The sequence below is a fragment of the Pleurodeles waltl genome, chromosome 6 (genome assembly GCF_031143425.1).
Source record: "Pleurodeles waltl isolate 20211129_DDA chromosome 6, aPleWal1.hap1.20221129, whole genome shotgun sequence".
Classification (NCBI taxonomy): domain Eukaryota; kingdom Metazoa; phylum Chordata; class Amphibia; order Caudata; family Salamandridae; genus Pleurodeles; species Pleurodeles waltl.
This window is the reverse complement of record NC_090445.1, coordinates 264,409,628-264,481,716: the sequence shown is the minus strand read 5'-3', so window position 1 is coordinate 264,481,716 and position 72,089 is coordinate 264,409,628.

The following is a 72,089-nucleotide window of genomic DNA, read 5'->3' as shown; positions in this document are numbered from 1 at the left end:
TGAGATGAAGGGCCCAGCGGAGAGGTGCTTGAGATGAAGGGCCCAGCGGAGACGGTGCAGAGACGGCGGGACCCAGCAGAGCGGTGCTTGAGATGAAGGGCCCAGCGGAGCGGTGCTTGAGATGAAGGCCCCAGCGGAGCGGTGCAGAGACGGCGGGACCCAGCGGAGCGGTGCAGAGACGGCGGGACCCAGCGGAGCGGTGCTTGAGATGAAGGGCCCAGCGGAGCGGTGCTTGAGATGAAGGGCCCAGCGGAGCGGTGCTTGAGATGAAGGGCCCAGCGGAGCGGTGCTTGAGATGAAGGCCCCAGCGGAGCGGTGCAGAGACGGCGGGACCCAGCGGAGTGGTGCTTGTGATGAAGGGCCCAGCGGAGCGGTGCTTGAGATGAAGGGCCCAGCGGAGGGATGCTTGAGATGAAGGGCCCAGCGGAGCGGTGCTTGAGATGAAGGGCCCAGCGGAGCAGTGCTTGAGATGAAGGGCCCTGCGGAGCGGTGCTTGAGATGAAGGGCCCAGCGGAGCGGTGCTTGAGATGAAGGCCCCAGCGGAGCGGTGCAGAGACGGCGGGACCCAGCGGAGCGGTGCAGAGACGGCAGGACCCAGCGGAGCGGTGCTTGAGATAAAGGGCCCAGCGGAGCGGTGCTTGAGATGAAGGGCCCAGCGGAGCGGTGCTTGAGATGAAGGGCCCAGCGGAGCGGTTCTTGTCCCGGCAGGCCCCTGTTCAGCGGATCTTGTCCCGGCGGGCCCCTGTTCAGCGGATGTTGTCCCGGCGGGGCCCTGTTCAGCGGATGTTGTCCCAGCGGGCCCCTGTTCAGCGGATGTTGTCCCGGCGGGGCCCTGTTCAGCGGTTCTTGTCCCGGTGGGCCCCTGTTCAGCGGTGCTCCTCCCGGCGGGCCCCTGTTCAGCGGTGCTCCTCCCGGCAGGTCCCTGTTCAGCGGTGCTCCTCCCGGCGGGTCCCTGTTCAGCGGTGCTCCTCCCGGCAGGTCCCTGTTCAGCGGTGCTCCTCCTGGTGGGTCCCTGTTTAGCGGTGCTCCTCCCGGCGGGGCCCTGTTCAGCGGTTCTTGTCCCGGCCGGGCCCTGTTCAGCGGTGCTCCTCCCGGCGGGTCCCTGTTCAGCGGTGCTCCTCCCGGCGGGGCCCTGTTCAGCGGTTCTTGTCCCGGCAGGCCCCTGTTCAGCGGATGTTGTCCCAGCGGGCCCTGTACAGCGGTGCTCCTTCCGGCGGGTCCCTGTTCAGTGGATGTTGTCCTGTGTGTCTAGGGAGCCAGACCTGGGCAAGACTTCCCGCTCATTCACCATCTGAACTTGTGGTCGCAGCGCCCTCCTGTGATGGAGTCCTGGGCCCGTTGGTGTCGTCCGTCACACCCGGAATGGGGCTGGTGGGGCACTCCTGGGCAGCTCGCCTCCTGCCTGACTTCTCCACCCTGCTGCCCTTGCCCTCCTTCGCTGAAGCTCTGTGGCCCTTGCCTCCCTTGGATGATGTGGCAGGTGACGGGGCAAGGCTACTGTCCTTGGTGGCAGCCGTCTCAGTCTTGTCGCGCCGGGCCTTTTTCTTTTTTGTCCTCTTCCCAGGGGGTGGGCTGGCTGGCCCCTTGCTGCTGGCCGATGTTCCTGCCCTAGGATCTGGTGGACTTCAATAGCCCTGCACTTTGGTCACAGTAGATGCAGGGCTGGTGGTGGCTGAGGTGCTTTTTTTACTCTTACCAGATGGAGGGGGTGGGTCAGTGATTGGAACGAGCTCAAGGTTGGAAAGGAAAAGGACTTGGGAAGGACAGGGACGGGTAGGTGTAGTGGGTTTGGGAGTGGAGGAAGAGGATGTGGTTGTAGGAGAGTCAAGTGTGCTGTCTTTGGGTGCAGGTGCCTGTGACGGAGGCTGTCGTGAGGTGGATGGCTGTTGGGTGGGTGGCTGCCTGCGTTTGTGTGCTTTGGAAGAAGGGGTGACAGACACACTGGGAGAGGACACAGGGGACGTGTAAATGGCAGTGGGGGTGGTGACTGCACGTGTGCGGACTGTAATGGAGGGTGTGCTGGTGATGGAAGTACTGGCTGATGGTGGTGTGTATGCAGGTGTGAGTGGAGACGTCACAGGGAGGGAGGAGGGAGATGGGGAGGTGGGGGACACAGAGGTGGTAGTGACTGTTGGCATGTCTGCATCTGGATGTTGCTTGGGTGAATGCTTGTGTGATCTGTGGTGCTTATGTCTGGATGAGCTGCCCTTGGGTGTTGAGGTGTGTGCAGGCTGGTCTGATGGTGTGGATGGGATAGGCAGAGGAACAGGAGACTGGGACTGGGTGGAGGGAGTCAGAAGAGGGAGGCTGGAGACAGGGACAATGGCTGCCGTCAGTGCTGAGGCCAGAGCGTTGAACGATCGCTGATGGGCAGCCTGACCCGAATGAATGCCCTCCAGGTATGCATTGCTCCGATGCACCTCCCTTTCTACACCCTGGATGGCATTCAAAAGGGTAGACTGCCCAACAATGAGTGTCCTGAGGAGGTCAATGACCTCCTCGCTGAGGGCAGCAGGGGTAACTGGGGCAGGGCCTGAGGTGCCTGGGGCGAAGGAGATGCCCGCCTTCCTGGGCGAGCGGGCATGGAGCGAAGGCTGAGGGGCTGCTGGGAGGGCGGGGCTGGTGCGCTGGGTGGCAGCTGTACCTGTTGTGGTGGTGGGCACGGATGTTGCCGCCACCGCTAGGGAGCTCCCTTCCAAAGACGTGTCGGTGTCGCTGACGTCTCCACGGGTCCCCGTTGTGGAGCTCCACTCGCCCTCCGTCTCACTGGTGTACTCTGAGTCTGTTTTATGGCCCTCCGGGGCCATGTGAGATGCAGCTCCCTCGTGCGCCGAAGCCACTTCTCCTCCGCCTGATGATGCTAATGCTCACATGAACAGGAAGACAAAGAAAATGGGGGGGGAGAAATGAAGACAGGTTGAGTGCATGCATTGGCAACACCGTTGTCGGAGAGGACAGACACAGAAGCCCCCTGAACTAGTCCGCGCAATCGGGGTACACTACTCAGTTATTGTGACTAGGCCTACAGGTTTCTGGACGACAAATGCACACATGGGTGAGGCCGGACCATGGATATCTGTACTTGGCACCCTACAGAGGTGGGGGGCGGGGGCACAGGGCCGTGTCTAACGGAGGGGCCTAGCCTACAGAATGCGCCCTGGCCTGGAGATAGCCACAGCCCTCCTCCCCCACCCAGACACCTTCACTGCGCGCAAAGATAGCAGAATGTGCTGATACTCACCCCCTTGTGTCTGCTGTGATGTCCTCACGCGCCCATCCAAATCGCGCCCATCCAAATCAGGGTAGGCCACCGCCAGGATCCGGGACATCAGGGGGGGTCAATTGGCGGCTGGCACCCCTCCTACGTTGGGAGGCCATCCCCAGCAGAGACTCGCCGGTCTTTCTGGCCCCGCGGCGGTTATCCTCCCACCTCTTTCGGCAGTGGGTGCCCCGTCTGTTGTGGACCCCCAGGGCCCGGACGTCGTTGGCGATGGCACGCCAAATGTCGATCTTCTGATGGGCGCTGACCTATGTGACATGTACAGGGTGGTAAAGGATATCGCATCAGTTTTCTGCCTGGTCACTGTGAGTGGGCCCCCCCCTCCCCAACCTTGCCATGTGGCACATGCTCTCATCTTTCGTGCGTTGCACTCCTTATTCGCTCCCCTCCCCACCATCTTACATACACCCCACTCAACACAGGCATAGCCCATTCTACGTGCACCCTGTGTACTAACCTGTTGGTCTGGAGGACCGAAGAGTAGCGCATACTGGGGGAGGACCCCATCAACAAGTTTCTCCAATTCTTCGGAAGTGAAGGCAGGGGTCCTTTCCCCAGTCGCAGCAGCCATTGTATCTCCCAGACCGAGGTCACAGCAGCACTTGCAGTATAGGTCCTCTCCTGTGGATGATCAGGTCTCGAGTGATTAAGCTGATAGAAAATGGCGGTCATCGTCTTTCTCTCCTGAGACCCATAGGGTTCAATGTTAACCAATGCTGCTTTGCGCCGCGGTCTTCGACCGCCTACCGCCACGGTGTGCCACGCCAGCGCAGTGACCTCACATCCCACTGTCACACTTCAAAGGTCAGGCAGCCGCCATTTCAAGGGCCCACATGGCATGATTTCTACTGCGTCACACAGGCCTAGGCCTTGCATTGCCACTCATACAAGCCTTTCAATGCATAGCGATTCGTGTACTGTGCAAGCTGTGTGTACGAACCTGTGGGTTGCTTGACTCTGTGCTCCATGTTGTCCTTCCTAGGCACCGTCCGCTGGGACTTGCGAGGAGAAGGAGGAATCCTCCCGTGTACCGACCGCTGGTGGACCTGTCGACAATGGAAGAACGACATATCATACTTACCTACCGGCTTGACAGAGCAACTATACATGAACTGTGTGCCCAGCTGGAGCCAGATCTGATGTCCCCCATCCGCCAACCCACAGGGATTGCCCCTCTGGTGCAGGTTCTGTCAGTACTCCATTTTTTGGCAAGTGGGTCTTTTCAGACAACAGTGGCCATATCATCTGGGATGTCTCAGCCTATGTTTTCTAAGGTTTTGTCCAGAGTGTTGTCTGCCCTGATGAAATACATGCGGAGCTACATTATTTTCCCTGAGGTGGGCGAATTGGCTACAGTGAAGGGTGATTTCTATGCCCTTGGACATATCCCCAACATCATTGGTGCCATTGATGGGACCCATGTGGCTTTGGTTCCCCCCAAAGACAGTGAGCAGGTGTACAGAAACAGAAAAAGTTATCATTCGATGAATGTCCAGGTGGTCTGTTTGGCTGACCAGTACATCTCCCATGTAAATGCCAAGTTCCCTGGGTTAGTGCATGACGCGTATGTCATGCAAAATAGCAGCATCCCTTATGTGATGGAACAGCTACAGAGACACCGTGTGTGGCTAATTGGTGACTCTGGTTACCCCAACCTGTCGTGGCTACTGACCCCAGTGAGGAATCCCCGGACCAGGGCAGAGGAACGGTACAATGAGGCCCATGGGCGCACTAGGAGGATCATAGAAAGGACCTTCGGGGTCCTGAAGGCCAGGTTTAGGTGCCTGCATATGACAGGGGGATCCCTAATGTACTCACCAAAGAAGGTGTGCCATATCATCGTGGCCTGCTGTATGCTTCACAATCTTGCTTTGCGATGCCAGGTGCCTTTTCTGCAGGAGGATGGTCCAGATGGTGGTGTTGTAGCAGCTGTGGAGCCTGTGGAGAGTGAAGAGGAGGAAGACGACGGGGACGACACGGACAACAGGGATACAGTCATACAACAATATTTTCAGTAGCACACAGGTAAGAATCAGCCACGCCATGTTACATTTACTTAAGGCCTCATGGGTCTCCACTGTCTGTGTTTCCCCCCAGTTCCTGTTAACTGATTTGTGACTTTACCTTCCCTTTGCAGAGCTGTATGACCCACTGCCTGACTTCAGCTTTGTTTGCCCATGGACTAAAGCTTATTGAAATTGGTATGTTGTCATCACAAAGTAACTGGACATTATTGCACAGTTATTTGTAATACATTTGTAAAGAATACAAGCAGACTCCTGTTATTTTAAGTGCAATAAGTGATTTATTTTAAGTGCTACATATAAGTTCATGATTGTGAAACGGTGATGGGTGGGGGTGGAGTAATGTCCATGGCAGAGTCCAGTTCTCAGTCGCACAGGTGCATTGTCCATATGCCTGGGGAAGGATGGAGAAGGGGCAGTTCAAGTTTGGACAGGGTGACAATGTGGGACAGTGGGATGACATCAGGGGGTATCTTTGGCTGGCGGGGGTCTTGCAATCCTACTCTGTCTTCTTGTGAGATCTCAGGTTCCGCTTGCGGGGTGGTTCTTCTTCTGCAGGAGGTGGGGTTCTGGTGGCCTGTCGTTGTGTGGGGGCGTCCTGTCCACTAGCGCCGGCGGAGGTGGTAGGCTGTTTCTGGCCTGGGCTAGTGACAGGGGCCCTTTGGGGTGCCACATGGTCCCGCAATGTGGTGACGATCTGGGTAAGGGCCACGACGATGGTCCCCATTGCGGAACCGATGTTCCTCAGTTCCTCCCTGAACCCCATGTACCGTTCCTCCTGCAGTTCCTGGATCTCCTGGAACCGGGCCAGTACCGTCGCCATCGTCTCCTGGGAGCGGTGGTATGCTCCCATGATGGAGGAGAGGGCCTCTTGGCGAGTCGGTTCCCCGGGCCTGTCCCCCCCCTGTCGCACAGCAGCCCTCCCAGTTCCCCTGTGTCCCTGGGCCTCTGTCCCCTGGACGGTGTGCCCAATACCACTGCCCCCAGGTCCCTGTTGTTGTTGGGGTGGTGGGTCAACCTGGGTGCCCTGTAGTGGTGGACACACCGCTGATTGACGTGTCCTGGAGACAAAGGCATGGGCCCGCTGGGTGGGAGCTGTGCTGGTGTTCCCAGAGGGGGTTGGGTCTGGTGTAGCCTGTGCCTGTCTGTGGGGAACCGACTGTCCAGAGGTCCCCGATGGGCCGGCCTGGTCATCTGGCTCCAGGGAGACAGAGCTGCTGTCATCACTGGGGGCCTCTTCTGGGGGTGGGATGGACATCTCTGGACCCTCCGTGGCGGTGTGGTGGCGTTCGGGTCCTGCAGGGGTATAAAGGTATGGTTATTGCTTCTGTGTGTGGCATTTCGTGTGATGGGTGGGTGTTCGTGTACCCAAGTGCAGGCATTTCCTTGTGGGGGCTTTTGTGAGGGGGGCTTGTGGGGGTGATGTGTGTGTGCAGTGGGCATGCTTTGGTGATGGGTGTCCATGCTTTGTGGTCGCATGCAGGGCATGGTGTTGGGATGGGTGGGTTGTGATGGCGAGCCATTTGCAAGGAGTTGGTGTGATGGGGGTGGGGGTGAGGGTGGGGGTATGATTTGGCATGCAGGTGGGGTGGGGGTGGGAAGCAGTAGTGAAGATTTGACTTACCAGAGTCCATTCGTCCGCCTACTCCTGCGAGGCCCTCAGGATGCAGGATGTGCAAGACTTCCTCCTCCCATGCGGTAAATTCAGGGGGAGTAGGGGGGGTCCCCCGCAATGTTGTGCCTTGATACCATGGAACGCACCTTCCCCCGTAGGTCGTTCCATCTCTTCCTGATGTCCTCCCGATTGCGTGGATGCTGTCCCACCGCGTTAACCCTGTCCACTATCCTTTGCCATAGTTCCATCTTCCTGGCAAATGTGGTGTGCTGCACCTGTGCCCCGAAGAGCTGGGTCTCTACACGGACTATTTCCTCCACCATGACCCTGAGTTCGGCGTCACTGAACCTGGGGTGTCTTTGGGGTGCCATGGGGTGGTGTGGTTGAGGTGTGGGGTGGCGTTTGTGGTGATGAGTGTGGTGCGTGTGGTGGTGTGTGGTGTTTGGTGCGTGGATTCAGTGTGGGTGATGGTGTTGTGGGATTGTCTAATCTGTGCTCTCTCTCTAGCCTTCAGTAATGATTTCGGGTCGTAGGGGCTTGTGGGTGATGTGGGTGTGTGTTTTATATTGTGTTGGGTGTGTGGGAGTGGTGTTAGTATGTGTATCAGGTGTGTGTATTTCAAACTGACCAATGTGGCTGAGTTTTCTAAGTGTGTGTGTATTTTGACCGCGGCGGTGTGTACCGCCAATGGAATACCACGTTTGAAAGACCACCGCGTTGATTTGTGGGTCGGAATGGTATGGGCGTATTTCTGTTGGCGTGACGGTGGAGGTTTGGTCATCGCCATTTTTTCGCTGACCTTTGGTGTGGCGGACTTTTGTGGATGTCGGGTTTTTGGCAGTTTGCCAGTTGCGGGTCAGAATGACCGTGGCGGTTTACCGCGGCCGCGGCGGTGTTATGGCGGTCTTCTGGCCGGCGTTAAGCGCCTTTTACCGCCGAGGTCAGAATGACCCCCTTAGTCTCATTTCTGATGAAATAGACTTACAAGATTTCCTGTTAGGACCTAGGAAGCCACACTTAAAACATTTCCTGTATGCCATATATAATGAGATTTGGAAGCTTTCTCAAATGGATGCTACTGCACGTTTAAGGCAGAGGAAAGGAAAACATTGCAAAGGCTTTAGCTGTTGTTACTAATGGCATGAACAGTTTGTCCAACAGAATTTATACTTTAAGTAATATTGTGTCATCTGCAACTGATATTATTCAGAGTGACGTTCTTTTTACAAGAAGGGCAGAGTCATCTGCGTTCCATCATGCAGTTAGGTTGGACATTGCAAGTTTTGAAAAATGGTTGTGTGCCCTGGAAACACCTAAATAGTGGCAAATTATTTGCCGCTTTAAATTTATCCAGGCAACAACAGACAATGGCTAAAAAAGAAGCTAGTTACATCATGCTTAACATTGAAAAGTGAGGAAAATTCCCTTACTAGTAGGGCTCTTAAACCTGCCCATTTCCACCTTTTGTTTCACAAGCTGTTTGAAGCATTTTGTTATAGGCAGATATGACCAGCTAGGAGGCAGTTACATACACAAAGTGTGGGAGTTGCCTTTGAATTCAAATGTTTGAATGGCGAAACAGAGGTCTTTCTTAGCAGAAGCGAATGTGAGACTACCATTAGTTCTTGTAAGCAGGTGTCCTTGCACAGTCTTTGTAATGCGGAGGTCACCAACTTTTCATGCCATCTGAAGGGTACTCCCATCCCTTTGATTTGGACAGTATTTCAGATACTTTCAAATGGAAGTTATTTCATTCTGAACGATGAAAGCTGCTGTAACATGAAGCCTGGAATTTCTTATGTGATTTTGGTTTCTCAAATGGTAACTTGTTGCAGCCATGTTTTATTCCCCACCCACACAAGAGATAAGTGTAGCAGACTTGTGGCCCCACATTGCTATTTCTAATGTAAATTTTGACAAGATGAGCAGACTAAAGGTGCCATTGTTTCAAAAACAAGTGAACATGACATTAGCCAGAGAGTCGTATGCTCTTCAGATAGTGAGGTCATCAGCTGAGATACAGTCCTTATTAAATACCAATTTCCCCAGACACTTTTGAGAATTGGTCAGCAGAATTTGCCCTGAAGGGATTGTGCACTTTTTTAAGGCTGTTGGTTCTTAGTTTGTCAGTACTTTCCAGATCGTGTTTGGAGTTATACCTTCAGCCATACACTGCCTTTTTATTCAAGTGTCTTTGGTGGATTCCCCATTAATCTGCTGTTACATATTTTGCTGCTACTGTTTTAGCTATGAAGTGGCTGCCCTACTTCAGTCAAGCAGAGTGATTGAGCTACCACCAACCTGGTTGTTTCGTGATCACATGATGCAGTACTTCAGAGTCTACTTGCTGGAAGTGCTGGAGGATGATTGGTCATTCACATTCAGCCCAGTCCTAACCAGTGGGGCGCTGGTTTTCCACTGCATTTGGTGCACCATCGAATGCACACCAATAGTGTGTCTTGCCGTGCAGCCCATGCCTCCTGTGGACAAGAATCTATTGATGTTCTAGATGAAGGTTCATTCACAGGCATCCCCTCTTGAGACTGAGGTTGATTTGTGAGAAATCTTATGAGCCACCGCTTGTGGAATTCCTGGCTCTAATGAAATGGCACAATGGACGGTGCTGCCTCCGCAGGTCATACTGCTGCTAAAGCGTCCCTTTCTAGTTAATTTATTCACTCTGGGACTCGTTTTCAGCCAATGAATCTTTTGACCCTGATTGAAGACACCTTAGGACAAGATAACTGATCAACATGTCAATCAATACGTCAACAACGTCATCAATAAAACTCAGAAACCACCATGAGCTTTCAGTCAAGAATAACCACACCAGTTTAGTACAATTTTGTGATGTTTATTCCCTATTGATTACAATTCTACTAGCAAGTTTATAAGTCTCATAACCATGAAACACATCAGTATTGTCATAATATGGCAACTCGAATAAGATTTCATCAACGCCAAGATCACAAACATTAGAACATAGCACGACGTCAACATAGGTTAACCATAGCAGAGTATCATTAGCACATTATTCAACAAAGCATTGGATCAGTCATTTGTCTATTTGCGTCCATTAAGTGAACCCCTTAACTAACCACGAATTAGCATTGGCATGTTGGGCTTCATGCAAAATAATTTGGTAACACTAATTTGGAAAACATCTAACTATGGTCTCTGTCAAAAGAAGCAGTTGGTACCTAGAAAGGAAAGGCAATCAGACAATTACAATTTAATCATCATATAGTTACCCTCCGTATTGGGTCAGCATGCAGGGTCAATCTTCGTCCTCAGGACATCAGTTGATTTGCCAGCTGACAGGGAATTCAGCAAGATGGGTAAGAAGGGACACTTCCCTCATAAGGAGGAAAGTATAGAACGAGCGAGATAGGGCAAGGATGGTTTAAAGAACCCAACAGCAAAGACTCTAAGCAGAGTGACAAAGTGTCTGGGTCATAGCAAAAGTTCACAACAGCATCTCCTAATGGCTCCTCGTGTCAAAGGTTTTTATTCCTTTTCTGTTGTACAGTCCCCTAATTTTGGATTGGGTAGGGTTGGCACCCCACTATCTCCATCCAATGGGTTTCCAATGATTTCATCAAAATTGTCACCCCATAACAGTTCTCACGTAGTTTATTGGTTCTTGTGATTGACATCTCCAGCGGGTAGAATGTCCGATATGATTTCATACTCTTGTGGTCCTTTTCGCATCTTCAGTCAGTAGGTCCATTGTCTGTACCGGTTTAGGCGACCTTGTCCCGGTTTCTAGTCTACACTGTTGCATTCGGCAAAAATGTTTCTCTGAGCAAGTCAAATTTCATAGGAACTGAGCAAGACTGCTGGTTTAAGGATGACAGTACTTTTGTTTGTAGGCGACTGTGTCTTTCCTACAACAAGTCGAAACTGTTATCCCAACCTTACCGGCTCACTAGCAGCACCTCACCAGAAACACAATAGTAAAAGGTGATTTATGGCAGCCGTTTAGGCATGGACTAAAAAATAAGATATCTCAGGGAGTGTCATGGTTACACGGAGATTACCCTTTTCTCACAGATATATAATGTCTCATACAAACACAGGCAATGACACAGATGCAGTAAAGTTATAATAGCTTTTTATTTAACATAACTGCAATTTGCAATAAGTTGCATGGACTGCAATGATTAGGATAATGAATAAAGCAAGTAACAGTATTGTGAAGACGAGAGTCATTGTTACGAAGACCCCACCATTTTGCAATACATAGAAAAGATATATGAGATGTAAGATGCCCTAATGTAAAAAGGCCTAACCTCCTACCTAAAGGAGAGCTGGGTTTGTTAAACCTAATCTGCCAATGCCATGTCCAATGAGAGGAGCCCCCAACCCTTGTTACCTTGGAATGAGGTCTCTATCTCAGACTCCGCAGGGACACGAAAACTGGGTCAGCGTCAAGACGACTGCAGCATCGGTATCAGCGATGGTGGCGATGCCCTCTGGTCGGAATCCCTCTGATTATCTGTCTAAAGTGTGATGTATTTATACAGATCTACAAGGTCCCCTGACGTAGGTGTATTCCTAAACAATAGGTAACAGGCATGCTTGGGACGGCAATTAATATCAACAATCCTTCGAAAGTATAGAGAGGGAAAATCCCGAAGTGTGAACACCTAGGGGGTTATTCCAACTTTGGAGGAGGTGGTAATCCGTCCCAAAAGTGACGGTAAAGTGACGGTTATACCACCAGCCGTATTACAAGTTCCATAGGATATAATGGACTCGTAATACGGCTGGTGGTAAATCCGTCACTTTACCGTCACTTTTGGGACGGATTACGACCTCCTCCAAAGTTGGAATAACCCCCCTACTGTTTGTTTGTCTTTGGTGCTTGATCTTGACGCCTTGGCGCGGTGACACTGATAATGTAACTCATAACATGTGGCCTAACTATAAACAAGGCAGCCATCTTAGAAGAAATAAATAAATAAATGGGCTAAGACAGAGCAAGCTAAGTAGGTTAAAAGTCACTAGGTGACGGGGGCACGAGTCTACAAGCCAGAGGCTAAGCTAACTCCTGTTATCCCATTAAAACGAACTAGGATTCACTACACGGTTACATTCATCTTCTAGTTTTTGGAAAAATATGAGTAAATGTCCTTCAGCAAGTCAGCACACTGCACGTTAGAAAAACACATTTAATACGAAACCGGACAGCTAGGCCTCGACTCACGCTAACTAAAGCCTAATGATTAATTAGCAAAACATTAACATGTAATTCTTAATATTAGTGTAAAACCATACATTATCATATCATCTTTTCATTATCAGTCAGTTTCATTAGTCATTGTATATATTGGCGGGCACTCCCCGTGGGCACATTTCAAGCTCACGTTTAGCAAAAATACATTAATACATTTTCTATGCTGCATTATTATGCATTAGTTCATAAACATTTCATGTTCATTTTGAGTATAAGAACTATGCTCTCTCAGTCCCTCCTCTGATGACACTTGTCATCACACAAAACCATTCCCTTCACAACCTTTCACTTTCTTAGGCCATGCATTTCAATTTCTTCTCTCCTGTGTGATTTTTCCCAAATTTCTTTGAACATTTTCTCCTTTTTCTTTTCCTCTTTTCTTTTATTGCGTTTTGCCAAATTTCTTTTAATCCTTTTATTAAATTTACATGATAACCATAGTCCGAATAAACAAGTTAGAACAATCAATATACCCCCTATTATTTTTGCAAGTACCCCATTCCAAACACTACTAAACCAATTCCCTACTAATTCCTTTTCCAATCTTTTCCCAAACCCCAGGTTCCTTCAGCTCCTTCAAATCTGGACTGTCTCTTGTTAGGTTAGTAAGCATACCTCTAATCTTTTTACTATTATCTGGAATAAATGCACAACAGTGGCGCTCATTAAGCATCTTACAGACTCCACCACTCTTCGCTAAAAGAATGTCTAAAGCAAGCCGGTTTTGAAGAGTCATGGCCCTCTCCGCAGCAAGTTCAGTATCCATCAGGAGTATAGACCCTGTGAAGTTCATCAGCATGTTATCCACAATGGTAGACAACGTTCAAATCTTTATGGAGTTTAAGATAACCCCCACTGAAGGAATTATGGCTCCAAATATATCACCTACGACAGCAGCCGCTGTCTCTATCTTTTGTCTAGCATGATGTATTTCAGACATTTTAGTAAGTTGTTTTAAGTCATCAATTTGGTAAATCTTTGGGAAAACTATTCCCAAATAACATGTCCCATACCATCCCTTTGGAAGACGGCAATAAGCATTAAGTCCACATATGTAATAGATCCCAGGGATCGCTGGATCCTGTCCATTTAACATGAACGTCCATTTACTCTGAAACAAAAACACATTTCTGCATTCACTCGTTCCCACAAATAAAGTGTCATGATCAGATTTTGGCCTATATATACAAAGCCTTCCTACGTGTAATGCATCTATAGATAATTTGCCCTGTGTCTTTATTGCGCTATAAGCATAATCATTTGCAAATGTTCGTTTTTCTAATCCCTTTTCTAGCCTTTCCTTTAATGCTTTTCGTCTATCATCAGTGTGATCTAAGAAGCTCTTCTCTACAGGCGTTAGTAAGCAGGTTAGATTATTGTGGTGCGCATAGGCTGTTCCAAATGTCAGTGTCGGCTCAAAGAAACCCCTAACTATTTTTATGTTATGCTCCTTAGCTAATTTATTTAGAAACTCAATTACAGGCACAAACGAAAACACTACTTCTAGATTAGAGTAGAAGTATTGAACATGTTCTTGATCATAGAATCTCGTTAATAGCAAACTACAGCTTATTCCATATGTAAGTGGTAAACTATGGTAAGTAACCCCTTCTTGTACTGATGAAGGAATCTTTGTGCACACATAGCAATTCTTCGCATCCATTGTGTCAACATACTCGTTCAGCAAGCGATAGAAGACATTAGTAGATAGCTCCCTTTTTTAATTAGTTCCCTCATGCAAGTATTTCGTAGCCGGCTCAAACCTCTCCCACGGTGTTAGTGTAGTAGTTTCAGGAGTTGAAGCATTGTTAGTCGCATTCTTATCCACAAATGGCATTCCCACAATCACACCTATAATTATTATTGCACACAATACCCACAATAACACTCAACCAACCACACATCCTACCCCTATCATCGTTTCTAGTGTTACTCATGATCTATAAAGAATCAGAAAGCAGAATAAGATAAAGCAAACAATCAACTTGAGGATGATATAAAAGCTCTTTTTTTTTCCGTGCAAAAGTCTCTCTCTTGGCAAGTATTTACAGCATTTCCCTCACTCCCAGGACCCTTTTGTCAAATCAGGTTAGCAGCTTGTCATAATCGGCTTTTTCAGAGTCATTTCAGGTTAACAGTGTCACATCCGGTAATTTATCAGTCTCCTTTTTTTTTCAGGTTTCTCTCTATTTAATTTTGAACCTAACACAGTCTTTTTCTATGGTCGAATTCAGGTGCCGTAGTATTGACCTGGAATTTCTCGATCAAAACAGAATGCCAAGAATTCTTGTTGCCATTCAGCTGATGTTGCATACGCCCATTCAGGACCTGCGTACCTTCTGTTTGCAACTCTTTTTCTTTTCAATTTGCGGTCACCCTGCAATGCTCCTTCACTGAGATCTTCTTTCCTGGTTGTATCAACTTCTTCCTCTATTGTTTCATTAGGGATCACTTTCTCCCTTGCAGCTTGTGGCTCCGGCCAGTTATCTCCTTTAAGAGTTTTCTTTCCGCTTAGCCTTTCAGAATGCTGAACAGAGCCCTCCTCTTGTACTATGGTGTTTTCTCTTGGTGGGTCTGCAAGTGGCTCAGGAGGAGTCAGACATTCTTCCACCTCACCTCCTTCACCTTCAGGGTCTGTTATGGGCTCGACTTCAAACCTGTGTCCGTCTGCTTCTGGGAGAACCTCTCTTTGTGTCGGTTCCCCTGTTGTCTCAGCTGAGATAGGCTCATTGTCACCCCTCTGGATCTCGTTTGCGGTTTGAGTGACTAAGCTGTGCTCAGCGGGCTCTCTTTCAGTCTCAGTTCCCCTTTGATTATTCTCCGGCCCTGAGACTTCCTTCTCTGCAGATGTTGTTTTGGACAATTCAAGTTCCTCATCAGTTGGACACGTCACCTTCTTTGTGTGACTGGCATGGATCCATTTTGGAAGACCTACACATTTCACAGCAGTAGTAGTTGTCAGTATTACTTGATATGGCCCCTTCCAACGTGGCTCCAAACACGACTTCCTCACGTGTTTCTTGACAACAATCCAGTCACCGGCTTTCAGGGTGTGACCTGGATCACTTATCGGTGGCAATGTGGTAGCTTCCACCTGGTGAGAGAAAGAGCGGAGCATGTCAGACAGACCCTTGCAGTAGTCCAACACCATATCATCCGTGATATTCACAAGAGCATTTGCAGGCACTGCGGGCAATCTCATAGCTCGGCCCATAAGAATCTCATGAGGAGACAGTCCTGTTTTCTTGTGGGGTGTGTTTCTTATTGACATTAACACTAAGGGCAATGCATCTGGCCATTTCAAATTTGTAGCTGCGCACATTTTTGCCATTCTCGACTTCAAGGTACCATTCATCTGCTCCACTAGTCCTGATGCTTCAGGGCGATATCTACAATGCTTAATCACCTCATTGTCAAAGTGTCTTCCCCTATCTGATTCTAAAGAGATCGGAGACCCGAAACGTGGTATCAACTCCCTAGGCAGCAGCTTTGCTACTGTGAGACTATCATTTCTATGTGTAGGGTAAGCTTCAATCCAGTGAAAATGCACACAATCACCAACACGTATCTCAGACCTCCACACACGGGCATCTCAATAAAATCCATCTACATTCTGCTAAATGGACCTCCTGCTCTCCCAACGTGGCTCAAATTCACCATGGTCCCTTTCCCCGCATTCATCTGCTGACAGATAATGCACCTGTGACAGCTAACTTCTGCAGCTTGTCTGAATTTTGTATTGAACCAATCGATTTTGAGCAACCTGATCATCGCGTCTCTCCCAACATGTGCTTGACCATGGTAAAACCTCGCAAATTGTGACAAAAGACTGTTTGGCAAAACCATTTTTCCCTCCTCTGAAACCCATAAATCATCAGATCTCTGTACACATTGCATTCTCAGCCAAGAGCGTTTCTCCTCTTTGCTAGCACATCCCTGTAATGATTTTAACTCATCTAGTGTGTCAACCACCATTAATGCATAATTTTAGCATGTTTCATTTTCAGTTTCAGGTAACAATTCCCACTGGTCTTGAAATGATATACAGTTCAATGCACAAAACCTTGCGACTTGATCTTCATATCCATTTCCCATTGACACAAAGTCTTGTGACTTAACATGAGCATTGCATTTCACCATGGCAATTTCAAGAGGTAACTGAATCGCATGCAAGAAATCCTTAATTTTCTCGCCATTCTTTACTGGTGAACCAGAAGAGGTCATGAAACCCTTCTGTGACCACAACTGGTCAAAATCATGCACAATTCCAAATCCGTATCTGCTGTCAGTATAGATAGTGACTTTCAGGTTTTCAGCTGCGTGGCATGCCCTGGTAAGAGCAATTAATTCAGCCACTTGAGCAGAGTATACTCTTTCGAGCCAGGAAGCCTCTAAAATACCGGTGATTGTACACACGGAATATCCAGCTCTTAGTACTCCTACTCAGTCTTTCAGGCATGAACCATCAACAAAGATAATGTAATCATTTTCTTCCAATTGGGTATCTTTAATGTCGGGTCTCGGTTTGGTGCATAGATCTGTTACCTCAAGACAATCATGTTCTACCTCCTCAGTATCATCAATGTCTGCATTTTCAATAGGAAGCAAAGTTGCCGGATTTAACACAGTGCACCTTTTTAAGGATACATTTGGTGACCCCAGTATAATTGTTTCGTATTTAGTTAGGCGTGCATTCGTCATATGCTGAGTTTTTGTTCGGGTCAACAGGATTTCAACTGAATGTGGGACCATTACTGTTAAAGGATGTCCCATCACTATACCTTCACACTGAGTGAGGCTTTGACCAACTGCTGCAACTGCACACAAACAACCCGGTAAGGCTGCTGCGACTGGGTTCAAAGTAGCTGAAAAATATACTACTGGGTGGTTTGCACATCCATGGACCTGTGTCAGGACAGACAAAGAGCAAGCATCACGTTCATAACAAAACAGTACAAAAGGCTTTGTGTAATCAGGCATACCTAAAGTTGGTGTCCTGCACATGATTTCCCTCAATTTCATGAATGCCTTAGTTTCTTTCTCGGACATGGTTATAGCACCTGGGTCATCCAGAATTTCCTTGACAGTCAATCTCACCAAAGGTTTAGAGATAATCGAGAAATTGGGGATCCACTGACGACAGTAGCCCACCATTCCCAAAAACATACTAATGTCTTTCTTTGTTGTCGGGGGATTCATCTGTAATATGGCTGTTACCCTTTCTTTGGATATTTTTCTTGACCCTTTTTCAATCAGGTGACCTAAGTACTTTACCTCTTTCTGACAGTATTGCATATTCTTTGGAGACACTTTATGTCCATTCTTTCCCAAAATATTCAGTAAGGCAATTGTGTCATACCTGCAGTCATCTTTCGTTCTGGACGCAATCAACAAATCATCAATGCACTGCACTAGAGTCGAACTGAATGGCAATTCTAATGACTCCAAGTCCTTCTTCAATATTTGATTGAAGATGGAAGGTGATTCAGAAAACCCTTATGGAATTCTACACCAACTGTAAACCTTGTCCAGGAATTTGAAACTGAAAAGAAATTGGCTATCCTCATAAGAGGCACCGAAAAGAATGCTTCAGACAGGTCCACAACTGTGAACAACTCTGCATCACACGGAACCTGAAACATAATCACGGCTGGATTTGGTACTATGGGGCAACATTTTACCACAATTTCATTGATTTTCCTCAAGTCTTGAACAATTCAAACTTTCCCACAAGGCTTTTTCAGACCCATTATTGGTAAATTATACGGGCTGCTGATCACTTCCTTTAGAACACCTTGCTTTATAAAGTCTGCAATTATCTGCGTCACCTGTATAAGGACATCTTGTGCCATGTGGTACTGCAGAACCTGGGGAAACACTGCATTTGGCTTTACCTCTACCTTGACCGGTTCTACTCCTTTTATTAATCCTACTTCTTTTCCTGTCAGGTCCCACACCTTTTCTGTCACTGTTCCTTGCAATTCGGCTGGTAAGTCAGTCACTGTGAACATCGGGAATAAGGTTATTAAAGGTTATTCCTCATTTGCAGTCTCTATCTCTGACTCTGAGATCTGACCATCGTCCCCCTCATCATTACTGTTTGTTTGCACCTCAATCCCTTCACTGAAACAGGTAATCGAACACCTCATCTTACACAGTAAGGGGGTGATTCTGACCTTGGCGGTCTTTTCGCAAGACCGCCGAGTTACCGCCGCGGTAAAGACCGCCGACTGCGGCGGTATGCCGCGGCGCGTATTTCGACCGCTGGGAGCGTTCCGCCGGAAAACCGCCAGCAGCCACACTGGCGGTCGGCGGGAAAGTGGAGACTGGTCAACCTCCACCGCCACGCCAGCAGAACACCGCCCACAGAATTACGACCCACATTTCTGTGTGGCGGTCTTCTGTTGGCGGTCTTCTGTTGGCGGTCACGTCCCTATGGCTCCCGTCGCCTCCCGGAGGACCAACGCAAGGTAAGTTGATCGTCCGTGAGGGGAGGGGGTGGGGGGGGTGTTGTGTGATGTGTGCGTGCATGGGGGTGTGTAGAGGGGGTGTGTGAGTGCGTGCATGAGGGCGGGGGGTGCTGCTGTGCCTATGGGCAATGTGTGTAGTTCGGCGGGTGCGCATGTTGGCATGTATGTGTGCGGGTATGTGCCCCCGTTGTGTATGTGTGTGTGTAGGGGGTGTGCATATGTGCATGATGGGGGTGCGTGCATGTCGGGGTGCGTGTATGTGCATGTCGGGGTGGGGGGGGCAGGGGGTTTGTAACATCTCTGGGGGGTGGCAGGGGGTGGAGGGTGTGGGGGGGGGGACTTGTCGGGGGTAGTGGGGGGTGGGGGAGACCCCTATCAGTGCCAGGGATGGAATTCCCTGGCCCCGATAGTGCCTACCGCCATGGTTCGCATGGCGGTTCCCGACCGCCAAAAACCGCGGCGGTAAGCAGGGTCATGATGCGGTTGGCGGTCTTGGGTCGACCGCCGGGCCGGAGTGCGCAAACTCCAGCCCGGCAGTCATGACCGCCGTGGCGGTCGGAGTGGGAAAGTGGCGGTCGATCGCGGCGGTGACCGCCGCGGTCAGAATGCCATTTTTTGGACCGCCGGTCTGTTCGCGGTCCGACCGCCGCCTCTCCGCCGACCGCCGGGGTTAGAATCACCCCCTAAGTCTCTTCCCAGTAGAGATACGGGACTCGAGTCACAGACTACAAATCTATGTAATCCCTGGAAGGTACCAATCTCTACTTGGACCGGACCGGTAATTGGGTTTGTCAGGAACTGATTTGCTACTCCTACCTCTTATGGTATGCCCCAAAAGTGGCAATTTCGGAACCTCTGCACTTCTGACTGTTGAGCGGGTAGCAATCTGGAAACGAAACTTTGTGACCCATCACTTTTCCTTCTACATAAGGACCCCTCTGATCTACTTCTAGGGACGCAGCAAGCCTGCACTCCTCACTATCGGAACAATCATCCGACCTTCATCGTTTATTCCATCCTCACCACGCAATGGGAACTGTTGTACTGTGTTATTTTGACTCATTGTTTAACCTGTGACCTATTGAGGAAGCGTCACCTGTTGCTGTCCCATTGGAGCTAATGGTATCTGCATTTGCTGTCTAGGTACCATGGGAATCTGCTGTTGTACCTGCTGCATCTTTGCTGGTTGAACACACGGCATTTGCATTTGCTGCATGGGCTGGAGACCCTGCATCTGCACCATGTTATTCTAAAAGTTTGGATTTGGACCCCTCACTTTTGAACCCCTCACATTTTGAAATGTACCGACATCATTGCTTTGTTGAACAACACCATCCTGCACTACCATCGGGCATTCCCGCTTCCAGTGCCCCACACCCCCGCACGCGTGACATGGTGATACCTTTTTCATCCCTTGCACATCATTTTGAACCACAACAGTATTCAAGTCTGGACCACGTTCACAAAACCTCCTCGACCTCGACCTCTTGGTTGTGCCTGAAACATGCCATTTCCCTGCGGTTGTTGCTGCTGTACCATCTGCTGTATTCCATTTCCCTGCATCCCTGCTTGCGCTGTCTTAATTTGCATCACCATCACGTGTCTCCTTCAACTTTCTCTGCTTCAGTTCAATCTCATCACTACAGTATTTCGCATACTGCAACACCTCATCAATCGGCTTCGCATCCCAACAGATCAAATGATTCTTAATCATCTGGCTAATTTCTGGTCTCAGCCCTTTGACAAACCTGAACACAATATGATTCATGTCTTTCGGTTCTATGACCTCAGTGCCACTGTAGTGTTTGAATGCCTTCAATAACCTCTCATAGTAAGTATGTATCGACTCCTTGCCCCCTTGTGCAGTTCAATCAATTTTCTGCCAATCATTCACCTTCGGCGACACTTTCTGCTTCAAAAACTCAATCACTTTATGATAATAACTCATCACTTCAGAAGACGTGCTCAGTGACCTTGTCCCTTGCCGGTTCCTCTGTCGGCCAATCCACACCCCTCTTGCACTCAAGCCATAAGTCAGCTGGGACTATAATCTCAAACAGGGTATTCAAGTCTTCTCAGAGACATTTCGCAAGCTTCACAAACCTGTCCGTCTGCTGGTACCACTCTATCAGCTTCTCCCTCAACCTGGGATAATCATTTGTGAATGACAGTATGTCAACCCTGGACCACGGTACATGGACTAGAACCCCTCCAGCTGTCTCTCTCATTGGCAACATCTTTATTGTCCCCGTGTCTGTTTAGGCTTTCGCCTGCTTTGGTTCCGGGCCATCGCCTTTCACTTTATCTCTCTTCTTTGCCCACCTGCCTTCCCACTTGTCTAATGCTCCCCACATTTGAGCACTCTGCAGTATCTTTTTGAGATGTGCCTTCATTCCAGTAGATCTCATATGATCGAAGTCTTTAAGTTCAAAGTCTAACCTATAGCTCCTCTTCAAATGCTTAGTATTTTCTATGTCTATGCCGTATTTGTCTGCTAGGTTTGCCAACCTCTGATGCACCCTGCTCACTTCCTTGGTTATTTTGGGGCACAGATACCTTAACTCTGCTTCCGTGTATGACTCTAATCTGTTCACCCCCATTGTTCCTTCAACTAAGTCAGCGGCTTCTACACCCAGTCTCACAAAATTCAGATATTCCTCCCTTTCTGACCTCTCTGCGGTCACTGTAGTAGTCTGTGGAGTATTGAGCTTGTCTAACCACTCGTTCAATTGTTGCGCTGTTAAGCCTTGCAACGAGACATTTCCAGACTGCATCATTGGTGTCTGTGTCGTATTTGTACTCATTACCTGTGGGGTTAGTGTTCCCAACCCTGCTTGCCTCATTGTCTCCAAAGGAACACCAATTGGACTAAAGTCCAACAAGGACCTAGACCTGTCAGCTGTCTGTTCTCCCTGTGTCACTCTTTGCATATTTCCAGTGGACCCTCCTCTTAACGCCTCCTGGGTCATTATTCCCTGGTCACATACGCTAGGCATACCTTGCACATACAGCGGTACTCGTGGACCAACAGTAATTGGCAATGATATAGCAGCTGGTGGCTGACCAACTCCCAAACCCTGTGGAGCATTAACTCCCATAGCTTGATTCATCATGGGTACTGTGGCTACTGACTGCTGTCCTGTAACAGAAGTGTAATTTGGAACCAGCGGTTGCTGCAGCTGAGGCAGCAATTGTGGAGTTGGATCAATCTGCAGTAGCTTTGATCTTGTGTATACTGGATCAGGATGCACCATCAAACTCGTAGTTGTCTCTAATACTGGGACATCAGGATAGAGCCTCTGAATTTGTGTTGGCTGCAACTGTATCTGCGTGTCTGGTGCAGTGGGTACACTGACACCTTTCTGTATTGAAACTGTATCACTTGTTTGTACTGTATTCATGATTCCCTTATTTTGTATCAGATCTTCACCCACACCATTACTTTGTCCATTATCATTTATGGCATATGGTGGCGGGAGATCATGTAACAACTGATTAAGAAACTCTTCATCGTCTGAATCGTCTGCGTCTACCCAAGACCTCTGAGTCTCTTTTGGTTTACTTGATCCTTTGTCTGTCTTACAAGTAGACTTCTTTCCCTGTGTCTCATCTTCTTGGGTTATTGCCGGAAACATCTTAATTCCGTCAACTATTCCCCTTCTCCACATCTTGGTCTCATTGTCCCATTTAGCCTCCGCTAAAGTATTTTCTGCTCTTTTCATTCTACTTATACATTTCTGCTGCCTTTGTTGTATTGCCATTAAATCCCAGACCGATAATGCCTCATACTGAGCTGGTCTCGGGGGTGGTTTTTGCACACTTAACATCAATCACAAATTTTCCCAAATTCTTATATTAAACGTTCCGTGTTCCGGAAACGCCAAACATCCCTCCTTCTCTGTCAATTTGCACCACTGCTTTAACCGAAGACATGGCGCGACTCCCTTCTCCTCCATTACGATATAAGCTGGAGTACCCTCATGCGGTGTAGGCTCCCCCACACTCGCTGTAATATATGTATCTCCCCTCAAAGCACTCTTTAGAGCCTTGAAAAACTTCATTTTTGCGTCTTTTATTTCGTTTAGAATATAATCAGGAAGTGACTTTAATTTCCAGAACACTCTTCGCCAACCTTCTCAACCAATTGCCTCTCACGGACGGCTGCCAATCCATGCGCGACCCTTTTTGGCAACTGACCTATCCCAGCGCGGCTCCACTGATGTCACACTCACACACTGCAGCTGACAAAGTCTTGCAGCTTGTCCTCCTCCTCCTATTGCGAGCACCTTTAACAGCAAAAAAACAAATTTGCCGGTTTACTACAGGAAGGGTAACACAATCGCTTCAGAACTTTACAGAGATTTCACTTGAAGCCTCGGCCGCTACTCTCTCCTTCTCAGCTCCCGCATTCACAAGCAGAATTCGACCCGCAAATCCTACTCTCGACTTGTCAATGGTTCGTTCTAGTGCACTTTAGAACTTGCCAAATCTCCATCGAAGGTTTCACTCACACAATTTGACTCAAACTCAACTTGTCAACCACGCCCGATTGACCTACTAAACCGCACAAATTACAACATAAACCAAGTGTCTTCTACACTTGTCAGTATACTCCGGAGTCTTAGACCACAACGGGTCCGTACATCACCAACAACCACGTGGACAATTTTTTTGAGCACAAAGTGCCACACTCACATGAAGTTCGCTGACTTCCCTACTCTCATACTGCAGGGTACGCCCACTCCTACTAAAACAACATTACCTGGCCTAAATTCATACTTCACAAATCACCTGCAATATGCATAAGCTGAGCAAGCGCAAATTCTACACCACACATGCTAAAACGCCAAGAACATATCCAACTCACTTAGGCAAGCTCCGAGATTCCGGGAAAGTCATGGGGAATTTAGAGACACATCATACCTCCAATTTGTATTCTTTCAAAAAACTCCTTTAAACAATGGTCCCTTGTCCTAGGGCCCCCAAAGGGCCTAATCCATCGCTCTGCTACCAGAACTGCTAACGCGTCCCTTTCTAGTTAATTTATTCACTCTGGGACTTGTTTTAGGCCAATTAATCTTTTGACCCTGATTGAAGACACCTTAGGACGAGATAACTGATCAACATGTCAATCAATACGTCAACAACGTCATCAATAAAACTCAGAAACCACCCTGACGTTTCAGTCATGAATAACCACACCAGTTTAGTACAATTTTGTGATGTTTATTCCCTATTGATTACAATTCTACTAGCAAGTTTATTAGTCTCATAACCATGAAACACATCACTATTGTCATAATATGGCAACTCGAATAAGATTTCATCAACGCCAAGATCACAAACATTAGAACATAGCACAACGTAAACATAGGTTAACCTTAGCAGAGTATCATTAGCACATTATTCAACAAAGCATTGGATCAGTCATTTGTCTATTTGCGTCTGTTAAGTGAACCCCTTAACTAACCACGAATTAGCATTGGCATGTTGGGCTTCATGCAAAATAATTTGGTAACACTAATTTGGAAAACATCTAACTATAGTCTCTGTCAAAAGAAGCAGTTGGTACCTAGAAAGGAAAGGCAAACAGACAATTACAATTTAATCATCATATAGTTACCCTCCGTATTGGGTCGGCATACAGGGTCAATCTTCGTCCTCAGGACATCAGTTGATTCGATAGCTGACAGGGAATTCAGCAAGACGGGTAAGAAGGGACACTTCCCTCATAAGGAGGAAAGTATAGAACGGGCGAGATAGGGCAAGGATGGTTTAAAGAACCAAACAGCAAAGTCTCTAAGCAGAGTGACAAAGTGTCTGGGTCATAGCAAAGGTTTGCACCGGCATCTCCTAATGGCTCCTCGTGTCAAAGGTTTTTATCCCTTTTCTGTTGTACAGTTCCCTAATTTTGGATTGGGTAGGGTTGGCACCCCACTATCTCCATCTAATGGGTTTCCAATGATTTCATCAAAATTGTCACCCCATAACAGTTCTCACATAGTTTATTGGTTCTTGTGATTGACGTCTCCAGCGGGTAGAATGTCCGGTATGATTTCATATTCTTGTGGTCCTTTTCGCATCTTCAGTCAGTAGGCCCATTGTCTGTACCGGTTTAGGCGACCTTGTGCCTGTTTCTAGTCTACACTGTTGCATTCGGCAAAAATGTTTCTCTGAGCAAGTCAAATTTCATGGGAACGGATCTACTACGGTTACATTCATCTTCTAGTTTTTGGAAAAGTTTGAGTAAATGTCCTTCAGCAAGTCAGCACACTGCACGTTAGAAAAACACATTTAGTATGAAACCGGGCAGCTAGGCCTCGTCTCACACTAACTAAAACCTAATGATTAATTAGCAAAACCTTAACATGTAATTCTTAATATTAGTGTAAAACCATACATTATCATATCATCTTTTCATTATTAGTCAGTTTCATTAGTCGTATAAATTGGCGGCCACTCCCCGTGGGCACATTTCAAGCACACGTTTAGCAAAAACACATTAATACATTTTCTATGCGGCATTATTATGCATTAGTTCATAAACATTTCATGTTAATTTTGAGTATAAGAACTACGCTCTCTCACTGCGTTTGAGGTTCCTGCACACTTCAGCTCTATGGATCCCTCTGCTAATCCTTTGATTGATTTATCACCTGCTGAAGTGGAGTCCTTTCTGGTCTCAATCTTCATTGATGAAATTGGAGATCTTTTACAGGATCATGAATATTGTTAATTTGACCATTGGCTTTTTTTGAAAGTATAAAGAGTGACACCAAATTGCCTTTAATTCGGCCTGTCTGACGGCCTCTTTTGCTTGTCACTGTTGGCTTCTATCTCCTATGTATGATTTTAAATTTGCTTTTAGATTTTTTGCGTAGAGTATTTATAGACTTTAGATTTCACACCCTTGTTTTGGCAATAGGGGAGGGTGGTGTGGATCCATTTCAGTTTGTTTGGGTATAGGAGTTTAGCTTAGCTTCGGCTTGCAGGGCTGAGCCCTTTTACTTAGATAAATGTGGTCTGTTGTATTATTCATTTTTATTCATTTTAACAGTACTTGCAGTTCTTGCATTTTATAAGAAATGTTTTTATTTTATAATCAGTTGCCATTCCGTGAAAGCATCATTACCAGTAATGTATGTATTGGATTTTCATCATGTTCTTTTGCTTCACGTTAGACGAGACCAGTATTTGAACATGTTAGGCATTTTGTTATGATAAAGCTGATGCAAGTTTGCGCACACAATCTAATGCTTAGGCACATACCCATGTCAGGATGTCTGCACAGACAATAACATTGTCTTTATAAAAACACTCTGTGAGACCAAGGTCATTAGAGGGGGCTCCACCCAAGACATTCCATCTATACTGCATGTCACTTTATAGCAGACCTCAGCCTTTGTGTCTCTACGAAGCCTGACTGGAGGCCGATCTTGTCCTAAGGTAACCAAGGTTGGGGTGCTTCTTGTGTACATGGCTTGGGCAGATTGGGTTATTGTTCTCTCTTTAGGGTAGGCAATACGCTTTGGGGAGGAATTTGCATATTCATGTTTTTTGCAAAATGTAGGGATTGTTCATATTCAGATCGCTTATTTTCACAATCCTGATTTTGTCTATTGTCATTATCCTATTCATTGCAGCTCATGCATTTTATTGTAGATTGCAGTATTTTCAATAAATGTATTGAAAACTGCCCTGCATCTTCTTTCTTGCCTGTGTGTGTGTAAGAGACTTACTTCTAATGAGAGAAATGGATGAGACTTGGCGTACTGTGATTTCCTTGGGAGGATTTCAGAGTCCATGCGCTAGGCTGCCAGAAATCACCTTCACTGTTTGGGTTTGGGTGAGTTGCTGCTAGAAAGCTGGAAGAGTTGGGCCAGTAGTTGCCAATTGGTAGAGGAGTGACTCAGCAACCTACAATTAGAGGTGCTGCCACTCCTAATCTATCAGTTTTGTAGAGATTTATGAATCCTTGCGACACTACCCTTTGAAATGTAAGTGTGGAACCCTCCCATCTGCCAGGCCCAGGAAGGCCCATCAGTATACAGACTGAATGCAGATGCAGTTGGATGTTCTGTGTTTATGGCTGTATAGATGAAATGCACAAGAGGAGCTGTCAACCAGCACAGACCAGACATGGATTAGAGGACGGCTGCAAAGCGAATTGCCCATGTTCTAAAAGTGGCATTTCTAGAATATAAATGCAAAATCCAACTACACCAGTAAGCAGGCTTTCTCACAAGCATTCCAAACATACCAAACATGCCAACACTTCTCATTTCAGAACAATAATTAGCACTTAAAAGTATATAAGGTAATTCCTAATGCTAACCTATGAGAGGAGCAGCCCTCACAGTAGTAAAAAAATAAATAGGATGTTTTTTCATTACTAGGAAATGCAAAACATCCAGGCACATGTCTTACCTTTTATATACACAGCACCCTGCCTATAGGTGTAAGGTGTAAGACAGTCTTATCATGTTTTATGGGAGGGAGCACATGTACATTAGGATTGATAAGCAGTGGTTAAGTGCCCTGAGTTCTAAAGCCAACAAAAAGTTCAGAAACATAGGAGGAGAAAGTCAAAAAGCTTGGGGATAACCCTGCAGAAAGGGCCATTTCCAAAAGTATACTGTAGCACATGTGACCTTTTACATTATGCTACTGATACCATAGCTTTTGCCATGTTACTGAGGCCTTAGTTAAAGATAAAATATGTGAATTAGATTTAAACAGTTTTACACCATGATTAGGAGTCAGAAAATATGCTTTGGAAGACAGATCTACATTTTCACACTGCCCAGTGGTAAAATGCTATCAAACCTTAACGACACAAAGATGAGAAAACCCCTTCAAAAAGATGGACTCTGTGATTTGAAGTATGATGCTCATTTTATTTTTTGTTGAAACAGCTTTAAAGGGTCATGGAAGTCTCGATTTTAATGTCAGATCCAACAATTAGAAAACATTGCAATCTATACATAGAAATGGTAGAAATTGTAATTGGTAGAAAATGGGTTTGATGGTTGACTGGGATGTGAGCCCTCTTAGAAAATTTTCCAACCTAAATGTAGAAATGGTAGAAATAGTAATTGATAGAAATTGGGTTTGCTGGGTGACTGGAGTGTGAGCCCTGGACAAGCAGCAACCACAATTCTAGTCAGGGTACGGCACAAGCAAACCTCAAATTAACCTATGATCAACCCCTGGATAGCATGGCACAGAGCACTCAGACTTAACTTGAAGTCAATGTGTAAAGTATTTGTGTAACACTTCAAACAGGGAAATACTACTCAGAAATCATCTCACACCACGTTAGGAAAATATAACTTATTTTAATCAATAAATCAAGATAAAGACCACAAAAATCCAACTTGCCGAACTTGACTTATGAATTTTTAAAGATTAAACTGAAATATTGAACTTGGACGCAAGTGCCATCCGGGGATATCTGCTGACGCTAGACCAGGACAAAGTCAAAAGTTAAGGCCAACTTCAACGGAACACAGGCTTACTCCAGGGACCTATTTGGGCCCGCTGAACCAATATATCTTAAATCGGGGTTGTGGAGCGATGCATTGGTTATGAACCACAGAGCAAAGGGGATATGTCACTGTTCTCCATGCAACCACCAGTGGCGATGCATCAGTTCTGAAATGCAGTGAGCTTGCTGTTTAAGGTCCAAAAGTGTCAACATTGAGGATGCATTGGGAAGTCGAGGAGATGCATCAGTTTTGATAAGCACGGGGCTACAATGTGGAGTGACAGTGTCAGCGTTGAGGCTACCTGTGGAGGGGATTGGAAGACCTTGTGCTAAGAAAATTGCTGCAGTGTTGGTTCTGAAGGTAATGAGCTGCTTTCGAGGTTTGGGGTGGAGCGGCGATGTGATTCTGGTTGCCCTGACTCCAACTCATGCATTAGAGACAATGCATCAATTTTCTCCATGCACCGGCAACGATACATCAGTTCTGGTCCGGCAGCAGAGGATGAGTCAGTTTCACTGGAGCAAAGCAACTTAGGCCCACTTCCGAGGATCCAGGACAGGAGTGGCACCACATGGCAGGGCAGACTCATATTGAGCAGGTACAGGAGCAGAGTGGTTGGAAGTCTTTTCTGTCCCTGAGACTTCAAATCAGGATGCCAGCCAGCTAGCCCTTGAAGTCACTCTGGGTTCTTGAATGGAGAGATGTAAGTCCAGTCCTTCTCACTCCCAAGCAAGGGGACAGCAGTTACAGGTCAGCACAACACTGTACGGTGACCTGCGGAGGTGGCACCATCCAGCAAAACAGCAGTCCACCATAGTGTCAGGCCATTGGCAGCACAGCAGTCCTTCTTGATGGCATAGGATCTATAGGTCCAGAAGTGTACTGAAATGATGATGTCTGAGGAAGAGTATTTCTACTTTGGTGCCCTGGTTCTGGAAGGTGGGAGAAGCTTCTGCACAGTGGCTTTGAAGTTCAAGGAACTCCCTTCCTCCTCTGCCCTAGCTCCAAGCTGGCTGGAGTAACAGTACAAGGGCATTGAACCGTGTGTGTGTGGACAGGACACAGCCTATTCAAGTGTAAGTGAGGTTGTGTCCAGCTCCTCCCTCCCATCCTGTCCAGGATGGCCCATATAGTCATGCTTAAGTGCCCATTGTGTGAGGCTGTCTAGGAGGAATAAACAAAGCCCAGCTGCTAACTACACCCAGTCATCTGACCAGAGACAGGCTGCAGGCCCCAAATGGCTAAGGCAATAAAATGCCAACTTTCTAAAAGTGGCATATTCAGAATTGCAATTTAAAAATCTAATTTCAGCAAAAGTTAGGATTTTAAATTGTGATTCCAGAAACACCAAACATAAATGGGTCACCTCTTTCTGTTTGGTAGTTACACTTATAAGAGGTAGTAAGGTTATCCTATGGGAGAGATATGCCTTGCAATAGTGAAAAACTAATTTAAGAGTTTTTCAATACCAGGACATGTAAAGCTAAAAAATACATGTTCTACCCTTGGAATGCATTGCATGTACCCTGTTCTCTGGGCTGGCCAGGGCCTACCCTAGGGGTGACTTATCGGTCTTAAATAGGAAGGTTTGGGCATGGCAAAGTCTTTTTTTGCCAGATCAACACGGCAGTGTAAACTGCACACACAAGCTCTGCAGTGGGAGGCATTTTACAGGGCTACTTAAGTGGGTGGCATGATCAGTGCTGCTGCCCCACTAGTAGCATTTAATTTTTCAGGTCCTTGTAAAATGTAGGCCACTTTACTAAGGAATTATAAGTAAATAAACATGCCAATTGGGGAATAAGTCAAAATTAACATGTTTAAAGGTGTGAGCACATGCACTTTAGCACTGGTTACTAGTGGTAGAGTGCTCAGAGTCCTAAGACCAACAGAAATAGGTTCGGCAAAATGAAGGAGAGGCAGCAAATCTGGGGGAACGCCACTCTGAGGATGGTAGGTCAACCGTAATAGCCACAAACACAGGAATGAATTTGAGCATGAGAAACAGCACCTTTGTACGCTCCTAGCCTCAAGCAGGACTCTATCACTTTCTCAGCAGGCCACTTTTACACTTACATATACATCATTCCACATGTGCCACTAGCTGGCTGTTCCGATATCTAGCAGAACCAACTATCATACAGTTACCTTACCTACAGAGAATATAAATCCTGGCTGTACCCTTAATAACTAAAATATCTGTCAACGATCTTCTGTTACATAGGCATGTTTATGTTTGTCTACGTTGCTGTGATGCTTTGGGATGAGTTGTTGTGCTCTACACATTCAAATATAAATATATATACAAATGCACGTATATTATTGGTCAATATACATGCCTTTGAAAATAGACAAGATTTGGAACAGCCTTAGTTCCTCATCTAAACACTAATTCATTCACTCGCTATTCATTTAAGTTAACACTTTTATTACTTCCGAATAATATATCCATCCGCACCGCAGAAAGCACCACACAAGCTGAACATAACTCTAGTGTGCAATGGACACTGCAGAACTATTTTGAAAGTCTCCCTGGGCTACTGAACGTGCATTAATGATATAACAAGGTCAGATTATGTGGCATGTAAATGCCAATAACATGAAATAGTGCATGACATTGTAACTCTTGAGTTCTTTCAAAATTGCCAGAGAGATGAGAAACATAACAAGAAAAGGCTTAACTCTCGGTTTAATGTGTGCTAGTTAGGGTAATCATTTCGCTCTATGAAATAATGGACATTGCTTCCGGTTCCATACTTTCATTTGGCAGACTAATACTTTCTGGGTGTTATGGTCCGTTTTCTTCTTTTGAGCTAATTAGTCTAACATCTGGAAGCAGCGATTTGTAGTTGAAAAGTTCCGGACTGGAGATTGTTCCTGTATTGACCTGGAGGGAGGTGGTCACATTGGTGCTAGTAAAGCCAGCTTGTGCGCAGTTATTGCAACCAGATCCTACCCGTAGAAGCACTGCCAAAGGCCTCTGAGCGTTCTAATGAATGTTTGATCGATCTTTCACTTCAGGCGCAAGAGTGTTCCTGCTGTGTCTCAGTGAAATTCAGATGAAGGTATGAGTAACACGAAGCACTATTTCCATGACACGTTCACAGCATTCAAAGACCTAGTTCATCGGCTGTGCATCAGAACAATGGCTCCGGTGGTGAGCGACGAAGCAAGAACTAGATAGATTAAGAGGGGAGGAGAAAGAGCTTTGAGTGCGAGAGCGAAGGTGTGAGAAAACCAAAAGAGAAATAGAGGGCTATATATGAGAGAGAGAGATCTGCGCAGCTCAGGAAGATGAACTAATCCTGGTTTGCATGTAGAAATTAGTCTCTTCCAAGAGATAAATTATTTCAAACAAAGAAACACCAATGCAGCAATGCTTTTAGATTATGGCATTACTCAGAGCTTTTGCCTCTGATCACTGAAGCTTAAAATGTTGTTTCTCTCTGAAACCGTTCATACCCACATCTGAAGGAGCACCAAAGGTACAATATCGTGGTGTTAGCAGGATCGTATAGGATTCGAACTAGCAATTATAAATGAACTGTAATCCCTTCTGTGCCCAGGGTGTAATGGTTACGCCCTCAGCTGCAGCACTGCTGTGCCAAGGACATAACCATTACGTCCTTGAACCGACCCACGGGGAAAGCGCTGGTGCTCCTCAAATGGGCCACCCACCCACAGGCCCCCACAGGGGATGGCAAAGGAATACCTTACGTCACCACCCATGACCCCTATCCCCCCTTGGCGATCAGATGACATCGACACGCGCACGGCGCACCCACATCATCAAAGCAGGGAATAATATGTGGTGTGTTTTGTGTGGTTCCCACAAGGTTACTTACCTAAAAGCACTTGTAAATGGTTGATTTATCAATGATGTTTAGGGATTTTATTTCATAAAGTCGTTGTTGAATCAAGTTATTTTTTATGAGCCATTTACTTACCCTCATGCCAAATACGACCAGTATGCCTGAGATGGACCATTGGGTGGGTGTGCAATAATGTTTTGGTCTTTATCTTTGCTTTTTACCGTCCATGCATACTCTCTCCTTATCGAACACCTTGCCGTCACATCTTTTTAGAAACTAGTCATTAAGTACCTAGAAACACTTGTAAATGGTTGATTTACATTTGCGGATTGTCAGACAGAAGTGGGGCTTCCACCCACCGCCAGCCGGAGCTCTCAACCGGTGTCCGGTCATAGCTTCCCCACCCGGCCAGGCCCAGTCATAGCTTCCAGACCCAGCCAGGGCAGACCCAGCCAGAGGCACTAAAGACTCAGAACTGACACTGGGAAGGAGTTTGTGTACCTTTTGCACTACTTGAAGTATGTGTGTGAGTGTGTGTGTGTGTGTATGTCTGTTTTTTTTGTTGTTCACCTCCATCCAAGGAAAAAAACAGAAATCTTACCAGACTCTGAGCTCCATAGCCCTAGAAGGAGTGAATTTGCACCCTTGAACTTGAAACACTCAAAATGTTGAAAATATCACTAAAATAGGTGCTGAGATGCTAGAAGTGGGTCAGAGGCACTGAAGGCTCAGGAACCAATACTGTGAAGGGGTTTATGTGCCTTTTTGGGCCATTGGAAGTGTTTCTTTTGTTCACTTTCATCCAAGGGAAAAACCTGGAATCTTACCCAACTTGGCCCTCCGTAGCCCTGGTTAGAAAGAATGACTTTGCCTCCTTCAACCAGAAAAACTCAAAATGTCAAAAATATCACTACAACAGGTGCTGGGAGGCTGGAAATGGGCCAGTGGCACTGAAGGCTCAGGATCTGATACTGTAAAGGGGTTTATGTAAATTTTTGGGCCATGTGAAGTGTTTTTTTTGTTCACTTCCGTCCAAAGGAAAAACCTGCAATCTTATGCGACTTGGAGCTCCATACCCCTGAGTAGAAGGAATGCTTTGTCCCTATTAACCTCTTCTGTGCCTAGGGTATAATCCAACAAAATAGAACCTGAGTCCTATTCCATTATTCCTAGTTGAATTATTCAGGTGACCGGCCTGCATTGAACACTATACTTTTTTCAAAGTAAACGCTTCGGACCCCTAGGACACTCAGTCAAGAACATCAAAGGGGTGCCAAGAGGCAGGGGCTGGGACAGGCGGTAGCTCACCTCACGGCACACCTCCAGCTCAATCCCAAGATCCAACTACAAGCTTTTTAACTTCAGCAGCTTTAATATATGGTATTGGAGCTGGAATTACAATGGCTGCTGGCACCAGACTTGCCCTCCAATGGATCCTCGTTAAAGGATTTAAAGTGTACTCATTCCAATTACAGGGCCTTGAAAGAGTCCTCCATTATTATTTTATGTCACTACCTCCCGAGTCAGGAGTGGGTAATTTGCTTGCCTGATGCCTTCCTTGGATGTGGTAGCCGTTTCTCAGGCTCCCTCTATGGAATCGAACCCTGATTCCCTGATACCCGTGGTCACCATGGTAGGCACAGAAAGTACCATCAAAAGTTGATAGGGCAGACATCCAAATATATTATCGCTGTCATAGGGACGTGCAATCATCCCAAGGTTATCTAGAGTTACCAAAGTGGCCAGGCGAGCCCTGATTGGTCTTGGTCTGATAAATGCATGCATCATGGGAGGTCAGCGTTCATCAGCATGTATTAGTTCTGGATTACCACAGTTATCCAAATAACAGATTAAGCGATCAAAGGAGCCATAGCTGATTCAATGAGCCATTCACAGTTTCACTGTACTGTTCGTGTGTACATGCATGGCTTAATCTTTGAGACAAGCATTTGCTACTGGCAGGATCAAGCAGGTAGCCGCACCTGCTGGACGGAGGGAAGGGGAGCCGCATGCCTGTCTTGGACCGACCTTCACACCCCATGAGGGTAAGCCTGCTGCAGAAAATGCCCTGGTGGGCCATGCTACGGAGGACAGGGCATTCGCACGGACACAGGTGGGCACTAGCCAACTCCACAGGAGGGAGACAGCCAGCAGAGACACCCCATGGAATGGTCATTCCGAGCTGCTGCGGAAATGCGCTGAGTGGAGGAGGGTGTAGGAGGCTGGCCTGGCTTATAGTGGGTACCTTGTGGTACTTACACCTTGTGCCAGGTCCAGTTATCGCTTATTAGTAGAATAGAGGTGTTTCTAGCAGCTTAGACTGAACTAGGACACATACAAAGCTCCTACTATACCACTTATATCATATAGCACAATATCATAAGAGAACACAATACTCAGAGTTACTAAAAATAAAGGTACTTTATTTTAGTGACAATATGCCAAAAGTATCTCAGAGGATACCCTCACTTAGGAGGTAAGTAATATACACAAATTATATGTACGCAAACCCAAAACAGGTAAGTAACAGTTAGAAAAGTAGTGCAGACAATGTAGAATCACAATAGGATGCAATGGGTAGACAGAGGCCGAGGAGAAACACAAACCATACACTCCAAAAGTGGAATGCGAATCACGAATGGACCCCAGGCCTACGGGAGGTTGTAGAGGGTCACTGTGACTGTGAGAAAACAGTAAGGGTGTCCAAGATACCCCACCCCAAGACCCTGAAAAGTAGGAGTAAAGTTACCCTACTACCCCAGAAAGACAGAATAGTCATGATAGGGGATTCTGCAAGAACCACAAGCACCAGCAAAACACTGAAGACAGATTTCTGGACCTGAGGACCTGTAAAGGAAGAGGACCAAGTCAAAGAGTCACACAAGTGTCCAGGGGGAGCAGGAGCCCACCAAATCTCGGATGAAGGTGCAAAAGGGCTGCCTCCGGGTGGAAGAAGCTGAAGATTCTGCAACAACGGAAGGTGCCAGGAACTTCTCCTTTGGTCAGAAGATGTGCCACGGCGGGATGGAGGTTGCAGAAGTATTTCCACGCAGAAATACCCCAAACAAGCCTTGCTAGCTGCAAGAGTCACAGTTGAGAATTTTGGGTGCTGCTGGGGACCAGGAAGGACCAGGATGTCGCCCCTTAGAGGAGAAGACAGAGGGGGCGATCAGCAACTCAGAGTGCCCCCGCAGAAACAGGCAGCACCCGCATGTTGGAAAATGGGTTATTGGTAGGGCAGGTAGGTACCTACACCTAGCAACAAGCCACAAACCTCCACAAAAGTACAGTTAGGTTTCAGTAAATTAATCCCAGCTCTACCCTTGGTAGCTTAGCATCGAGCGTCAAGGCTTAACTTAGGAGACAAAGTGTAAAGCATTCAAATATCACAAAACAGTAATTAAATAAAACACAGGAAACAGTTTAAAAATCCAAAACCAATTTATAAAAATAGCTTATATTTTTATCTTTAAAATGACACAAAAACGATTAAAATCGGTTCAGGGGAACCGGAGATATGAATTTTTAAAGTATTATTATTTTCTAGCGCTTAGAAACAAAAAGCGCCAATCGGGTCATCTGGTTGCACCAGGACCGGGGCAAAGTCAAATTTCAGGCCGACCGCGATGGAGCCCTGCTCGGCTACAAGTCGCGGGAGGCCTCGGTTAAAAAGTTACCTTCTGACTTAGTCTCTTTTTTGATGTTTTTCTTCACCGGGACGAACCTGCCAATTGGATCCGACCTCCTGGAGCCCTTGTCCGGATACGCGAAGTCGGTTTCCTCGGTGGTGATTTCTACCTTCGGACTTAGTCGTTTTTTCGAGATGAAAATCCTTCGACCGGGGTAAACCTGGATCTTGATCCGACGTCCGTGGAGCCCTTCTCGGATACGATGGCTGGAAGGTCCCGGTCAACTTTTTACGTTCGGACTTAGTCTTTTTTTCGGATGTTTTTCTTGACCGGGACGAACCACGAAGTCAGGCCGGGTCGCGGTTGAGGCAAGCCGGCTAGAATTTCCGCGTCGAGTCGGTCACTTTATGGAGCTTTTTTCTAAAATTTCTCCAATCTTTTCCAAACTTCTGGGGCTTCACCCAGATGTTCTTTTAAGGTTCTTTTGGGGTCCACAGCTCACCCCAAGGGTCCAGAAGTTCTGTGATGGTCCTTGGGAAGTGCGGACTTCAACTCCCAGAATACACCTGGCGCAAACTCCTTTTTTGGCCACTGGACAGTGGTCAGCTGGTCACTTTTTCAGGAGTTGGTGCAGGGGACTCTGGATAGCAATTTTTCACCTGTAGCAAACAGGGAGTCCCTCCTTGAACCAGTGGAAGCCAGGCAAAGTCCTTCTTGTGGTGAAGCCCAAGTGTGCAGCTGGTGCAGTCTTTCTGAGTGCAGGGTCCAGGTGCAGGCCAGGGGTCCAGCAGGGCAGTCCTTCTTCTCCTTGTAGTTCTTTCTTCTTGAAATTTGGTGGGGATCTGAGGCGTGGGTGCAGGTCTGCCAGTTTTATCCTTGCTCCTGGGTGAAAAGCAGGGGGGCCCTGGTCCTCCAATCAGGGACAGGGTCGTCCCCCTGTGATGACCACTTCCTGGGAAGTGTGGCAAAAATCCATCCCAGAAGGCAACAGTCTCTAAAAATCCAAAATGGATGAATCTGATTTTTAGAGGAGAGATCTGGCTGAGCCCACCCACTGGTGTGGCTAAAAATCATAAACACACCCCTCTCCTGCCCTCTCCTAATCTAATCAAGGGGGCACCTAGCTTTCTGGGGTTGCAGGATGTGGGGGTGTTGCTGGGTGCTGCAAATGTCCTTCTCTGCCTTTGAAGACCAGTTTGGCAGCCCTCCCCCTTCCTGCTTCCCCATCTGCTGAGGGGAGATTCTCTCCCCCAAGCACATTCCTTTGTGTGAAGTCAGGCCACTTCACACCTCATTAAAGTAGCCTGGCAGAAGCTGCTGCAGGCTGGCCAATCAGAGCACAGCAGCAAAAACAATGCAGAGCTGAAATTGGCAACTTTTTAGGTAAAGTCTAAACTTTTTACCTGCACTAGTTATATTAAATCCAACAACTGGAAGTTGTGGGATTTATTATAACAATCAATTTGATACCAAATTCTTGGTATGTAACATTTAAGGAGACTTTAAAATTTAAAATAAAGTCTGCCCATTCTAGCCTATGAAGGCCATTTACTTCAATGAGGGAAAAACGAATTTGGCTGTTTTTACCTCACCAGGGCTTATAAATCTATTTTTATAAAGTCCCTGCTTATAGTTACATGGCACCCAGCCCTAGGGGCACATAGGGCACACCTTAGGGGTGACTTATATGTAAAAATAAGGTAATTTAAGACTTTGGAAGTACCTTTAATTCCAAAGTCGAATTTGCATATAACTTTAATTTAAAAGCAGCCAGCAAGGCAGGCTTGCTTTTAAAATGACACTGGGCACCTCAGCAATGCACCTAGGTGTGCACCACCTATGCTGTGGTCCCTAAACCTACATGCCCTACCATATACTAGGGACTTATAGGTAGGTTAACTTAGCCAATTATAATTAGCCTAATTTGCATATCCATTTTACACAGAGCACAGGCCCTGGGACTGGTTAGCAGTACCCAGGGCACCATCAGAGTCAGGAAAACACCAGCATAAAGTGGAAAATGGGGGCAAAAAGTTAGGGGGCCTCTGCAATCAGCCCCAGTTTCTCACACCGCAGAAGTACTGGAACAGGCTCCTAGCAGATCTGAGGACAGCGGCCGACTCAGAGTCACAAAGGAGGGTCCCACGATGTTGGATTCAACTCAGCAGGTTGGGCAATGCAGGACGGAGTGCTGGGGACCCAGGCAAGGCTGTGCACAAAGGAATCCTTGGACAAGTGCACAGAAGTCGGAGCAGCTGCAGATCACACAGTATACAGGATTACTGTCTGGCGTGGGGAGGCAAGGACTTACCTCCACCAAATTTGGACAGAAGGGCCACTGGACTGTGGGAAACACTTGGACCCAGCTCCTGTGTTCCAGGGACCACACTCGTCAGGATGAGAGGGGACCCAGAGGACCAGTGATGCAGAAGTTTGGTGCGTGCGTTGGTAGGGGGAAGATTCCATTGACCTACAGGAGATTTCTTCTTGGCTTCCAGTGCAGGGTGAAGGCAGACAGCCCTCAGAGCATGCACCACCAAGAAACAGTTGAGAAAGCCGGCAGGATGAGGCGCTACAATGTTGCTGGTAGTCGTCTTGCTTTTTGTTGCGGTTTTGCAGGCATCCTGGAGCAGTCAGTGGTCGATCCTTCGCAGAAGTCGAAGAGGGAAGTGCAGAGGAACTCTGGTGAGCTCTCTCATTCGTTATCTGAGGAATAGCCCAGAGGAGAGACCCTAAATAGCCAAAAAAGGAGATTTGGCTACTAAGAAAGGAAGCTAGGCTACTGAAAGAGGTAAGCACCTATCAGGAGGGGTCTCTGACGTCACCTGCTGGCACTGGCCACTCAGAGCTGTCCATTGTGCCCCAACACCTCTGAATCCAAGATGGCAGAGGTCTGGGACACACTGGAGGAGCTCTGGCCACCTCCCCTGGGATGTGCTGGTCAGGGGAGTGGTCACTCCACTTTCCTTTGTCCAGTTTTGTGCCAGAGTAGGGCTGGGGGATCCCTGAACCGGTGTAGACTGGCTTATGCAGAGACGGGCACCATCTGTGCCCATCAAAGCATTTCCAGAGGCTGGGGGAGGCTACTCCTCCCCAGCACTTCACACCTATTTCCAAAGGGAGAGGGTGTAGCACACTCTCTCAGAGGAAATCCTTTGTTCTGCCTTCCTGGGACTGGGCTGCCCTGGCCCCAGGGAGGCAGAAACCTGTCTGAGGGGTTGGCAGCAGCAGCAGCTGCAGTGGAGACCCCGGAAAGGCAGTTTGGCAGTACCCGGGTTCTGTGCAAGAGACCCGGAGATACATGGAATCGTCCCCCCAGTACCAGAATGGTATTGGGGTGACAATTCCATGATCCTAGACATGTTACATGGCCATGTTCGGAGTTATCATTGTGACGCTACATATAGGTAGTGACCTATATGTAGTGCACATGTGTAATGGTGTCCCCGCACTCACAAAGTCTGGGGAATTTGCCCTGAACAATGAGGGGGCACCTTGGCTAGTAACGTGGCACCTAACCTTCAACAAGTGAGGGTTAGACATATAGGTGACTTATAAGTTACTTATGTGCAGTGAACGTGGACATTATTTCACACAGGCTGCAGGGGCAGTCCTGTGTAAGAATTGTCTGAGCTCCCTGTGGGTGGCAAAAGAAATGCTGCAGCCCATAGGGATCTTCTGGAACCCCAATACCCTGGGTACCTAGGTACCATATACAAGGGAATTATAAGAGTGTTCCAGTGTGCCAATGAGAATTGGTAAAATTAGTCATTAGCCTGCAGTGACAATTTTAAAGCAAAGAGAGAGCATAAACATTGAGGTTCTGGTTAGCAAAGCCTCAGTGATACAGTAAGGCACCACACAGGGAACACGTATAGGCCACAAACCTATGAGCAATGAGGTCCTGGCTAGCAGGATCCCAGTGACACATATCAAACATACTGACAACATAGGGTTTTCACTATGATCACTGGGCCCTGGCTTGCAGGATCCCAGTGAGACAGTAAAAACACCCTGACATATACTCAGAAACAGGCCAAAAGTGGGGGTAACAAGGCTAGAAAGAGGCTACCTTCCTACAGAGGGCAGCAGCACACAGGTGCCTGGACTGGCAGGCAGCCTGCAGGACCTGGCACCACCTAACCCGTCTTACTCTGGTCAGACCGGTGGCGGGGCACAAGCTGTCAGGCTGCTAAGCCTTCGCTCTGATGGGTAAGGGAAGGGCCTCTGCAAACAGCAGGCCCTCAAGTCTGACGGTCCCTGGTGGGGTGGAAGCTCTTTGCTTGAAACAACAGCTGAGGCTGGCCAAGCAGTCCATCCCCAAACGGACCAAGTATGCCCAATCAATCAGAGTACTTTGCTGGCTGGACCCTCTTCCCATTGGGTGGGTGGGGGGAAGGCCACCTTGCATGGGGATGTCAGTTTGCTCTCTGGGAAGCCAGGTTCAGAGGAGAGACTCATCAGACAGGGCTGCAAGGTGGCTGCACACTTGGGCAGCAGGGAAGGCCAGCCCAGGCCTGGGCCCTGGCAGCACCCGGTTGAGAACCACTGGACCACAAGGGAGTCTGGCATACCTTGTCCCTAGTAATTCGGAGGAAGGCTACCCCCCTTTCTTGTACTCCATGCGCACTGAGGGACGGAGGGGACCACCAGCGAGAATGCACCCGACCTCGTGGAGCTCTGGCTGGGCTTGAGGAAGCAAATGAGCCCTCATCAGGACATCTGGGGCAGTCTGGCCATCTGGACATGCCATAGGAACTCATGGAATATGACCAGATGGCCGAGCCACGAGGACGGCCACAGGTCGCACTGTGCCTTGACATAAGAAGCCCCTGCTTACCCCTGCAGGGGATGGCACCTCTGCAGCCTGGGTTCTCTGAGACCCAGCTGGCCCACAGACATGAGGCTGCAAGGGGTCCCCAACTGTCCTCTGAACTTGAGCCTGGAGGCCTCTTTACACACAAGCAAAGCCCTCCCAGGGCCTGCGGTACCCCATCCCAGGCTACTTGCCACCCAGCAGGGCAGACGAAACAGCCCAGGCAGGGGGTTCCCAACCTGGGGCCTGCCCCAGCTCTTGCCCGGGACCTAGGGCCCACCCGGAGCCCCTGAACCCAAACCAGCAGGGAAAGCCTCCCTTGGCCCATTGTACACCCAGGCCCTCCAGGGTACGGCAGGCTGGATGAAGGAAGCACCTATCACAGGCTCTGGGACGTCAGTTTATTCTGCGGGAAGCCAGGTTTGGAGTAGAGACCCATCGGACAGGGCTACAAGGCGGCCGCACACCCGGACCTCAAGGGCAGGCCGGACCAGGCCCTTGCGGTGCCCAGTCCCAGAACCCCTGGACCCCAAAGGGGTCCAGAGTAGCCCGTCCCTAGTAATCCATAGGAACGCTATCCGCCTATTTTGTACTCCGTGCGCACCGAGGGATGAACAGGACTGTCGGCGAGAATGCACCCCACCTCGTGGAGCCCTGGCTGGGCTTGAGGAAGCAAATGAGCCCTCATCGGGACATCAGGGGCAGCCTAGCCATCTGGGCACGTTATAGAAATGCATGGAACACGAGCGGATGACCCGATTGGTCGGAACTACCAGATGGCCGGGCCACGAGGACGGCCATCAGGTCGCACTGTGCCTTGACATAAGGAGCCCCTGCTCACCCCTGAAGGGGATGAGGACTCTGCAGCCTAGGTTCTCGGAGCCCCAAGTGGCCAACAGGCATGAGGCTGTATGGGCCCCACTGGACTTCAGAACTAGGGCCCGGAGGCCTCTACCCACAAGCAAAGCCTTCCCAGGCTCTGCGGGACCCCATCCCAGACTATTGGCCACCCAGGGGGCTGAGGACAAAGCCCAGGTAGGGGTTACCACCCTGGGGCCCGCCACAGCCCTGGCCTGGGGCCTAGGGCCCAGCTGGAGCCCCTGAACCCAAACCAGCTGAGGAAGCCACCCTTGGCCCAGTGTACACCCAGGCCCTCCAGGGTATGGCAGCCTGGAGGAAGAGAGTGCCTGTCCCAGACTCTGGGATGTCAGTTTGCTCTCTGGGAAGCCAGGTTTGGAGGAGAGACCCATTGGACAGGGCTGCATGGTGGTCGCACACCCGAGCCCCCAGGGCAGGCTGGCCCGAGCCTTTGCAGTGCCCAGTCAAAAAACCACTGGACCCCAATGGGGTCTGGAGTAGACTGTCCCTAGTAATCCAGAGGAAAGCTACCCCATTTTCTTGTACTCCGTGCACACAGAGGGATGGAGAGGACTGTTGACAAGAACGCACCCAACCTCGTGGAGCCCTGGCTGGGCTCCACGAGGATTCCCTGGATTCCCAGGCTCAAGTCCCTTGTGGTACGGCAGGCTGGAGGAAGAGAGTGCCTGCCACAGGACCTGGTGAGGGCCCGGTGGGGGCCCCTGAACCCGACTGGCAGGGGAAGCCTCTCCAGGCCCAGTGGACTCCCAGGCTGGGGCCCCCTCAGGGTACAGCAGGCTGGAGGAAGGGAGCATCCGCCCCAGAGCCTGGTGGGGTTCCAGTGCCCAGTCGTGACTCTCTGAACACGGTCACCCAGGGGAGTCCTCCCCGGACCCCATCACAGGAGCATTGCCACCCGGTGATCTAGAACACGAAGCTCTGGAAAGGGCCTCCCACCCTGGGGCCTGACCTGGGGCTCCTGAATCTAAACCGGCAGGGAAAGCCTCCACATGCCTGGTGGACTCCCAGGCTTGGGCCCCTCAGGGTACAGCAGGCTTGAGGAAGGGAGCGCCTGTCCCAGGGTTCGGAGGGGGCCTGTGGCCCAGTCAGGGCTCATTAAACACAGCCACGCAAGGGAGGCCTCCCCGAACTCTGTCCCAGGTGCCTTTGCCACATGGTAGGCCAGAGGACAAAGCCCAGGTTGGGGTCTTCCACCCCTGGGGCCTCCCAGAGCCTGGGGCCCAGCCAGGGCCCCTGTACCCAAACTGTCAGGGGAAGCCTTCCTGTGCCTGGCGGATTCCCTGGCCTGGGCCCATCAGGATACGGCAGGCTGGCGGAAGGGAGCACCCACCCAGGGCCTGGCAGGGGCTCCGCTGGGGCTCTCTGAACACGGCCACACAGGGGAGGCCTCTCCAGACCCCATCCCAGGTGTCTTGCCACATGGCTGGACAGAGGACGAAGCCCAGGAAAAACATTTGAGGTGTTCAGAGAGCTGCGACCGGGTCCCAGGCCCCTGCTGGGCCCTTAGGCAGGTACTCCCATCCTCCAGCCTGCCGAACCCTGGTCTAGGGCCTGGCCAAGGCCCCTGAACTCAAACCAGAAGGGGAAGCCTCCCCGGGTCCAGCAGACTCCCAGGCCCAGGTCCCCCAGGATACGCCAAATCCTGCCTTGCCCAGGCCAGGCTCCAGTCTCACACCAGGGGGGTGGAGACTGCATTGTGTGAGGGCAGGCACAGCCCTTTCGGATGTAAGTGACCACTTCTCTCTCCACTCTAGCTCAGATGGCCCATCAGGATGTGCAGGCTTCACTCCAGCTCCCTTTGTCTCAATGTCTAGAGGGGGATTCACAAAGAGCCCAACTGTCAGTCTGACCCACACAGGGAATTTACAAACAGGCAGAGTCACAGAATGGTTTAAGCAAGAAAATGCTCACTTTCTAAAGTGGCATTTTAAAACTGACAATTTAAAAAACAACTTTATCAAAAGATGTATCCACTTGCCAGGTCCAAACCTTCCCTTTTACTACATGTAAGTCACCAATAAGGTAGACCCTAGGTAGTCCCAATGGGCAGGGTGCAGTGTGTTTAAAAGGTGTTGAGTGTTGGCGTCGAACCAGCAGATGGGGTGAGAATCAAGGTCTGTGGCGCTGTGTGAGGTCTAGGCGCAGACGGACGCAGACGGGCTTGCCATTGGCGTTCCTTCGGCGCACCAGCAGTGCGCCCGCTGCATGTGCCTGCCATTATGAAGGGGAGGGAGGCAGAGGTCCGGTCAGCTGGGAGGCGGGAGGGCGGGAAATGTGTTTCATCGGGTGAGGGGGTGGGATGGGCAGCAGCAGCAGCACGGGGTGAAAATTCGGGACAGCAAGAGGAGAGAAATAGACAAGGGGAGAAAAACAGTATGAAGACCGAAAATAAGAACAGAAATAAAAACAGAAGTAAAGGCAGACGTGTATGACAGGAGTAAAGAGAGGCAGAGATACTTACATGCAGATGGCCACTAGACCACCAGGGATGAGGTGCAGGCAGGAGCTGGTGGAGGTGGGCTCGAACTGAGAGTCAGGCAGGCTCTCAGTTCTCCCAAAGCAGAGGCAGCAGCAGGAGGAGCTGCACTGGGAGGGCAACAGATGCTGACCATAGATATGGTTGAAAGGTTTGCGCTGCTGTTGTGTCACCAAAGGTGATGCAACCATGGAGCAAGCCTCTCAGAAATATGCCCCTTAGTTCATTGTGGATCTGGCACGATTTCATACCAACTGTTAGAAATGGGGTCTCTGGTTGGTAATCAGTTTGCATTCTGTCAAAGCAGGGACCCTCACTCTAGTCAGGGTAAAGGAGAAACACACCTGGTTAACCCCCGCTCACCCCCTTGGTAGCTTGGCATGAACAGAAAGGCTTAACCCCAGAAGCAATGTGTAAAGTATTTTTTACCAAAAGACACAGTAATAAAGTCCGCTACAAAATGGACACCACAACAGTTTAGAAAAATAAGTAAGTTATCTAAATCAAACAAAACCAAAACAACAAAAATCCAACATACACAAGTCAAGATATGAATTTTCAAAATAATAAGAGTGTCACACAAAGTACCTGGTTTGTGTCAAAAATAAAGCTGCACGGGCGAGTGTGCCTCAGGAAAGTCAGCAATGCGTTAATTCCTCCCTCGCAAGTGAGGCCGTGCGTTGTTTCTTCTTCATTTGGGTCGGCGATGCTTCATTTTTCTCCTCCACAAGAGAGCCATGCGTTGATTTCCAGATGGGCACCCCGGGTCTGGGCAAGCTTTACACCGCTTTTTCACACCCAGAGATGTTGTGTTCGAAATGCGGTTGCGCGGTGTCAGGAAACCGCACTGTGTGGTGTTTGCATTGTTATCAGCAGCCTCAAGCAGGTTTTGCGCATTGTCTCTCCAGGCGTGATGCGTCAATCTTCCAACCGTGATGCAGGCTGAGTGTCTATTTCAGCTGTGAGGCTGGTGGCATGTCATATACCAACCTCGTTGCGGATTGTGCATCGATAATTTCTCTGCATGTCGCTCTGTGTGTTGATTTCTGTCCTTTCCACCAGCTTCACCTTTCAAGGGACTGGATGGGGCACCACTTGGCAGGGCAGGAGTCTCACCAGAGAGTTTGCTGCTGGCAGAGGAAGTCTTTGATGACCCTGAGACTTCAGCAAAAGGAGGCAAGCTCAGTTCAAGCCCTTGGAGATTCTTCTCAAGCAGTAATGCACAACAAAGTCCAGTATTTGTCCCCTTTCACAGGCAGAAGCAGCAAGTGCAGGATAGCCTAACAAAGTACAGTCACAGGCAGAGGCAGCACATCTCCTCAGCTCCTCTCCTCAGCAGAGGTTCCTCTTGAATCCTTGCAGAAATCTGATTTTCAGGGGTTTGGGTCCAATACTTATACCCCTTTCTGCCTTTGAAGTAGTCAAACTTCAAAGGAAAGTCTCTGTTGTTCACAAGATCCTGTCTTGCCCAGGCCAGGCTCCAGACTCACACCAGGGGGGTGGAGACTGCATTGTGTGAGGGCAGGCACAGCCCTTTCAGATGTAAGTGACCACTCCTCTCTCCACTCTAGCTCAGATGGCCCATCAGGATGTGCAGGCTTCACTCCAGCTCCCTTTGTCTCAATGTCTAGAGGGGGATTCACAAAGAGCCCAACTGTCAGTCTGACCCACACAGGGAATTTACAAACAGGCAGAGTCACAGAATGGTTTAAGCAAGAAAATGCTCACTTTCTAAAGTGGCATTTTCAAACTGACAATTTAAAAAACAACTTTATCAAAAGATGCATCCACTTGCCAGGTCCAAACCTTCCCTTTTACTACATGTAAGTCACCAATAAGGTAGACCCTAGGTAGTCCCAATGGGCAGGGTGCAGTGTGTTTAAAAGGTAGGACATGTACTGGTGTGTTTTATATGTCCTGATAGTGAAATACTGACAAATTTGTTTTTCACTATTGCAAGGCCTATTTCTCCCATAGGTTAACATAGGGACTACTTTTAAATATCTTTTAAGTGCAGTTTCCCATTGGGAGCAGGTAGAGCTGTGGAGTGTGGGGTCTCTGAACTCGCAATTTAAAAATATATCTTTTGGTAGAGTTGTTTTTTAGATTGCCTGTCTGAAAATGCCACTTTTAGAAAGTGGGCATTTTTTTCTTTAACCATTCTGTACTTCTCCCTGCCTGTGGAATCCACGTCTGGGCCAGGCTCACAGTCGGGCTGTTTGTGAATTTCCTTTAGACAGTGACACAAAGGGAGCTGAAGTGTGTCCTGCATATCGTGATGAGCCTTCCAGGGCAAGAGTGGGGAGGGAGGAGCTGACATCTTCACCTGAAAGGGCTCTGCCAGTCCTCACACAATGCGGTCTCCAACCCCTTGATGTGTGGCTGGTGTCAGGCCTGGGCAAGGCAGGATCTTGTGAACAACAAAAATGTTCCTTTGAAGTTTGCCTACTTCAAAGGCAGAAATGAGTATAAGTAGTGGACCCAAAACCCCAGACTTTTAGAACACTTCTAAATCAAGAGGAACCTCTGCCAAGGAGAAGAGCTGAAGAGCTGGGGGAGGAGTACTGCCCCTTTCCTGTGTGTGCTTTGCTGGGTTGGCCTGCAGTTGCTGCTTCTACTTTAAAGAGGACAAAAACTGGACTTTGCTGTGTGTCCTGCTTGTGAAGTTTCTCCAAGGGCTTGGACTGAGCTTGCCTCCTTTTCGGAAGTCTCAGAGACATTAAAGACTTCACCTACAAGCCTCTGGGTTCGCTTGCTGTGGACCTCAACTCGCCAGGTGGTGCTATTCCAGTTTCTGGCCCATGGGAGTGAAAGCTGGCCTAAAAACAAAAAGAACCATGTGCACTGACTCCAGACGACTCCATGACCGATGCTGCTGCCTAAGTTCACAATGCCTCCTGCAACCGAAGCTGTGGTCCCTGATAGAGTGCGAGGCCCGCGACTCCCACCACAGCCCCGATGCCGCTGCAAGCTTCCTGACACCTCATGACTCCGTGAGTCCTGAGTCCCATGTCACCGACGTCCATGACATCCGACTTCACTGCGGCTCCTGTAGCCCCATGGCATGATGACGACTCTGTGGGGCCGCCCAACGTGGCTTGACCCACCCTATACATCTACCCCGCTGGATCACCAGGAACTAATGCCTCACACTGACGCTGCATCACCTCCCCTGCTCTGCAGTAAGGAACTGACGCTGCACCGGATCCAGTGACGCCTCACCTCGCTGACTCCGTGCACCTGCTTATTTCCTTGTTTACCAAATTTAATGTACCTGGGGTCCATGTGACTCCGTTACCAGCACCACACTCCTCATGAGTGGCATCGGAATGTTGGGAACGACTCCATCAACAACATCCTGATAGATCAAGTTGGAGCTATAGCGTTTCTAAGTGCTATGTTGAAGTTGAATCCATTTGGTGGTGTATTTGGATATTGGGGATGTGCTTGGTGATATGAGGGTGTGCTCAGGCATATAGGGCCTAATTACAACTTTGGAGGAGGGTGTTAATCCATCCCAAATGTGACAGATAAACCACCCGCCGCATTACGAATCCATTATATTTTATGGAACTCGTAATACGGTGGGCAGGATATCCGTCACATTTGGGACGGATTAACACCCTCCGCCAAAGTTGTAATCAGGCCCATAATGTCTCTGTCTGGCATAAGGTATGATGAATGTACCTGGAGTTGTAATAACTGTGCAGAAGCATAAAATGATTTCACAGCTGCCATATTCTGGAAGCAACCTAATATATGGATGATAACTTAAATATAATTTAACTGCTTAAGAAATGTTTGATTATAACATTCTGATACCTCGCTTGATGTTTATATTAACTTATGGAATTAGCATGAAAGCCCATGCGTCACGACTTCTATAATGCCATTGAGGCAAATGGTTACGTATTATCACTTCCTGAACCCCCAGTGGATGTTGTTAGAGAGGCCACATCCACTGCCCTGGTAGTATGGTGGCATTTTGGTTAATATTGTCTTTATTCTGAAAAGGACTTCCCTTGAGTAACACATTTACATACAGCGGGATGTGTGGTGAATGAAAATAACTTGTTTTTTATACAATGTAGATTTTCCTAGTAAGTTAAGAAGGAAAGTCCTAATTTTATTAAAGATACGGAGACGAGTATTATGCTTTCTCAGTTCTTCCAAATTTAATAGCAGCAGTCAAGATAACATACAGAAAAAATTACAAATCCCTTCAGGCGGAGTGTAACAACCAAAGGGATTGAAACAGTAGTCTCAGAATCAAATCAATCAATCACAAAAATACATCCCAATAACATTTTAGCTTGACTTAGAAGAGCCTTCTTTTTTTGTGCAAGGTGTCAAATAACGGTAAAATGGAAGAAATAATAGCCGTAGCAATAACAAGAGAAAAAAGTTCATAAATGCAGGACTGATACTGGCATGAAGAGAATCTGATCCGTAGACTGTGCAGCGGTGATTCAGGACAAAGATATATGTGAGGAAAGATTACAAGGAAGTTGTCGCAGACGTGGAAGTTGCTCATTGGGATGAAAAAAAAGACATGAAGTTAATCAATGTTGTGGTGGGATAGTACTCACCTTCATGTCTTTAATAAAATTAAGACTTTCCTTCATAACTTACTAGGAAAATCTGCATTTTATTTCAAGAGTGGAGGCTCATATTATGCTTGTTCAAAGCAAATGAACAAAAAAAGAAGCAGCATTATGTACAGGTTTGCAATAAAAAACTCTTTAAACTCATTGTCGTTTGACCAATCAACTGATCTGAGAATTTCCTCAAGAAGGGAACCCGCACAAAAGTCCTTATAAGTCAGACGTTTAGTAGCTAAGGACGTTCTTAGATCAATGGTTTTCTGTTCATAAACGTTTAAGTATTGACCCACACAAAATTTGGGTTGGTCTGGAAAGTAAGGATAAAACACAGAGGAGAGATTGGTTTTAGTACGTCTATGCACTGAGAACAAAATGCCTGTTGGAGTAAATTGTCTAGAGGAAATAGCCAATGCTCTAACATCTTAAAGAAGTTTAAATTATATCAAACATAACAACAAAGTAAGTTTAGCTGATAAAATCATAAGAGAAGAAAAACATTATCAGACCATGATAAAAGCAGTTTAAAAACAACATTCACTACCAACAATGAGCTACATTTTGGAACAGGAGGATTACAAAATTTTACTCCCATTAGTAGTCGGCAAATGAGTGGATGTCTGCCCACTGGTTTTCCTTCAATTTAAGGATGGTTGGTAGAGATAGCTGATCTGTATAAGTTTATAGTTAAATATGTTTTACCACTGCTAGCCAAAAAATTTACAATAAATGCTACATCTACGGAAAAGGGATTGATGTGTTTTCCCATACAAAAGCTTGACCATAAAGACCACACCGATATGTGAGCCTTTGTTGTCCCTGGAGCCCATGGCTGATTGATGTAGCTAAAAGCTTCTGCTGAAATAAGAGAGGAAGGTTGGGAATTCTAATCTGAGAGGGTAAGGACATTGTCTAAAATCAGACATGCTTGTTGAAGTCTGACTTGTGCCAGATCTCTGTTAATCATGAAAAAGGAGGAAAACATAGTTCATTGAAATTGACTAATCCTGCAAAAAATCATCTGAGGCTAGAGCTAACAGGTCAGGGCGCCAGCTGCCGAATCGAAGAAGTTGTGAGTTGGGACGGGAAGCAAATAGATCTACATGGAAAGGGCCCCATTGCTGCTGAAGGTTGTCGAATACTGAGGGATGAAGCTTCCAATCGCTGGAATCCCAAAGGTGTTGAAAATGCCAGTCTGCTACCAAATTCAAATTGCCTGAAATAAATTTGCCATAGACAGAAATGTTGTTTAACAGGCTAAAATCCCCAAATCATTTTGGAACTTCTGCTAGTGATTTGGATGGGGTGCTGCTTAGGTGGTTGATATATCAACAGCCGAGATGTTGTCCATACGAAGAAGAATGGAGCAACTGATTCTGTTCTCTACTAGAATTCTGATTGCAAAGGAGCCTGCAAGCACCTCTAAACAATTGATGTGCAATTTGGACTCCTCTAGCGACCAAGATCCCCCAGTCGAGGTTGGTCCACAACAGGCACCCTAACCTGTGTGGCTTACATCTGATTCTTGCAAAAACAACAAGTGATGGACGGAATGCTGAACATTGTCAAACATTCACCCCCAGTCACAGATCTGGGTTTAATCCATCGTTTTTTTGCTGCCCATGCCATTCCAGTTTGGACCCAGCCATATGCAAATCAGTCTTGACCCTGTTCCCCACGGGAACAGTCCAGCCCGAACTGCTAGGCCAGGTCTTCCCTGGACTGGAAACAAGCATCCTGGGACCGGTTTCGGGGTTTCACCCCTCATCAGCCAGGCTAGCTTGAATCCAGTGGCATGGGAAGCACGGGACCCACGTCTGGGCATACCCTTCCCACTTAGGGCGACAAATGCAAAAACAACAAGTGATGGACGGAATGCTGAACATTGTCAAACATTCACCCCCAGTCACATTCTAACACAAGAGCTGGGGCTAACGCAAAGATAGCCCTGCAGTACCAGGCGTTGAAATGGTTTGTCCTTCATTTCAGTTCTAGATGAGAATCTTGATCTAGAGAAATGTTGTCTGAGTAAGCAAGGGCTTTTTGTAAGTGGCGCACTTTTAATCTTTTCTGTGCGCGATAATGTGGAGGTTCGGGGAAATGGTTTGGATTGAAGAGGGAAGTAGACCCAGTCAACTTGCTAGAGATCAGAGGGAGATTGTTGAGCTGCGTAGGGTTCCAGGATTTCAGATTTGATGGACTTTAGTTTTGCTGAAGGAAAATGCAAAGCGGCCGAGTTTGAATTTATAAGGGAATCTAGAAATTCGATATGTTGAGTGGGAGGAAGAAGAGAATTTTCTCTGTTGATTAGAAAACCTAATCCTGAAAGGAGAGAACATGTTAGACAAATATAATTCTGTGGAGAGGGAACACTTTGACTAATAATGAGGATGTTGTCCAGATAAATAATCAATCTTACCCCTTGAGCTCTGAGGAAGGCGACTACAGGTTTCATCAGTTTGGTGAAGCACCAAGGCGCTGATGAAAGACCCAACGGGAGAGAGGAAAAGTAAGTTCGCCTAGCCATTGAAATTGTAAATACTTCTTGTAAAGTGGATGAATAGGGACGGTGAGATAGGGATCTTGTAAGTCCAAGCAACCATCCAATCGTGTTGTGAATCCCTGAGATGAATAATAGTTTCCATTTTGAAGTGACGATACACCACAAAATGGTTGAAGTGTTTGAGATTGATGACTGGTCTTGTCTTCTTGTTTTAATTTTGTACTAGAAAGATAGATCTGCCAAAACTTGAATGATCGAGATGACATGGAGCAAGAGCTTCTTTTTGTAGGAGAGATTTAGGGGGTTATTACAACTTTGGAGGAGGTGTTAATCCGTCACAAAAGTGACGGTAAAGTGACGGATATACCACCAGCCGTATTACAAGTCCATTATATCCTATGGAACTCGTAATACGGCTGGTGGTATATCCGTCACTTTACCGTCACTTTTGGGACGGATTAACACCTCCTCCAAAATTATAATAAGCCCCTTAATCTCTAGATAGATGAGGGATGACATTTCTCTGGAAAATTGAGCAGGATGAGGGAAGATTGAATGAAAACGTTCTGAGTAAGGTTCTATAGCATAACCCTGGACTGTGTCTAGTACCCATGCATCTAAGGTTACTGTATGCCATTGTGGAACAAAAAAAAATGAAGACAACCTCCTACTGGAGGATGGCCAGAAATTGGACTTACGTTGTTGAGAGGCATATCTAGAACTTTTGTTGCCTGCGCCTCAGAAACTTCTGCATCTCTGTAGATAGAACTGAGGTCTGTATTCTTGATTGGAGGAATTGAAGGAACCTCTGGATCCTTGCTTGTTGTAGCTGCAACCAACAAAGCGGTTCCTGCATCTGCCGGCCCTGGTGAAAACCAGTTGAGAAAACATTTTCTTTAGGGATTGTTGGCCCTTATCCAAACATTAAAACATGGAGACGTATTTGCTCAGTTCCTAAATGACCATCTGCCTTAATGCCTAGATCTATAGCCATCAGATTAACCAATTTAGGGTCCAGTGTTAATAGTAGGCCCTTTCTGCGATCATGAGTGAGAGTGAAATCGGCATCTCTGAGGAAGAAAAAAGCCCATTGTACCCATAAAGAAAGGTCTTCTGGATTTATTGGAATGTTGTCCAAACTTGCCGCTTCTGCTAAATCAAACTGACAGGTGAAGGGACCTATGATATCCAACAATTTGTCCTGGCATGTGGATCATGCCTTGTCAACCCCCTTGCACTGGTCCATGCCGAACTTGGAAAAGAAAGTTAGAAGAGACAGGTCAATAGCTGGGGTCGCTGCAATCTTGGAAGGAAGTGAAGGACATGGGCACTCGGATTTGAGTTTGGCTCTTATCTGTTTGTCCAAAGGGGAGTGTAGTCTGGAAGTCACATATTCACCCACATGCTCCACCAGAAACCACTCAGTAGAGTTAGGGTGGTGGATACTATTAGTGTCGAACATAGGAACTTCTTCCGAATCTGATACCAAATTAGATTTGGAAGATTCTAGGAGAACAGAATTCGATTTTTTGGGGAAAAGAAGTGGTACAGTGTCTGTATCTCCTTGACCATCTTTATCGTTGTCTGAATCAACATCACTCATATCGACATCTGTGTTAGGGATTTGAAAGATTAAATTAGGGATGAAATATGTTTAGTCCAAGCTTAACATTTAATAAATGATGATTTTTCATAGTTTTCTTCTTTGTTCTCCCCCTTGCAAGGAGGCCTGTGAGGACCTGCGTCCTCTGCCTTGTGTGAGTAAACCGCAACAGTCAATAGTGACACCTTTTTTGTTTTTTTGGGATTAATAGGGACGGAGGACGAAGAAGGGCACATTGTGCTATCCCCTGCAGAATGGGCCAAAATCGTCTTAGACATGATAATAGAATTCTCAAAGTTCTTAGTTTTTTTGTCCATAGAGGCAGAAATTGCCTGTTCAACCGAATTTTGAATAAAATCATTTAAATCAGCTTTTAAGGAGTCATCCTCTTCCTTCATATGTTGCATTATATGATTATATATCTCCATTATTTAACTTATTAGGCAATAAAGATACATAAAAAGGTAAAATAAAAGGAAAAAATAAAGGCTAAAATAGCCTAAACATGTGGAAAACTGAAGAAAAATATCAGGAAAGGGTTAAAACCCTGTGGGCTGGAGATAGCCTTCCGAGTGAAAATCTGAGGAGGGGAGGCCAGAGGCAGGAGCTTAGGCAGCACCTTTAGAAAGAATAAACCAAGGAATCCATAGCAAGACGGAAAAAGGTTACTGCTTGCTTCAGTCGCAGGATAGGAGTTGGACGCCCAGGATCTTCACAGCTGAGTGGAAAAAACTCTCTGAGATGTACCGGCAAGGTAAACGAGCAAAAACTTTAAAGCGATGTCAGTTCTTTGTGCCGCGTTCTTATCAAAAGATAGCTAACACGTGGTAGCACAAGTCAGAGCGAGCGCGGGGAGCTAACAATTGAGAAGTGGGACAACGTGCTGGCTGATTAAAATAACCTCAAGCCAAAGCACAAATTGTCGCGCTGCAGCGCAAGCCGAACATTTGGTTTGGGCCGCAGTGCGTGGCGCAGAGACACGCCATGCCCCCAGTCTATCGTGCAGCATACGAGGCCCCAAATTGGCCATGGGGCCTCGTTTCTTCATAGCACGGCATGCATTTAGGCATGTCTGACCCTCCCCCATTCACCTGCTATTGTTGTCCTTTTCTTTCTGTCGCCCTCATTTGTGCCTTCCTTTATGTTTTTCTTTCTTTCCCATTATTCCCCTCTCTTCCCAGCATGCTTTGGTTCCCTACTCTCTATGGCTCCTTGTCCATTACTTTCTATGTGTTTTTCCCTATCTAATATGGTGTCCTTGCACTTCCTGTTGGTCGCTTCCTGTTTTGGGGTATTTAAGGGCTGTGATTCTTTCCCTCCTTGCGCTGCAACACTTTCTGTTTGGATGGTGTCTTCGCTCCTTCTTCCTTGTGTCAGATACTAGTTCACGTCAGTTCAAGTGTTTTCCTGTTCTTTTTTGATCTTGTATTTACTTATTGATTTTTGCTCCTGTTCCAGGAAATTTCCTTTTTGGAGGTTTTTTCCCCTATTTCGGGTTTTTTTTCCCTCTGGCACTACTTCTGAAGGACACGGCCTGCCCTTGGCGTTCCTATCGCCTGCAGCATCGTGGCTACCAGAAAGAGTCGCCTCTACCTGGGCCAAGGCCGAATATTCAGGAACAAGAACCTTGCCACTAGTTCAGCAGACTCCAGGTTAAAGCAGCGCGTAAGTCATGACACAAATTTGCAATAAATAAACAAGGCAACATCATTAGCAATCTAATACCATAGACCACGTACTTAACTTGACTTCAAGCAGCAAAAAAAGAAGGCTGTTCTCAGTCAAGCTAAGATGTTGTTGGGGGTGTATTGTTGTGATTGGGTGGTTTAATTCTTATACTACTGTTTCAATCCCATTGGCTGTTACACGCCACCTGATGAGACTTGTAGTTTTTTCTGTATGTTTTCTTGACTGCTGCTATTAAATTTGCAAGAATTGGTAAAGCATAATGTGAGCCTTCGGTCTTGAAATAAAATTCTAGTTTCCAAGTTTTACAATGCTGTAAATTGCAGATATTCGAATGACACGCTTTAATTAAATGATACACGTGAGAAGAATAAAGGACTGATTCAATCACAGTAGGATAGGAACACTGAAAGGCGGGTCACAAAAATGTTATAGAGAAGCACTACAGTTGCCGAGCCATTCTTCCAGTTAGCTAGACGTTCTAGAACCTCGAAATAATGGTCACAAAAAGAAACAGTGGCAGTAATTGATTTGCCAGACATTTTAGTCAGGAATTACAACCAATGCTAGAGACATGTTCTGGTAATACCATATACTTACAGAGGCAAATAGTATTCGGGGGTTTAAGGGTATATCCCCACCACCAGTGAGACTCCACAGAACCATAGCTAAATTTAGCAGCGTTCATGCCAACACCTCCTTTGTGCTTATATGATCTATTCAGTGCATAGGTCAACCCTCTCGGCCTCTCCACCAGACTCCTGATGACAGGAGAAGGAGTGGGCTTATAGGGCTGAGAATCGACCCAGCTACACAGTGTTTTTTTTTTTTAAACACAGCACTCTGCAGGTGGATGTTGGATGGTGCATGTGAGTGGCAATAGTTCAACTACAATCCCCTAACACAGACACAATCCTTTTTTATTTAGGATTTGTTTGGCTCCCTATTAGTAATCATGGCTTGCAGGTTCCAGAGTTTAGCACCGGATTCTTGCTCTGCTGCTACCATGGATCCTCTTAGTTACTAGGAAACGAAGAAAGGTAAATTAAAACAAAACAGTGGTGTTTCTCTCTGCTTATGTGAGTGAATGTGTGTTTATGAGTGACTGAGAGAGAATGAGATTGAGTCAGAGTCTGTTAGTTTAACAGGTCTGAGTAAGTGTCACTGAGAATGGGAGAATGAAAATGAGTATAAATAAGTGAAAGTGATGGAGTGAGTAAAGCTATGTGAGGTAGAATGTGCAAGTAAGGGTGAGATTGTGAGAGGGAGTGGGAGTGAGTCAGGGGGAATGGATTTTATTGGCATTCAAATATATAAAATAAACTCCATCCTGCTTTCTCTAGTAAGTACTCCCACCCCAAAGGGCTGGATAAAGACAGATGATTGAACTTGCATCAGTTCCTCCATGTTTTTGTAAATTTTTCTGGGTGTCCTCTATTCTAATATATCGTCTTTTCTGCCACCATGCACTAGTCCATATTTCGTCCCCAGTCAGAGAAACCTGCCACTGGCTATATCCCATCAAGCCACCCCAATCACGTGTTAAACAACATCTTTGCATATTTGGGTATAGTGTGATCTCTCCATACACCTTGTAATATTGTTTTAGGGTTCATGTTCATCTTTTTCAGTCGCCCTTGCTAGACTGTTGTTTTCCATTTTCCCAAAACACCTTTATGTGTGGGCAGTACCAAATCAACGCATGAAATCCTCCATGTATCCGCACCCTCTTGGGCACAGATGAGATTTAATGAGCCCGTAGGCCATCAACTGCATACTCCTGAATTACATTTGGTGCAATCATTTGAGCTGAACTAGATGGGACTATCAATGGCATAGCAGATGTAGTTTCACCAGGTCACAGAGGTCATGGTACAACTGCAACTGTTGCATTAATAAAGGAGAACACCTGTACAACACCTATACCCCAGGAGACCCTCAATCGGATCACCATCTGACCCTAAAGCAACCTTACGTTGACACCTTCTTCTTTAGGGTCGGATGGTGATCGGATTGAGGAGCTCATATTAGCAGGTTTTTCGAAAAGATTTTCCTTGCACTGAAGAACCTGGTTGGAGGATTTTTCCTTTGATTAATACAATTGAGTATTATGGTGAACAAGACAACAACCCTCTAGTGTGATTGTTGCTTAGATTATGAATTTTGGCCCTGAAGAAGTCCAGTTTTGATCGGACAAACACGTTGGCTGTGTCCTTGCAAACTTTCAATCTAGAAATAAAGAATCAACAACTGAATTGGATTCACATTTTGAAACTTTGTACAAGAGGATCTTATGTAACTCTGAAATCAATTATATGGGGAGTTAATAGTACCCACATCCATGTGTTTATAATTTTGCTTATAACTTTGCTTTGATTGCCTCTGAGAGTGCTTCTCCTTAATTTGTATTGTACTGAATTTGCCCTAAGCATGAATCGTGACATTTTCTTTAACCCCTTAGCTGCTGGGCCTTTCCCCCCCCCAGTGCTGAGCCCTTTTTTGGCTATTTGGGGTAGTTCGCGCTTAGGGCTTCATAACTTTTTGTCCACATAAGCTAACCACGCCAAATTTGCGTCCTTTTTTTCCAACATCCTAGGGATTCTAATGGTACCCAGAGTTGGTGGTTTCCCCTGGAGGAGACCAAGAAAATAGCCAAAATACAGTGAAAATTTAGTTTTTTCCAAAAAAATGGGAAAAAAGGGCTGCCGAAGAAGGCTTGTGGTTTTTTCCCTGAAAATGCCATCAACAAAGGGTTTCTGGTGCTGAAATCACTATCTTCCCACCTTTCAGGAATGGGCAGACTTGAATCAGAAAACCAAATTTTTCAACACAAAATTGGCATTTTACTGGGACATACCCCATTTCTACTATATTTGGTGCTTTCAGCCTCCTTCCAGTTAGTGACAGGAATGGGTGTGAAACCAATGCTGGATCCCGGAATGCTAAACATTTCTGAAAACTAGACAAAATTCTGAATTCAGCAAGGGGTCATTTGTGTAGATCCTACAAGGTTTTCCTACAGAAAATAACAGCTGAAATAAAAAAATATTGAAATTGAGCTGAAAACAACAGCCATTTTTCTTTCTGTTTTACTCTGTAACTTTTTCCTGCGATGTCAGATTTCTGAAAGCAATATACCGTTTTGTCTGCTGGACTCTTCTGGTTGCGGGGATATAAAGGGCTTGTAGGTTCATCAAGAACCCTAGGTACCCAGAGCCAATAAATGAGCTGCACCCTGCAGTTGGTTTTCATTCTATACTGGGTATACAGCAATTCATTTGCTGAAATATGAAGAGTGAAAAAGAGGTATCAAGAAAACCTTTGCATTTCCAAAATGGGATCAAGATAAGGTTTTGAGGAGCAGTGGTTATTTGCACATCGCTGAATTCCGAGGTGCCCATACTAGCATGTGAATTGCAGGGCATTTCTCAAATAGACGTCTTTTTCACACACTCTCTTATATTTGGAAGGAAAAAATGTAGAGAAAGATAAGGGGCAATAACACTTGTTTTGCTATTCTGTGTTCCCCCAAGTCTCCCGATAAAAATGATACCTCACTTGTGTGGGTAGGCCTAGTGCCCGCGACAGGAAATGCCCCAAAACACAACATGGACACATCCTATTTTTTTTATAGAAAACACAGCTGTTTTTTCCAAAGTGCCTACCTGTAGATTTTGGCCTCTAGCTCAGCCGGCACATAGGGAAACCTACCAAACCTGTGCATTTCTGAAAACTAGAGACCTAGGGGAATCCAAGGAGGGGTGACTTGCGGGGCTCGGACCAGGTTCTGTTACCCAGAATCCTTTGCAAACCTCAAAAAGTGGCTAAAAAAACAAGTTTTCCTCACATTTCGGTGTCAGAAAGTTCTGGAATCTGAGAGGAGCCACAAATTTCCTTCCACCCGGCGTTCCCCCAAGTCTCCCGATAAAAATGATACCTCACTTGTGTGGGTAGGCCTAGCGCCCGCGACAGGAAACGCCCCAAAGCGCAACGTGGACACATCCAAATTTTTGGAAGAAAACAGAGGTGTTTTTTGAGAAGTGCCTACCTGTAGATTTTGGCCTCTAGCTCAGCCGGCACCTAGGGAAACCTACCAAACCTGTGCATTTCTGAAAACTAGAGACCTAGGGGAATCCAAGGAGGGGTGACTTGCGGGGCTCGGACCAGGTTCTGTTACCCAGAATCCTTTGCAAACCTCAAAAAGTGGCTAAAAAAACAAGTTTTCCTCACATTTCGGTGACAGAAAGTTCTGGAATCTGAGAGGAGCCACAAATTTTCTTTCACCCCGCGTTCCCCCAAGTCTCCCGATAAAAATGATACCTCACTTGTGTGGGTAGGCCTAGCGCCCGCGACAGGAAACGCCCCAAAGCGCAACGTGGACACATCCAAATTTTTGGAAGAAAACAGAGGTGTTTTTTGAGAAGTGCCTACCTGTAGATTTTGGCCTCTAGCTCAGCCGGCACCTAGGGAAACCTACCAAACCTGTGCATTTCTGAAAACTAGAGACCTAGGGCAATCCAAGGAGGGGTGACTCGCGGGGCTCGGACCAGATTCTGTTACCCAGAATCCTTTGCAAACCTCAAAAAGTGGCTAAAAAAACACGTTTTCCTCACATTTCGGTGACAAAAAGTTCTGTAATCTGAGAGGAGCCACAAATTTTCTTCCACCCGGCGTTCCTCCAAGTCTCCCGATAAAAATGATACCTCACTTGTGTGGGTAGGCCTAGCGCCCGCGACAGGAAACGCCCCAAAGCGCAACGTGGACACATCCAAATTTTTGGAAGAAAACAGAGGTGTTTTTTGAGAAGTGCCTACCTGTAGATTTTGGCCTCTAGCTCAGCCGGCACCTAGGGAAACCTACCAAACCTGTGCATTTCTGAAAACTAGAGACCTAGGGCAATCCAAGGAGGGGTGACTCGCGGGGCTCGGACCAGGTTCTGTTACCCAGAATCCTTTGCAAACCTCAAAAAGTGGCTAAAAAAACAAGTTTTCCTCACATTTCGGTGACAGAAAGTTCTGGAATCTGAGAGGAGCCACAAATTTTCTTCCACCCGGCGTTCCCCCAAGTCTCCCGATAAAAATGATACCTCACTTGTGTGGCTAGGCCTAGCGCCCGCGACAGGAAACGCCTCAAAGCGCAACGTGGACACATCCAAATTTTTGGAAGAAAACAGAGGTGTTTTTTGAGAAGTGCCTACCTGTAGATTTTGGCCTCTAGCTCAGCCGGCACATAGGGAAACCTACCAAACCTGTGCATTTCTGAAAACTAGAGACCTAGGGGAATCCAAGGAGGGGTGACTTGCGGGGCTCGGACCAGGTTCTGTTACCCAGAATCCTTTGCAAACCTCAAAAAGTGGCTAAAAAAACAAGTTTTCCTCACATTTCGGTGACAGAACGTTCTGGAATCTGAGAGGAGCCACAAATTTCCTTCCACCCGGCGTTCCCCCAAGTCTCCCGATAAAAATGATACCTCACTTGTGTGGGTAGGCCTAGCGCCCGCGACAGGAAACGCCCCAAAGCGCAACGTGGACACATCCAAATTTTTGGAAGAAAACAGAGGTGTTTTTTGAGAAGTGCCTACCTGTAGATTTTGGCCTCTAGCTCAGCCGGCACCTAGGGAAATCTACCAAACCTGTGCATTTCTGAAAACTAGAGACCTAGGGGAATCCAAGGAGGGGTGACTTGCGGGGCTCGGACCAGGTTCTGTTACCCAGAATCCTTTGCAAACCTCAAAAAGTGGCTAAAAAAACAAGTTTTCCTCAAATTTCGGTGACAGAAAGTTCTGGAATCTGAGAGGAGCCACAAATTTCCTTCCACCCGCCGTTCCCCTAAGTCTCCCGATAAAAATGATACCTCACTTGTGTGGGTAGCCCTAGCGCCCGCGACAGGAAACGCCCCAAAGCGCAACGTGGACACATCCAAATTTTTGGAAGAAAACAGAGGTGTTTTTTGAGAAGTGCCTACCTGTAGATTTTGGCCTCTAGCTCAGCCGGCACCTAGGGAAATCTATCAAACCTGTGCATTTCTGAAAACTAGAGACCTAGGGCAATCCAAGGAGGGGTGACTCGCGGGGCTCGGACCAGGTTCTGTTACCCAGAATCCTTTGCAAACCTCAAAAAGTGGCTAAAAAAACAAGTTTTCCTCACATTTCGGTGACAGAAAGTTCTGGAATCTGAGAGGAGCCACAAATTTCCTTCCACCCGCCGTTCCCCTAAGTCTCCCGATAAAAATGATACCTCACTTGTGTGGGTAGGCCTAGCGCCCGCGACAGGAAATGCCCCAAAACAGAACGTGGACACATCACATTTTTTCATAGAAAACAGTGCCTACCTGTGGGTTTTGGCCTCAAGCTCAGCCGGCACCTGGGGAAACCTAGCAAACCAGCACATTTTTGAAAACTAGAAACCCAGGGGAATCCAAGATGAGGTGACTTGTGGGGCTCGGACCGGGTTCTGTTACCCAGAATCCTTTGCAAACCTCAAAATGTGGCTAAAATACCACGTTTTCCTCACATTTCGGTGACAGAAAGTTCTGGAATCTGAGAGGAGCCACAAATTTCTTACCACCCAGCGTTCCCCCAAGTCTCCCGATAAATATGATACCTCACTTGTGTGGCTAGGCCTGGTGCCTGCGACAGGAATAGATCACACAACGGTCAATGTTGATCCTTACGTGAGGCAGCTGTTGACCCTGGGGTGATCCATTCCTGACACAGGCACTAGGTGTAGGCACTCAAGTGGGCTAGTGTTTTTATCAGGACAGGTGAGGAGTCACTGGGTGGTAGGAATGTTGTGGATCCCAGCATATTCCTGTAGTTTGTGTGACAGAAATGCGAGAAAAATAGAGTTTTTTTTCAACATTTCAGCTTTGCAGGGTATTCTGGGTAAGAAAACTTTGGGGAATCCACACAAGTCACACCTCTGTGGACTCCCCCGAATGTCTAGTTTCCAGAAATGTTTGGGTTTAGTGTGTTTCTCTATATGGCCGCCGAATCCAGGACCAAAAACACAGGTGCCTGCCTTACAAAACCAGTTTGTTTTGCCATAGACAATTTTGATGTCTCCACAATATGATTTGGGTGGTGGAATTTGGGGCTGAACTAAATTGGTGAGCTCCCAAGAGAGCACTCTCTCTCTGCTTGCCGCCGCATTCACCTGCTCTCTGGGTTGGCCTAACCCACTATTACCCAGTTGCACGAACAGCTTGCGAAGGGACAGCAGGACTGTCCTCATCACCTCCCTCATAATGTACTGGAAGAGGAGTTTTCGAATGGGACTCCTCTGACTGAAAAATCACTCCCAGAGTCTGCGCCATTGTCCTATCCCTCAGATGCTGTCTCAGTATCTGATGTCTCAGTCTCTGATCCTATGTCAGAGCGGTCCTCTATAACCCGAGTGCAGGCAGCAGTCATCCATCAAGATGCCATCTCTGCTATTGGCTAAACTGTTGCTCTAAAACACTAGCCTACGTAGACAGTCACAAAATCGATGGTGTGTGTGAGATACGTGCAACAGTAGAGGCCACCTTACCTGCGCTTCTTCCCTCAATCAGCACGTACTTTCAAGACACTCAAAAAACACCTTGTCACATACCATTCGTCACAGTCTTTAGCACCTCCTGCGCCCAGTCCAACAATCATTATTGGTGCTCCCACTCCCTCCTCCTCGGATTCCCTCATTACCACCCAGCAAAAGTGCCCTTCATCTCTCCATAGACTTTACTAATGTACTCAGCTATTTACATAAAATACAGATGTGCTCTTTGCAGTAGGCATATAAACCTTCTGCGCTTCTTTATGGCACTAAAACTGCCACTAGACAAGTCGGACCCTTTTCCCCCCAGGGAAACCACACACATATTGACAAAAGTGATGTATATATGACAGCCAACCACCTGAAACTCAACTCAAGCAAAACCGAAATAATCCTCTTTGGCCCTCACCAAAAAAACCTGGGACCCCCCATGGTGGCCCACCACGCTAGGCCCTGCACCCACCCCCGCCAACTACGCACGCAACCTCAGCATCATCCTAGACTCCTCCCTCTCTTTGACCCAACAAATCAACGCTCTTACCTCCTCATGCTTCAACAAACTCCGTATACTGAAAAACATTCAAATGGATCCCCACAGAGACCAGAAAAACTGTCACTCACGCACTCATCAGCAGCAGGCTTGATTACAGAAACGCCCTCTACGCCGGCACCACTCTAAAACTCAAGTGCAAACTACAGGCATCCAGAACTCAGCAGCACGACTCATCCTCGACCTCCGCGACACGAACACATCTCTCCACACCTCAAATCCCTCCACTGGCTCCCCATTGACAAAAGGATCACCTTCAAGATCCTCATCCTCGCACACAAATCACTCCACAACACAGGCCCTGCCTACCTCAACGAGAGTCACCTTCCACACCCCCACACGAAACGTACGCTCAGCTGACCTCTCTCTCGCCTCTGTCCCTTGCATCAAACACACCACCACCGGGGGCAGATCCTTCTCCTACATTGCACCCAAAACATGGAACGCACTCACAACCCACATTCGCAAGACCCAAAACCTACTTCTTTTCAGGAAGGGCCTCAAAACCTGGCTTTTTGAACAGTGAACCTCCTAGCCCCTTTCCCTCCCCCCGTCCCCCCCCCCAGCGCCTTGAGACCCTCACAGGTGAGTAGCGCGCATTATAAATCTCTTTGATACAGATCTACCTATATATATATATATATATATATATATATATATAAATATATATATATATATATATATATATATCTACATAGATATATCTATAGATATATCCATCTACCTAGATATATCTATCTACATAGATATATATATATAGATATATACATATTTTTTTTTTGTTGTTGTATGGTTTACTTGGGGGCCAAAATGGCCCCCAGGAAAACCCTACAACATCTAAAAAAAAAATTGCCCCCACAGGGGGTCACCCTGCCCACGGGCGACCCCCTGTCATTTCATTTTTTTAAAAAAATCCCCTGGGGGGGGCGCGATCGCGCTCCCCCCCCCCCAGGGGGCACCTACCTTTTTTTTTATAAAAAAAAATTATGCCGGGGGGGCGGCCCGTTTTCCGGGGGGGCCGCCCCCCAAAAGTGAAATCCCTGGTGTCTAGTGGGGTTTCCTGGCCCCCGATCGCAGCTGTGCTGCGATCGGGGGCCAGGAAACCGTTTCAGAAGGCCTCGTAAGAAAGGGGAGAGTCTCCCCTTTCTTACGAGGCCTTTTCAAAATGTTTCCTGACCCCCCCGATCGCAGCTGTGCTGCGATCGGGGGAGCCAGGAAACCTGAAAGTGTTTCCTGGCCCCCGATCGCAGCACAGCTGCGACCGGGGGCCAGGAAACACTTTCAGGAAGGCCTCGTAAGAAAGGGGAGACTCTCCCCTTTCTTACGAGGCCTTCCCGAACGTGTAAAAGGCCGTTTTCCCCATGAAAGCAGGAAGCGGCCGCAAGGCTGCTTCCTGCTTTCATGGGGAAAACACCTTTGCAACGTCAGCGCGCCTCGCGGCGCGCTGACGTCACAAAGGGGCGGGTGGGGGGCGGGGGGAGACACGGTAGCTTCCGTGTCTCCCGGGGGGAGTAAAAAAATAAAATAAATAAATCCTCGGGTGCGACGCACCCGAGGATTTATTAATGCCCTTCCTGGTGTCGGCCACTGGTCGTGACCCGCACCAGGGAGGGTGTGTGGGCGTCGGCCAGTGGCCGACGCCCGCACTTAAGAGGTTAAAGAAAAGGTACTGGGTGTGCCCGCACTTAAGAGGTTAAAGAAAAGGTACTGGGTGTGCCACACCAAAAACATGCAGGACCTCATTTACAACCCCCTCGTGCTGCCGCTATGTCACTTTTTTTTTGATGCAGCACAACGCAATTAGTGCTCTACACTGCTCCATATTTACAAACTGACGCATTTGGCAAATGCGTCAGTTTGTAAAGCACTGCTTCACATTTTACCTGCGCCATGTATAATGTATGTCGGGTGGGCGTTCCCACAGAAAAAGCCACGTAGAACTGATGCAGTAAAATTTACTTTTCACTCTCTGACTTCACTGTGTCAAAATTTTACAGCCTGCTCAGACAAGGCATAACATTGACGCAGGGCTTTTTCCAATGAGGCTCTCCTCGCATTGCTGGAGTTGCGTAAAATTGAGCAAGGATATGGTTTGAGGAATGTTTCAGCTGTTTTTTGTTTATGTTTGTCTTCATGGGCAGCAATTTGAGGAGCATTGATGGAAGAGGAGCGATGCAAGGTTGAAGGACTTTATGTTCACCATTTGGTAGCTGTTTAACCAATGCTCTTGTTATATCTTCTTTAGTCAGTTAAGTGCCACCTCAATTCAATCACCTTGTGGACTCAGTTTTTTACACCATCCCATGACTTTCAGTAAGCAGCTAGCATTAGAGATGGTTCCGACACAATAGATTGTCTTTAGGAACATTGAAGTTAAAGTTCATAAAGTAAAGGGGGCAGGTGTCACATGTATCATGAGCCAGACTTAGAATAAGGTAGTAGTGGAAAATCCCATTCCCAGATAAAGTGCTAAATTGGGAGCAGAATCCACTAATGGAATTTCCTCCACCCTACTTTTCCTGTGGGTGTAGGGCATTGTACCAAATGACTCCTCTGGATTTAGCACTTTCTCCTGAAATAACTGAGAAAAACCCTTAACAAGAGTTGAGGCCCAATAAAGGCACAACTAGCTCAAGAACATATACACCGTTTCAGTGCTTTGGATCTAGGTTTGAGCCCTGTTACACCTACATACGAGTAGCCAATAGCAGACAGAAAGTGATGGCCCAGGGTCATCTCATTCTAACACTTGACTATGCCCTTTTGCCCCTAAAGCGCACTAATGGAATAAAAAATCAGTTTAAATAAAGGGAATTATGATCCCACAATATAATTATGCACATGAAAAAATATGTATCCATACATAACTGTATCCCACAAAATAAATATGCATAATATTACAAATATTTACACATACAAAATTGTATTCAACAAGATAAATATGCACATTAATAAAAATGTGCGGGCATACATAACTGCGGTTTGAAAGAAATAAGCTTTTACTAAACCAAGCACTGCTCCAAGTGGAATTAATTTGCATTAACAAGGTCAAAAGTAAACACAGCAGCAAGGATCAGCATTCTGGCAATTTGCTTCATTAATGTTTCTGCGATGCATGTTTAATTATTCCAGAGCAGGAGAGCATTAATTGTTGTTAGAAGGAAAGGAGGTGGAGATGTTTGCTAGAAGCTGATGGTCATATTTTGATACTACAGAAGCTAAAATACGCTATGAAATTTGGTCAAAGTTATTTTATGTTTTTTAATTCAACAATTTATTTGACTTGTAATATTTTCTTTGAGCCGAGGAGCTGCTTTCAGCTGTGGAAGGAAGAATAGCAAAGATTAAAGTAGTATCCAGGGGTAATACTTCCTATTCAATAGGAAGATAACAGCATGAATTATCTTGAGTTATCTGAAATGAAATTTCATGCTGTAGGTGGAACTGAAAAGTATAGGGGCAGATTTCTTAAAAGTGGCTCTGCATCTAGTGCAGCGCCACTTTTCTTGTGCCCCTGAGTGCCCCTTTAACGCCACCAATATACGGCTCATCATGGTTGTGGTTAGGGAACTAGCGTCAACATTTTTGAAGCTAGTTCTGCACTTTGCAGGATTAGCGTCAAACATTATGACGCTAATCCTGCAAAGCACCTAGAGGCCCATTGAAATGGATCCTCCTTTCAACACCTGCTCTGAGCAGGCGTTAAAACTACTGGAAAAAATGATGCAAAGAAATCTACTAGGTCTCTTTGCACCATTTTGTCAGCCCCCCTAACGTCAGAACTCCTCCTTGCATATATTATGACTGGCAAAGGCATAATGTTCCGCAAGGGATTATAAAGTGGTGAAATGTGAGCATTGAGCAATTTAGTAAATCTGGAGTGGCAGTTTTGGCTATCTAACACCACATTAGGGTAAACAAATGACACTAATGTGTCATTAGAATGCGCTAGGGCCTGTTAAATCTGGGCCCTAGTCTTTCTTTTCTGATTAGAAATATATATATATATATATCTTATCATTGAAACTATTTATAGATACGAGTGAAAAAAGAAACACACACTTAATTGTCAGGTTTATCTGTAGCTCATTATATTGAAAGCATTAGAAAGATAAATTTTATTGTTCACTTGTGAAGCATCAAGAACAATTTTTCCCCACAAGCATGTGGTTAGGAAGAAAAGTAGTTTTTTTAGAATTTTGAGAGGGAACTCAAAATTAAATCAGAATAGGAATCTGCTTGAAGAGTCTAATCAGAATGAATTTTTCTTGCTGTTTAGTTCAGCAGTGAGGACATTTCTTTAAATTAATTTGTCCATAATCTGAAATTGGATTTAATGTATTGCACACGATCCAAAATGATTATACCAGAAGACTTTCACACAGTATCTGCAGGAAATAAGCATCTGCAAGCCTGCTGTACAGACGATGCCCCGCAGTTCCAGGTCACCCCTTCAATCCTGTTTGCTAATGAAACAAATTTGATTTCTATCATGATTGTGAGATATGCCCACGCTACACTTTGTTGCTTGGCAACCATGCAGGTACCTAGGAAAATGTAAATGTGGGTTAGTCGGGTCGTTTGTTGTTTTAAAATTAGATGTAACACTTGGAATAAGAACATAAACTTAATAATTTGGATATCTCTGCTTAAACAAGCTGTCGTCTAACATATGTGTGTCCTTTCCCTTCCTGGACGTATGAATTTTTGCAACAAACATAACGTATATTTTACTAACACAAACATTATCCGTACTGTTTATATACTTGTTGTTATAATTACATTTTGAATTTGTCTTTATTGTTATTATGTTAATATCTCTCTTATAACATGGTAAGTCCGTTTTCCATTTCTTAACGGTCCTTTATTGTATTTGTATAAACATTTAACATTAAGTACAATCACACAGGTGCAATAACGTATTCACATCGTCGATAGAATGACTTGTTCATGCATCACTAAACCATCATCGGTAGATGGCAGCACATTTGACCAATGTATGATGAATATAAAATTCACTAATTAGAGTAGTATCAATAAGCTACCCTTATGTGTTTTTAAGACCACTTCATAGTGTTCAAAAGACTCTGAAGTAAATTAATGTTGAATATATTTTAAACTGTTGAAATATCTCACTACCATGCACAACTGTTGCATGTAGAATATGTAGAGCCCTATAATTTGGTATCTACATTTCCAGTGGGAGTGCAGGACCCTATGCAATCCAAATCCCACACACTGAGCCATAGAAATGTCCATAAATGTACAGAATGTTTCATTGTGCTTGAGCTTCGTGTTGGCGGTCACCAAAGGCTGTTGTTACTGTAGCGTGAAGTGCAGTCCTCATGTTGCTGGTGGTTGCTGTATCATGAAAAGTCGGTTCACCAGAGCTTTGTGGTGGCAGTCATTGCGGGTGGCAGAGTTATTGCGTAGGTTCTCATTATGCTAATGAGGCTACTGGATTTGGGCGGTAGGATCACAAGGATTGCGGGTATTAAGTACAATTCCATACCAGGTGACACCTGTCAGCCTAATCCGAGTTTTCCAGCTAACTAGCAGCGCCTCATCTCTGGCCGAGGTGATTGTGGCGTACGGGCACATGGCAAGATAGACTCCTCAGGGAATTGTGGTTAATCAGATCACATCATTTTCTCTCCATTACCGTTAGTCTCACCCAGACAACAGAGGCAGAATGTAGTTGAATGAGAGTTTATTGAAATAACTACATCATAGATAAAAGTGTATATATAGCAATAACTAGGATGATAAAACACCATAAAAGCAAGCATGTGACTAGAAATGTAAAACACAGAAACAGTCCTACCATACTGTCTAGGGGGGATAGATCTATAATCCTTCTGCCTACGCTAAGTATGAGCACAGCATACTAAACCTAATTTGCCCTTCGGGTTCCCCCTGGGAGAACATCATCCCTCTTGCCTGGAGAAGAGGCTTGTAGTCTAGAAAGACACCGTCCCTGTATGGATCAGGGGTTCAGCCATCTAAGCAGGTAGCTGTAGCAAAGCAATCAGAAATCATCATACAGTCATGGTCATCTGGTAGGAATCTCCCTCTAACGTGTTTGGAACAAAAGGGTGTTTTTTATAATAAACAAGCTTCCATTCTAAAAAATAGTCACCGCGTATGAATGCATATTTTCTGTGAATGTTGGAGACACAGCATATCGTTTGTCGGCAATCCTGTCTGACTGTAGCCTTGGAGTCTCTGCTTAAGCATGCAGTGTTTTCCTAAGCGAAAGGATAATGCGATCAAAAAGTGGCTCTTGCTGGAAAAATAAAACTATGCTGACGAAAATGTATATAGGTGAAAGTGCACAGCTGCCCAGCTGCAGGCCCAGGTAGCTAAAATAACGTGAGTAAAATATGGCTAAAGTAGCTATACAACCTCCTCCCTCCAGAGTCTTAGCGCAAACAGACCTGTTTGCAGTCATGAAAAGCGGAAAACTTCAAGATTATTCTTTTTCTGACAAAGGAGGGCACTTTGATGCCAGTCAACGGTCCATGACCTGGGGAGATACCTCTTGGGGATCAGAAACTCACTCTACCAGAGACCAGCAGGTCTCAAGCAGGTCCAGTTAAAGCAAGTCTGCTGGACAGTTTGAGGGTGAGCTCTGGAGCTTGTTGAGTCCCTGTGGCTCAGAATAGAAGGTCAGGCATAGGGCCCTTGGAGTCAAGCACAGTAGCCTGGGATGAAGGGAACAGGCTCAGTCTTCCTTCTCAGAGATCAGGACAGGCCTCAAGCAGCAGGGCAGTCCTCTGCTAACAGTCTTCTGGGGAACAAGGCAGGTCTCAAGAAGCAGGTAAGTCCTCTGGGGAACAAGACAATCCTTCTCCTGTAGTGTCCACGGGTCTAGGATTGTACCGAAGAGAAGGTTCAGGAAACCCAATACTTATACCTGGTGCTAGCCTTTGAATTAGGGGATGCCATTCTGGCTACACCCACATCTGGTTCTAGAAAGGTCTCCCCTTCCCCTGTCAAGGCTCCAAGTAGCTTGGGGTGACAACAGACTGGTGTTGGGTTCTGTTTGTGTGTTCTGGAGGCAGCCCTTTCAAATGTAGTTGGGGCAGTGAACGGCTCTGCCACATTCACCCTGGCAGGGTGCCCTCCTTTGTCTCACTGTCTGGGAGAAATACACAAAGGCAAAAAGCCAAGCTATTCCTCTCATGTGACCCAGGACACAGGCAACAAGCAACAGATGGTTAGGACAAGAAAAATGTCAACTTCCTATAAGTAGCATTTTCAGAATTGTGACTTACAATTAATTTGAGTCCGAACTTAACATTCCTATCTGTTCCCAGGCAGAGAAAAAACGACTAAGTCCGAAGGTAAAAATCTCCATGAGGGCTCCGGCGACTCGTATCCGGAGAAGAGTTCCAGGAGGTCGGATTGGACTGGCAGGTTTTCCCGCTGAAGAAAGCCTAGCTTAGGGGTCACATATGGGTATTGAAAAGGAAGATACACGCCAGGCAAATGGTATGTTTTGCCACCTGAAAATGGCAGTGTAAAACCACACTCACTGACTGCAGTGACTGACTGCAGGGACAAGATGGCCATCAGAGAAGAAAGAGCCCAAATGTAGCACAAATATCACCTGATTAGTTTTTTACAGCACTAACCATAATTTTCATGGGAATAAGGCCCTCTCATTTTTATAATTTCTAAATGAAATGCTTTAGGTATTCATGACCGTGACGTCAGGGATGCCACACTTTTATGATCAATATAGAATGATAGCAATCTAGTTGTTCATTACAATACTGTGGGGAGGGAGATGTCAGGGGCACTGACTCGGTTAATTAAGGGCAGGGAGGAGGGTGAAGAGGCAACAAGTTGACCATGCTGGGCAGGTGGGAGGGTCAGTGGCAGCGCAACAAACCATGGAGGGCAGGTGAAAGAGAGGCAGATGCAACAAGTCAACCATGCAGGACAGGCAAGAGAGGCTGTGGCAATATAACAGACCATTGAGGGCAGACGGAAGAGGCAGTGGCAGTACAACCATATAGGCCAACCGACCAGATTCAGGCAGGAGACTCCTGATCTTTTTTTTTTTTATATCAAAAGGGCTTGTGAGGTATGCTACTGCCTAAAATCTCCTCTTTTTCAAGTCAATGGCAAAAATCAATTCCCCAGGTTTTGTTTTTCAAAATCTCCCTTTTACTAAGTTCAAAATGTTGCCAAGTATGGTACATTGGATCACTGAGGGAAGGAAGAGTGGTATATGGACATGGACTTGGATAACAGTGGGTAGGAGGGAGGTGAGCAGGGGCATCAACCTGACCTTTCAAGGAAGGTGTCAGAGGTTGTAGCAGCACAATATATCATACAGGGCAAGCGGGATGGCAGTGCAACACCATGGACCATGGAAAGCAATAGAGAGGGGACTGGGCCAGGCACATGGACAACAGGGAGCAGAGGGGAAAGTGACAAAGGCAACAAGCTGACCATACCGATCAGGTAGGAGGGACAGTTGCAGCATACCAGACCATTAAGGGCAGGGGGGAGGGTCCTGGGGCACAACAATGGACCAGACAGGGCAGGAGGGAGGGGATAGGGGCCTGCATATGGAAAATGGAGGGGAGGGAGCACGGCTGGAGCAGCAAGCTGACCATCGAGGGCAGGCGGGATTGGCACTGAAAGCACAGCACCCCATGGAGGGCAACAGTGAGACTATAATGCATACACACAGAAAACAGAGGGAAGGTCAGAGTGGTAAGGGGCAGCAAGTTGATCACACAATGCAGGTGGGAGGGGCTGTGGCAGCACAGAAGGCCATGAATGGCAAGCGGGAGGATTAGTGGCAGCGCAACAGCCATGGTGGGCAAGAGGGAGGAGGCAGGGGCATGCACAAAGGACAATGGAGGAAAGAAGGGATGGGCAAAGGAGCTGGACATAGACAAGAGAGAGCAGAGGAAGGGGCTTCACACAGACCACACTGGGTAAGCAGGAGGAGCAGTTGCAGCACAACAGAGCATGGAGGGCAGAAGGAAGTAGCAGTAAATTGGACCATGGAGGACAGGAGGTAGGGGATAGGGGCATGGAACTCACACAGACAGGGTAGCGGTGGCAGGGACAGATAGCAGTCATTTGAACATGCTAGACAGGTGGGAGGGGCAGTGACAGCTCAGCAAACTCTCAGCGCAGATAGGAGAGGCAGCGGTCAGTCCATGGAACATGTTGTGAAAAAAAGTAGGGGCTAGCATACAGACATCAAAGGGCAGGGGGAAGGAGGGTATGGGCAGTAAGCTAAGCACAGAGGCTAAGCAGGAGGGAAATGATGGGGCATTGAATTAGGCAATGGAGGGCAGGAGTTGGCAGTGACATAAAGCTAAATGGAGGGGAGTGACAGCACATTGGACGTGCAGGACAAGAGGCAGGAGGCTAGGGCTTAGACTCGGACAACAGAGGGTAGGTAGGAGGTGGATGGGGCAGCAACTAACTGTTCAGGGCAGGCGGGAAGGGCAGTGGCTAAACAACGGTCACACAGGGCTGTAATGAGGGAGCAAGGGCATTGACTTGGGCAATGGATAACAAGAAGGAGGGGGGCAGGAGCAGCAATGCCAGGCCAGGGCTTGCGTCCAACTCACTCCACCGTGCAATATGATGAGCATTTTACTTAATGTTAAAAAAAACCTAGAACTTCACAAAAAAACAAGGGACGTTATACTTAGGTTCAGATTTTTTACGCACAAAACTATAGAAATTCAGCTGTTATAGTTAGATTTATTTCAAATAACTATAACTTGTGCCTGAAGGTACATGTAACTCGCGCACTCGCCATGCACTGCTAATTAACCGAGGTATTACATCACTCATGACATCTTCTATGACATCACTGATACTATTACTAACACTTGCAGTAAAATTAT